The following is a 72,089-nucleotide window of genomic DNA, read 5'->3' as shown; positions in this document are numbered from 1 at the left end:
GATAGTTGTATGTTGATTCCAAAACGTCCTATCAAACATGACTTATTTTTAGATAAAAATTCTTCTACAAGAAAGTGTCATGTTCTTTATTGTAACAAAAATAAAGGAGTAAATGCGTGATGTTCCTTGAGATGAAAATTAAAAGAATAGCCTCAAATAACCTTAAACTGCCTTTCTTTGAACAGAATATGGCTTTTGTCAAAAAAAAATGAATATATTTTATAAATGTAATTGCATCTTGAGTTGCAAAGTTATAGTTACCTCTTTCACAAGCATAGCCTTCAAAACCAAGTTTACACTTCATACATATTCCCGTGTCTGGGTAACATTCTTCACAGTTTGATGGACACGGTTTAGAACACTGAGGAACTTCGACCACAGGATTAGGACAACCTTGGTAAAGAAAAAAAACAATATGACATGTTCAACACTTAAATCACACTTCATTTTTTGACACAAAAAAAAATATTTACCATAAACCTCAACTTCACAGAGGTCACCATAAGCCATGTTTGAATACCCGGAAGGGTAGGTAACTCCGGGCAGACGTTCATTGTAAAAAATGACGTATTGTCCATGGCAAGGACAATCAATAGACACGTGATCAGGAATGGTTTCTCTTGTGTAATTTGTATCGTGGTGACATAGGATTCCGTCATGACGATTGGTGGTGTTCGAAATGTACAAATAAAATCCTAGGAAAACTGCCGTATAGCCATTGTTTATTCCTATAACGAACAAACGTAATATAATATCAGAATTATTTTTTTTTTGAATAGATAAAACCAAATCTATTATAATTAAAAGAAACCGCATAAACAACTACACATTTTCTGGTGACACAAAATAGTTTAATTATAATGACGTTTTCGCCATTATTCATGTGCATTTTTTAAGAACAAAACTGTACATTAAAGAGATAAATTATATATGCATTACCCCACTGTACGTTATCGGTCCTGAAGTAAATTACGACATGGTCTATCGTGTATATTTTCCCCAGATTAACCCACCATGTTATTTGTGTTGATGGTTTTGATATAGCACACTGTCCACTTGAGTAATGGCGTGACGTATATCGTCCATCAACTGCTTTATCGCTTGTTCCCGAAGAGGAATATGTCGCAGACTGCCAAGTTCTTTTCTTGTAACTGAGATTTTCTAGATCTTAAATTAAAAACAAAACCTTTGATTCTTTTTTGCAGAATAGAGAGTGTTAATGATTTGTTTTTAAATGACCACGGTATAACTTCATGAATCCCCTAAACTATAACCCACCTGTTTTTTCTACATACATTGAAAGTACACGAATGTTTCAATTTAATAGGTTAATTAATGAGGAACTTCTCCTTAGTGAATCCAGTTGCTAAACTGGACTGGTGCTCTAAAATATTTTTTTTTCCAGATAAAATGATGTAAATGTACTTTCGGACATTTATTAATTGCCGTTGGGTATTAGTGCTCCAATTTCATCGGATCATTTTTACCTTGCACGAAGATGTTACAACGTTTTGTTGATCATTTAAATATGCAAATAATATGATGAATCAAAATGTCGTCTTAACTGGTCTTGAATAATAGCTGATTGGCTTCAACATCAAATGCTACTTTTGATATGGTCTATTTCATGTACCTCCTCAGACGTGTGGTTAACCATGCCACGTTTTAAATATTGTCATATGGGAATAACTCGATCAATACAAAAAACATACGTGTAGCAAAATAACTGTTCGTCTTTAGTTTGTCCCATGTTTTTCTTCCCTCATTTTTTTATAATTGTTTAATCAAAATGCACATACTTATGAAAAAAAATACAGTTGAAATCAATAAAAGTAAAAATTCAAGATACGTGTATCTTTATTGACAAATAAACTCTCATGAACGAAAACAAATTTCTTACGAAGATTTGTAATTGGATATGTTTCAGTCGTTTCGATATTGAACCCTGAAGCGAACGAAGGGACGTTTCAAGACATAATCTGGACATTTTTTTATCAGTTGATGAACCTAGTCTGAACACAAAAGTAATTATTATTATCGAAATATCAACCGAACAATGGTGGAAGAAAAAACTTAGGACAGTGTATAGTATGTTGATCCTGCTGAATCATTTGTTACAGTCTGTGGAGTATTTTTGATATCCTTTTAAGGCGATCAAGACATTCCAAAACACCAGCTTATTTTATATGTGTTTGCATTGTTTGTATTACTAAGCGTTGGTTATATAAAGTAATGAATTCAATTGAGACTGTTGATAGATCTTTTTTCATCAACCTGTTTGACAGTAGATTGCCTCATGTAAAAACTGTTCATACCAGGAGCATGTCTTTGCGTATCGCAGTAACTTAGATACGAAATCTCCATATACAGGTGATGACGGTATATTGATATATATTTTAAGTCATCACGTTTTTCACAAACTGATGTTGTTATATTGCCATCAATGTCCCTTTCCAGTATAATATTTAAATATTAAACTGATGGCTCGGATTTTATGGCTCATGTTGAATTAATTTGTAGGGTTATACAATCATTTTTTATTTTGTTGGTCAAAGATAAAACAAGAAATAATCTCCTTTCCAAATTTGTAATTTTCAAGGAATCCACACAATTTGGCCAAACGAACTTAAATGATTCCAAAATACTGTAATTGTTTAAAGTTCGTTTTATCTGTTTTTGTGTATTTGAATGATTTGTTTTTATTTATAATGCAAATATCTTTTTCAAGATATATAACACTTAAAAGTATTTTATTTACAACTACAGAAAGAATAATTGTAATAAAGCAAGCGTATATACTCACCCTTCCTACACATTTCGAGACACATGAGTCTGCAGGCCTCGTCTTGAAACCTACTCTGGACTAAAGGACAACCTGAAAATAAACATTACAAATTATCTAGTTTAAATGTAAAGACAGTATTCACCTTTTTTTGTTTTATTGATATCATCAGTAGGTACCGTAAACTTCTACTTCGCAGAGGTCAGCAAAAGCATATTGACTATGTTCTGCATAGTATGTGACTCCTGGTAGTCTCTCATTGTAATATATAACATAGCGTCCAACGACGGAACAGAGAATATCCACCACCGATGGTATTGTATTCTTGTTGTATATTTGGTCGTGAAAACAAATGACGCCATCTTTGTGGTTAGTGGTGTTCGAAACAATGATTGAAAATCCTAGTAATCTTTTTGAAAATTGGTTATCTCCATCTGTCAAAACAATATATTTAAATCATTTAATTTTAAGCAAAATAATAATATATGAATATTCATTTGTTTATGTGTATATTTGATTTATACATTTAATGCAAAGAGAAATATAACAGATTTATTTATCTCACCCCATATTCTGTTATCCGTTCTGGAGTAAACAACAATACGTTCAATGCGACGAAGTTTTTCTAAATCCACCCTCCACATTACAAACGTTTGGCCGTTTTTAGTAGAGGTGCATTGACCGTTGTATATACTCAGATCACTCTTTTTACCATCAACGAGTCTGGAACTTGGTTGTCCGTCAAACAGTGTATGTAGTTGAAAAGTCGGGCGATGTAATGCCAAATTAACTGGATAGGAAAAACATAACAATGTGTTATTGATATGAACCTTAGGACACTATTCATATAAATTAGAATATTTCACTTTTATAATATCTAAAGAATGTAAAAATGTTGTTTATCATGAATAAAAGTCACTGGGTTTCAAACGGCATTATAGAAGTCAACAGTCGTAAAAACATCATTTTTCAATTTTAATTTTTGTATAAGGAATAAAATCAACAGCTTACAAGTTTATTCGAATATAAAATTGATTGGTCTGTTTGCGCTTTTTAAGAATTAAACTATTTCAACTTATCTCATATTTGTAAATTTGGAAGCTATTACGTTAATTCGTTACAATTTAATGATCAGCCATTAATTGTTTATTAAAATGGCCAAGTGATGGCTTAAATGGTATGATTTCACAAATTTCAAACGTCATGTATGGCAGACTAATACGTTTATTTTTACGTTAGTTACTTCACCTAGACAACTTATTTTTCTGCCATTTTTAGTAAGATGGTACATTTCAAACAAAAATTAATTATTTTACAATGCTATTTCAATTTCGGTAACCCAACAACTTTTATACAGGACGACATTCATTTGCGATTTACCAGACATTAATGGTACTCTGCGACTTATTTTTGCGACAAGCATTTCGAATATCTGTTTTGCTAAATCAACCATAAGACAATAAGTGATTCGGGGCGAGAAATTTGATGCATCGACGAAAGTCTCAAGAACATTTTTCTCACGTGAATGAAAGCTGGCTTATAGCAGTTCAAAAAGAATTCATTAAAAAACAACTAAACTAACTCACTTCGTTCATAAGAATTACAAAAGTGTCCGGAAAAACCACGGCGACAGCCTCCGATACATTTTCCAGATTCGTAGTTACAATGGTGACAATTAACTGGGCAAGTTTTTAAGCAATCCCCGCCATAGAATCCCAAAGGACATCCTTGTTGTTATAAAATAAAACAAAGACAGTACAGAGAGATGATGCATACATAAATATAGAATCGTCCAGTATTTACAAAATGTGTCATATTAGCTACACATGAATTGAAATTACATGTATGATTTTTAAAAGAATATGATCATATTATGATTGCTTGATATCTCATGTAATGATGACATTTTTGTAATCTTTTATATATTAATTACTATAAAAAGACACAGTTCTGATTTTTTTAAAATTTTGTTTTGTTTTCACAAAAGATAGAAACAGAAGTAAGATATACCTTTTTAGTCATAAAGATGAAGGATAATATAAGAAAAAAATATAAAGATAATAAATATTACCATATACTTCAACTTCACATAAACTAATCTCCACTTTATCAGAATAGCCAATTTTCAATGACAAGTTCCCTTCTCTTGTGTTGTAGAATATCACATAGCGGCCTTGGGAAATACACTCAATGGCTATCCTAGACGTAATGGTTGATACCGTGTAGTTGGTGTCGTGATAACACAGGACACCATCTTTCTTGTTGGTTGAGTTTGATACATATACGGCGAAACCGAGAAATCTGCTTGCATAGACGCTGTCAGCTTTGTGTGTATAAAACGGGATAATATATCTCATTGATACCCAAAAAGTAAAATCTAATACTTTAAAAAAAAACTTAGGTTACTATTTATTTGTATATACATATTACACCAACTATTCACCTATTATGAAAAAAATAACAGCATACCAATCGCTCTGAATTTTAACAAAACACCATTCAATATATATATCAACTCCTTTTTATGCATTGGTACAATAAACTTCAGTAAAAAAAAAAACAAAAACAAAAAACAAAAAAAAAACCAAAAAAAAAACCAAAACAAACAAACAAACAAACAAAAAACAAAACGAAACAAAAAAAGTCAAGTATTAATGCGAATGTAGGTGTCAATGTACACTATGGAATCATCTCATATTATCTTTTAAAGAACAGCAATTACCATTGATATTGAAGATTTAAAAAAAAATAGATTTTTATGTATTCATCGATGTAAAAATAAATTTTAATGATATAATTCTTAATATTCCCCGTCCAAATGAAAAAGACATTGCGTTAAACATTGTTTCTTACATGTGATGTTCAAAACAATCAAAGTAATAGAGAAAACAATGACGGAAACTGGTTAATCTTTACGAACTTTTGAAATAATTCAGATAGTTGCTTAACCTTAAATTTTTGGAAAAAACGTAGTAGCATAGCTGAGAATATCAAACGTAAAATTTGAAGAAAAAATAACAAACTTTACTTATCCATTGAAGCATTATGCAAACTATTAGAAAGTAGCAAATACAGAAACAGGAATAAAAAAGATGAAATTATCAATTTAATGTGTTTTATATGCTGTTTCTGTGTGTCACGCAATCCCGCAAAAGTTTTCTGAATCATAAAACATGGGAATGAAGTAATTAAGAATTTATCTGGACCACAAAAACGCCCAAATCTGTGATAAATGGATACCTTTCACTGTTTCCAAAATCGATATCATAACAAAACAAAAAAACTTAAAAGAAAATCATTGTAGTAATAATTTTTTAAAGTACAGATTTAATGTCTATTTATGAATTATCCAGTTGGTTGCGTGTGCTTTCTTAAATATTTGTTAAAAGAAGACTCGTAAGTAAAAAGAAAGAAACAATTTATAAAAGTGAAATGAGCTTACCAAATGTAGATCCCTCTGTCAGGTGGTACAATACAATCTTACTGATACTGTTTATTGTCTCTAAATCAACTAACCACGTGACTTCAGACGAGGCAAAAGATACGGCGCACTGGTTTCCAATTGCTGATAGATTAGTATACAGTCCCTCCACTGCCTTGTCCGACGAATACTTGTCAAGTGTCTGCCAAGTCGGTTTTTTATACGCTAGGTTATCTTTGGGTTCAAAAGTAAAAAAAAATCACATTAACAATTTTCATACAACAGTAATATCTTAAATGTGCTAAGATTTGGTTTAATTAGAGCATAATGTAGCTTAGACATATATTGTTAATTATGTTGTTAAATGATAACGAACAGATCATGATATAAAAATGGTACCAGTCGAATTTAACACTCACAAAATATATCATTTTACCATTTTTTTTAATTTTACGAGGAAAAAATACAACAACTACACTTAAGGATTTGTCAATCTATGTTCTAAAAAGATATTGTCATTCATAAGTGTTATGAGGTAATTTAAGACATACTTTTTAATATGCTTAACTTAGATGGAAAACGAGTGTATTTTATAACAGTTTTTTAAAGAAAAAAAACACCTTAATTTAAAAAAAAAAAGAGAAAAAATCACTTGTTTGCAAATGTAGAGAAAAAATGAACATTCTTGCGATCAAAAGTAAAACATAACAAACCAAGTTAGTAATTCGTGTACTTACATCCCGTCATCAGACTTGGCATAAATACAACCAGAGTAAGCAAGACACAAGTTAAAGGCATCATAGTTTTGATAAGAATGCCGGCTCTCACAATTTTGCACTCTCTGAAAAATCACTATTACTTATTTCACTGCCGTCAGACTTCATTTTTTAAAAGTTTTTTTTTTCTTTTTGTTTCTATCAGCAGACTTGTAATGATGATATAATGTGTTTTTGAAGTATATGAAACATAAACAAGATGCTAATAATCACATGTTATTGCAAATCAATATCAAAACATATTATTGTGAAAGTTTTGAATAATTTAGACACAACGTAATGTTTACCGAATTTTAAAATTTTCAGTTGATCATTAAAAAAATAATCACCTGGGATAGGTACAAACAATACTCTTAAAGCAGACGAAAGGAGTCTCACATATTCACAGTGATATATGTATCTCTCCGTCAACAAAATGTCTAAATACATTAAAAAGATTAGCGTTTAGTGATGCCTGAAGATGAACAATTTTTACTGTTGCGTTACACACACAGAGAGAGAGAGAGAGAGAGAGAGAGAGAGAGAGAGAGAGAGAGAGAGAGAGAGAGAGAGAGAGAGAGAGAGAGAGTGAGAGAGAGAGAGATGAGATGAGATGTGTCTAATATCAACATAATGACATCTGTACCTCCCCTTCAACTAAACGACAATGTATAGCAATATGATAAGTGTTTATTGCTGATACCTTTGGATAAACACTATTCACTGTGACGTTACTATGCAACAACAACAATGTTTGCAACCAATAAAAGAGCCTATAAAGAACATTACAAGGATAAATCGAGTTAACACATCAATCACATATTTTTTTCTGCAACCCCATTGAGCAGTAAAGGTTTCTCAATGGAGGTGAAATGAGGTAGCAACAGACCTCATGTTCTCCTATAACTAATAAATTTTACCATATTAAATGACACGGTATGTGAAGATACATGCATGCAATTCTATTTCTGTGTGTTAGCAACAGAAAGCTTTTAAATTTCAAAGGGTCAATATTATCAGAAAAATAACGGAATCAAATGTAGCGTACAATGTAAAAATGTCTGCAAGAAGTGTATGGGTCTGGAGTGTTTCTTTTTTTTTCTTTTGTATGTTTATTATAACTTTGATTCATATTGTTTCAGGTAATGCTAATGTGAATTTAATCGAAAACACAAAGAAATGTAAAATTTGATATTTCAACAGGTCTGTCTTCTCTCTTTTTAATGACAGTCTTGCTCTTTTGCAGGTTTTGACTTTATATCCTGCTCTGGTGATGGGGTATAACTGTATTTGTTTTTAACATATCTAGAAAAAAATCTAAGAAATACCGATTTGTGATAGTGCTGTTTATAAAAATGTATCTAAATGTAACGTCTATAAAAAATGCTGACTACTGCTTTTGGAATGTTGACACTTAGAACAAAAATGGACCAAAACATTTTTTATTTACTCTCATTACAAAAATTAAAAGTTTCATCATTTCACCGTATATTACTACCACGATGTGCCTTGTTCTCTTATATTCACTATATAAATACAGCACAGTCTCAATTTTTTGCTAATATTTTTTTAGTAAGAGATTTAATTGAATCTGTTTAAATGTTTTTTTTTTTTGCTTGGTAATATTAAATGGATTTAATGAGCAATTTAGGATGATTACAGTAAATATCTGTTTAATGCGTGCTTGTATCGGTTTATTACCGTCTTTTAAATGCAATATAAACCAATTGTTCTCTTTGAAAACTATAATTCAATATATGTACTTTTTATTGATTCCTTTGTAAATAGCCTGTAAGAAGATGGAACCAAATCGCCAAATATCTTCGTTACATAATTCTAAACTGCTTAATAAATAACCAGAGCCACTGGACAAAACTGTTAAATGGATTTTCAGAGATAAACAACTCGCATCATCTCAATGCAAGTGCGGAGCATCGGGGGGGGGGGGGGGGGGTAGTAGGGCCTGTACCCCCCCCCCCCTGCTCTTTCTCGCAGCAAACATTGTGTTTTATTTATGATGTAAAAAAGTGATTAAAATGGAAACGGCCTCCCACTTCTACTTTTTTTTTTGGGGGGGGGGGGGGGGGGAGGATGTATAAAATTGAATTGAAAAGAAGGAAACTAACAGCAAGATATTTGTTATATGAAGTTAAAGAGATGCTCTGCACCCTCACCCCCAAATCTCCCTACCCCACCCTAACCCCGCGGATGATTTTCATGATCTTAAAACTTACTCCTTTTTTGTTTGGTTTTTTATTTGCTTGTCAATTTTTTTTAGAATGAATTTGCCCCTCACCAACATTAAAAAACGATGCTATGTACCTCAATCTAATTAAAATTAGACTTGAAATTCCGCTCCTCTACGATACGCTATACAAGATCTAACAACATCTCGTACGGGGTCATCTCAGAGTGACCTTTTGTGAAAATACAACGACCAATGAGAATTAACCAATGACGTCACTGATCCACCAATGAGAAAGAGTTTGTTATACGCATTTGGCTTATGTGTTTAAAAATGGCTGCGCCCATTGAAACGGTTACGAGTTCGCTCGGTATAAAATTAAAGCCACAACAACTGGAAATATTGCAGAGCCTTCTTGATGGAAAAGATTGCATGACCGTTTTACCGACTGGTTTCGGAAAATCTTTACCATATCAAGTGTTTCCGTTGATACAGAGGGAGAGAGGTCGCAACGGAATTGTTCTTGTTTGCTGTCCCCTTATTTCCTTAATGAAAGATCAGGTCGAGAGGGCAAATGCAATTAACGGTGTAACGGCAGCATATAAAGGTAAATAAGAATACCATTGTATACTATGTATCTTGCAATTAAATGATAGAACTGTCTTGGTGTGCACACGGCAATTTTTCTGTGTCTCGTCTAACCTGTTGCATTTCCTAGACTCAATCATTCTTTACGTTTGTAGGTCAAGGTCTAGACCGAGAGATTCTGAGCGGCAAGATAGACATTGTGTTTGCAAGTCCCGAGTCACTGTTAGGTGACTGGCGAACTGAACTGCAGCATCTAGATGTCACAGCTATTGTTATAGATGAATTTCATTTAATTTCTACATGGTAAGATTTTATAAGCATGTACAAGTTATTCAAATAGAATACCCGGTAAACAAAATAATATGTTTACTAATAATAAATCTGGTTCTCTCAAAACTTATTTCGTAAACCAAAAATCTATTTAATGAAGGTTTAAAGATTTGTAAAATAAGCTAAAATGGTGTCTTCAATTGCACATGAATTGCACCAACTGCTATTCTTTACACATTAAACAAATATTTCAGGGGACAAGCTGATGAACATATTCACAAGAAAGCATTTAGAAAATGGTTTGGTGACATTGGAGAACTGCGATCCATCTTTCCAAATGCATCTCTACTTGCTTTGAGTGCCACATGCACACTGAAAGTACAGAAACGTGTTTTGAAAGTGGTCTCTTTTAAGCCAGGCTTTACATTTGTGTACTTATCTCCTGACAAGAGGAACATTAAATATGTTGTGAAGAAAGTGGCGAATGACATTGAAATGGCAATGACATGGTTAGTTGATGGACTTGTGGACTTGGGAAATAAATTTCCACGAACTCTTGTATATTGCAAGTTAATAAGTGATGTTGCAAAGATTTATTATTATGTTATGGATGAATCACCCGAGGAAATAAACTCATATGTTGCTATGTACCATTCAGAGACAGATGAATCAATCAAAGGAACTGCATTATCTTCGATTCGAGAAGAGGAGAGCCCTACAAGAGTTATTATTTCTACAAATGCCTTGGGTATGGGTGTAGATTTCAAAGGCCTTTCTAGTATTATTCTTTTTGGTCCTCCTCATTCAATTCTTGACGTTCTACAAGAAATTGGCCGCGCAGGTAGAGATGGTGAAAAGACTGTTGTCTTTTTGCTTTACAATTCTCATCATCTCATCCATTGTGAACAAGATGTGAAGAACCTGTTTCAGTGTAATTACTGCAGAAGAATTCAAATGATTAAATCATTTCTCAAGGAAAGCGAACTTGAAGAAGTGAAATCTTATTCAGGAGATTGTTCATGTTGTGATATTTGACAAAACGCATGTACCTGTGGAAATTGTACTCTACTTCCTTTGGAAAAATTGTTTTCAGGCACCTCTAAAAATGTATTTGGTGTCCATGTATCAGAAGATTCTGATTCCGACTCAAACATAGAGCCAGAATAATTTTACCTGTTTTGATGTATATAGTATTTACCGTAAGGTACATTCTGCAGTAAATGAAAAAAAACATTGTGACCATTTATAAATCCATCCAACCCTTTTAAAACACTTTGCCAGGGTACATTCTAAGTAAATTAAATCATTGAATCTGCATCAGTTAAATGCTGTAATAAAATGAAAGAAAAAAAGTCATTTTTTGTTTATTCTTAAATATCTGAGCTGTTTATAACAATTATGGAAGCCAATGCTTTATCATGTAAATCATAATGTACTGGTGTATGCCACACGCCAGTTTTTAGAGATAATACCTACTGAAACTAATAGAATTGAATATATCGGTAATTAAAATATTAGTAATGTATTTCTGTAAAACCCTAGACAATTATAATTGATGCAGCCTTTATATATATTCTTGTGTGCTCCTGTGCTGAATTGATTACAATTAAACATTCCAGTTCATGACGGTCCCTTGCAAAATTATGACAAATGCATGATAATTTAACAGTCAAACAAAACCAGTTCAAAATTTACAGTCTCTTAATCGTCCATATGGTGACCATGGTCTATGGCGGTGCAGCATAGTTGACAGGCCTACAGAACAATTGGAAAATGGATTTCTGTCTAAGCCAGTCAATATAACATTTAGCTTCCTGTTTTTCACTTTCTGTAGTACGTGTTGCTCTAATAAATCCTTTACCACCTTCTCGACATCAGTTGCATAAGATGGAAGATGATGAAATCCTTTTGACCCAATTCACCAGCCTCTTCAAATTGTTTTGTAAATACTCTTTGGCATGTTTTAATATGCTGTCTTTTGTCTTGTGTCCTGTACATGATGCCTTGGTGTCCCTGTTTAACATTTCAATGTACTCATCAAGTGCAATATTATTATTCTTGCCACCTTGGATGTTCACAAATCGGTTTGCAATAAAGCGCTCCTCCTGGTCAGGGTTAAGAAGTCCTGAAGATAATGCAGTCGTATGAATGGAGCAGATAGTGTACTTGATTTTGTTTGTCTTATGATAAATTGGAAGCTCATACTTAGCAGATCTTATGCATCGTCCTCCATCCCCCATATCTACACCACTGTCAAAGTTCCGAAGGAGCATAGTGAGTTTGAAAAGCATTAAAATATAATCTTGCAATTCATCACTGCTGGGTTCTTTCTTTTTCTTCGGGTTACTCAAAGAGACTCCATGCATTCCAGATTCGTGCGCTTTTAAAGAACTTACTCTTTTATAATCCTTTTCACAATGATGACACTTAAAATGGCCATTCTCTATTGACGAGGTCCAGTAATTTTCCTCATGCTGAGGATTTTCAAGAACGTTTCTAATTTCTTCAACAATGTCTTCAGCATTTTCAAAGAAATATTTCCTCACCAGCTCCTGGCAAATGCTATTGAGCCATTGAATGCTATCATTGGGTGTCATTTGTGAAAAATCTGGAAGTGTTACATCACTTATGTCTGCTGACCCCAACTTGTCCATAAAGAGTATTACGCAGATGGCATCAAGTATTGTGTAATAAAGCATCTTGTACGCTCTATATGCATTTTTTACTGGTCCTTTAGCACTTCTATGGCCCAATAGGTTCCTGTAATAGTGGACAGTACAAGGATCTCCTGCCATACCGGTGTTGTATGTCAGCTTATAAATGGCCTGTAAATTAGGCATTCAATTTTTAATTCAAAGAAAAGAATAGAGATTTATGCTCCCTATTTTTTTCAACCTTAGAAAGATTTTTCAGGAATTGAAAATACTGAAATATTTGAATTAATCAAAACTCATAATTAAATTCCATTTAATTTCACCTACTTCAAGGAAATTCATCAATCTATGAAAGTCTTCAGACTTTGAAATGAATCCTTCTAGCCTTCCTCTTGATGTCAAAGAGTCTTTAACGGCAACCTGTGCACACTGTACTCGTTCATCAGTTAGGCTATCTCCTTTGAAACCAGATAACAAGTACCTTTCAAAATTAATATACATGTACATGCACACACACACACACACACACACACACACACACACACACACATATATATATATATATATATATATATATATATATATATATATATATATATATATATATATATATATATATATATATATATATATATATATATATATATATATATATATATATATATATATTATGCTCTCAGACAATTAGTGTTAAGCTTTTTATAAATGATATAACACATTGCTTATAGCAGAAAGAATTCTGCCATACATTTAGTAGGGTTATAACTTACATATGCCATAGCATTAGAGGTGTACATTTGTGCTAAACAGCATCACGACATGCAATGTATTCGAAGACATTGACGAAAGTAATTGATTGCATACTTGCATCAAGCTAAATCATTTTATATATAAACATTGCAACTTGTACACCAATTTAGTTGCTTAGCATAGCCTGAGGCTCTGTTTTATATGTAAACATTGCAAAACTGCCTATTATAACATACATGTATCATTGTTCCTGCCGCCATAGTATTGGAGCTGTATCTTATATTCATTCAAATAAGCTGATATAGCTTTAAAATAACCAGAAATATTGATATTCTGGTATTTGTTTGGTAAATTGTCATAGACCAAAAACAAAGCTGTTACCTCTGTCCAAACAAATTACAACAAGTGATGCAAAATCTTGTCTGCAGATTGATCTGGATGCTTTGAACTGAAATAAACATATCAGGTTAAATAGATAATATTACAAACATAAGGTTAATCTAATAAAATTGTTAAAGGTTTAAGGAACACTTGATAAAATGTTAATTACTTAAAGCGTAACCGCATAGTTTACATCAGACTTATTAAACAAAAATATGGGAAATAAAATTGCACGATGGGTGGTTACAAAGCAATATTTACAGCTAGAAGCCCCTGTCGTCATTGCAGTTTACAGAAGGACTAGGCTTGGGTTCCTGTCTTAGCTGAATTAATAGGACACCTCTAATCTGTCTAAACAGTTTATGGAACCCCAAGTCATTAAGATGAACCCGTTGCATAAGATTGGTTTCTGACTTTCCACGAATCCTCTCAGCTTCCAAAATGTTACTGTGTGACAAGCACAAAATTGCTTAAGAAGCCTATTGGCTTTTTTGACTCGTTGATTACAAATAAGTATATATTTCTAGTAACTTCTCTAGGGAGAAAACTAAGCACGGTAACAGACTTTAAATGGAAACACCTTTTCAGTTGAGTCACATAGGCAGTCAGTTTAGAAACAATACATTCCAAACTAAAATCTAGTTCACTCGAGTCCAAATCATTGCCTCCAATGAAAACAATTAGGTGCTGAGGTCTACACCGTCGTACTGCAGATGTAATAAGGGATAGATGGTGACCATTGTTCACAAGTCCTCCACTTTTACCGAAATAGTTCACCTCTTTGTGTTCATATATATTAAACACAAAATTAGCGAAGCGACGTGAACCTAAAAATGTTTTGAGTCTTTTCACATGCGAATCGCCCACTATCAATGTTGACATTATGAAATAAACAATAGAAAAAGTTGACACAGATATTTTCACACATTACACGCAAATATACACAAGTTCAAACTGCTGTATAATAAATCACATCCACGTCTCTGGTACATCGCACACAATAACTTTGACATCGATGGGCAACAATGTTATGACTGGAGTGTCACTGGCGCCATTTTGATTCATGTAAACATCTTCTTTCACAAACCGTGGACAATCATGGATGTTTACAAAATGAACAATGACTACGCATGCGCAGACTAGCTAATATGCACTAACTTGCCAGTGCACATGCCTAAACTAAAAATACACAGTAGTGGAAAACAATACCACGTGGTAATCAAAACATACAAATAAAGTGGTCAACAGGCATAAACTATTTATGGACATAAATGTGTTTTTTAAACACATCTGGTTGAGTTACATTGAAACTGCTCAATGCTGTTCTTGTAAAGTTTTGCATGGTATTTTTCCAACCAATCACGTAATGTTTTAAAGAGGATGTAACACTCTTCGATACACATTTCATAAATACATAAAAGTCGTATATTTGTCTAACACAGCGTGCACTTCTTATCAAGTGATTACCAATCAATGTGATTACTAATCAATGAATTATTCTAATAAAGTAAATCATTCAATAAACAATAATGCAATAACCACATTCATCAATAGAAGATAGTTATGTTATTTATTAATTGACAGGTAAAAGTCTAAATTATGAATTGTTGAATTAAATCTCAACAAAATACCAAAAAAAAAAACCCCACAAATATTTATATTTATTCATGAAAAAAAGTAGCAATAAATGCTTTCCATTTACAACTCCATACATCAACTGAATTATATCTTTGAATTTTTCATTCTACGTTAATCAATATCCAAAACCTACGTAATGTTTAATTATGACGTCACGCTTGGTTTGAAAACACAGTGTAATATCAAAAATTTATTACATATGTGATACCACTGTATATTGAGCTAAACATAAATGTGATAAATATATATAACATTTTAAGTCGGACTTGTGAATCATTTGAAAGTATTGGCAACGCCTCAAGAATTGCAAAATGTTTTCTTAAAAATTCGTAAACTATTTTAATCACGTCTATATCAGAACAACCTGTTAAGCTACTGAATTCATGTCTTCAAAATGTATTCTTCGATTAAGTTTCAAAGTAGGGCCATTTGATCTTTTCAATGACATTTTTTTCTCTGAAATTCAGTTATAATTTGAAATTGAATACCGTTGTTTTAATGTTTCATTAGTCTTATATATATGTTCATACTGATGAAATGATTTTTACCCATATTTTCGTTATACTTTGTTAAAGTATGTATTAACATTCTGATTTCATTTTGCATTTGATTTGCCTCAACAAGCTTTCCTTCATTGCTTATATATTTTTAATGTACCCTTCCCTGCGTTATTGTGTTGTTTCCAAAGACAGTAAAAACTATATTAGTATCATTAACCAGAAAAAGAGGACTGCTGTCAAGTCTTAAAGAGGTAGATGGTAGAGAAACCGTTTGATGTGTGTCTGCCATATAAAATATATATTTGTAGGAAATATGTTTCTGTGTATTTACGGATATGTAAAATGTTTTTCAGATGTGGGTGTACATTTATATAGATATGAGTATCCACTCTTATTTTATTAGTCAAATCCTTTGATACGTCAAATCACTACGTAAATTATCAATGCTAGAGGATAATTTTTTTTCTTTCTTCTAACAAACACATATACATGTACAGTGTCCATCGAATATTTTTCTTTCCTGTAATCTTGACATATAGCAAATCTGTTTTCTACACTTGCAACACTGTGTGGTAGCACGGGTATGTTAATATAAAAAAAAACACGTGTTATTATGTAAGTGCAGTATACAAACAATAATTAATACACAAAACACACATCTATTTCACAGAGCTCCTGTATATAACAAGAATACTCTTCATGGAAGATAACTCCTGGTAGTTTATCGTTGTATTAGATAACACACTGTCAATGTACAGGACAGGAGGTGGTACCGACAGTAGGTATAGTGTTTCTTGTAATATTATTGTTCCTGAGACATGGAGTCCTCTTTGATATAAATGTTGGATACGTACACATAGATTTCCAGTTAGTAAGATGTGTGGTAAATAAGGACAGTTGTGTGACTAAGCATTTGTCTTACAAGTCATTTCATGCATAACTTTAACAATTTTTTGCTATGCTATAATATGCAATTTTATTGAGATGCTATGAGATTTCAATGCATTGCTATTAGATTTGAACAAAACGCATCCATACACAGAAGAGTTACACATATTTTGTAATAGAATAATAAGAAGCCAAAATTTACCACCAATCTGCAATGTGAATGAGATTGTATGCTATGGTACATGTACGGGATTCCGATGATGGCTATACGATTTCAATGCTGTGTTTTACGACTGCGTATTTTGTAAAAGGTATGCTTGACCTTACTGTAGAGCAATCTTTACGGCGATAAATATCAACAAAATTCGCAGTGGGACATTGTTATTTCGAACATAAATTTAACTGTTGCACACTGGGACACTGTTGCATTAGCTCATATATCATGGCAAACACAGAGTAGCTTCAGTCAGGTGTTGAGCTTCCCAAAAAGAAATGTTTATGAAAACGAAGAGTCCGAGGTATTATATATAAGTTAATAAATAACAATAATTTCAATGTAGAGTGTATAACAATATATAGAAACATTAAAATTTCTCAATGAAAATAGTCATTGAGAATTACATTGCTCCACTTTTCATTTTATTCTAGGGAGAAAACGACACAAACTCATTCATAAACGTTATATTCCACTAAAACAATACCGGAAAGATACTTTCCTCTAAAGTGAACGGCACTTAAATGTTCACACGCTACACTGGAAGTGAGTCTTGAATGAATAGTTTCAAGTGAATGCAATGCCCCCCCCCCCCCAAAAAAAAACAAAACAAAACAAAACAAAACAAAAAAAACAAAAACACCAAAGAAACAAACAACAACAACAAACAAACAACACAAAAATATTGATTTATATTTTTCTCAAGTCATCTGATCAACATTGTCCTTGACGGACTTTTTACAGACTGAATTATCATTTGCAAAAATGATTATAAAACTTTTTTTGTATGCACTTTTAAATAAATCACTACCATCGGAAGCTGCTATGATTTGCGACTTGGCGAGACTGTCTTTGAGGCCATTCCGTCGGCATAAATAGCATATAATATATTTTCTTTGTAGAGTTCATTGGTCCTGGACGATTGAGGAAAAATAGAAAATTGAACAGTAATTGATACTTTCAATAAAGCTATATTGTTTTTGAATGCTGCAGAAGGAAATAAAACAAAATGCAAATAATATTGTATATTACGCAACAATAGACAAGGTGATATTTATCTCTTATTCAAAAACAACAATGCTGATTTTAATAACTTAAATAATTACGCTTGATAGAAAAGTTTTAAAAGGCATAACTAATTGATGAACATAACTAGTCTAAATAAACTACAGTTCTGACGTATTTAAAAAATGTACATTGATGTTAAAAATAAAATAAAGAGAATCTAAATTTTTGTAACAGTATATATTTTTCCTTTAATAGATAAATTTGGGGAGAGTTAAGAAAAACGTGTTGAGTGAGATATCAACCCACAATGTAATTGAACAAAAAATCATTCAAAAGCTGTATGGCTTGTAAAGCTTATTTATGCCTGCCTGCTCACATATATACTATTAGGTAGCAAAACTCAACTCTTTTGTAAAGAATAAAACAGGTCATTTATTGAAGAATACATAGTTGTATGAAACATAATGCCATAGTCAAAGTCACAATATAACATAATACGAAATGAAGAATAAGTGATGTGATGTGACAAGTAGAAAATAGGCATTTCCTCCAATAAATGACATAAAACTCGAAGAACAATATTCATACATAAAACCTTGAAAATATCACATAGTATCCTGACAATAAATGACATAAAACTCGAAGAACAATATTCATACATAAAACCTTGAAAATATAACAAAGTATCCTGAGATTGAGACTAGTAAAAGTTTTAGACCTTTGGCAGGAATAGATAATAAAGTACTTGGTATATGAGTAAAGATATTGGGTGTTTATCTGCCTTACAAATGATGTACAATAAAAAGGTGGAGGGGAGGGTGGTGGCAAACCGTGGACAATCATGGATGTTTACAAAATGAACAATGAATACGAATGCGCAGACTAGCTAATATGCATAACTTGCCAGTGCGCATTCCTAAACTAAAAATACACAGTAGTGGAAAACAATACCACGTGGTTAACAAAACATACAAATAAAGTGGTCAACATGCATAAACTATTTATGGACATAAATGTGTTTTATGCCTGCCTGATCACATCTATACTATTACGTAGCAAAACTCAACTCTTTCGTAAAGAATAAAACAGGTCATTTATTGAAGAATACATAGCATGAAAGTTGCTTGAAACATAATGCCATAGTCAAAGTCACAATATAATATAAGTCATAAAACTCGAAGAACAATATTCATACATAAAACCTTGATAATATCACAAAGTATCCTGAGATTGAGACTATTAAAAGTTTTAGACCTTTGGCAGGAATAGATAATAAAGTACCTGGTATATGAGTAAAGATATGGGGTGTCCATCTGCCACCTTAACAAGATAGGCTTTATTACTCATCGATAGGTTTATATACCCGTATATATATAAATATAGACAATCTTGTTAACGCCCCATATCCAAAAACAACATTGCAATTGAACAGAAATGTCAGTGCATGATTAAGAAAAATTGTACCAAGTTATAACAAAATAATTAATTTGTGAAAAAAGGAACACCCTTCAACATAACGACTATCGTTAGAAAAAGCATACATGTACAAGCACATTTGAGTGTTTTAGTCCCCGACTAAAAGTAAGATAAGTCAAAAACACAACCAGTAGCCCCTGTCTAATGGTTGATATTAACTATAAACTAAAAAAAAGGTTACAACATAAAGACTATTATTACAAAAGACAAAACATGTACAAGCAAATTGACTGTTTGAGCCCCTATCTCAAAGTAAGATAATGGCACAGATATTCAAAACACAACCAGTAGCCCCTGTCTAATGGTTGCTAGAAAAAAGAATTGTAAAGCCCCTGTCTTCACTGTCCAACTCAAAAATGTGAAAACTAAAACGAATGTCAATCAAAACTTAAGTGTTGGGATTCTAATGTACTTTTTAAAAGCACCAGAGTTCCATCTACCCATGCTCTGAATTTGTAATTCCGAAAACCCCTGGGAGGCGGCTGTAGTAGCAGCCCCAATACGGAAGCTATGAGCTTTGTAAAGATGCATGTCCAAATTACAAAAAGCTAAAGCCGAACGCAGTTGCTGTGTGAAGTATTGACGCGAGATTGGCGAACCATCCATTAAGGAAAATAACGGCTCTGATGGTGAGGAATGTTTCCTAAGATTTAGGTAGTGTAGAAGTGCTTGGCATGGGCAAACTAAAGGATCCGTCGTATTTTGCTGCAGGCGTAGAGTAGTTGTTTTTGCTTTAGAATCCTTTAAGTGAGGTATATTTATATCTATATACCTATTGCATGGACTATCGGATCCTTACGTGATATTTCCAAAAAGAAGGAAATGCTGGGTTTGAGCATTTGTTTTGGTAAGCTCTCCTACTTGTAAAAAAAGCACAAAATGCTAAGGTAAACTGGCCCGGAAGAGGGATTTAGTAAAAGCTGATGTGGTACTAAACTCCAAAGCATGAATTATTTTCTTCAAAATTGTTGGGGTTATAGGTAGCCGTGAGTCAGATGATGGTTTGGATTTCCGGAATCCCTGAAGCCTTTTACGAATGGTGAAATGTTGTGTAATATCGGTGTAGTTACCAAGTTGGAAAATAAAACTAAGTGACGAAATCAGGTAGCAATGCACAATACTGTGGTTTCATCAATATTCGCTGAATACCAATTTTCGTCGATTTCGTTGTTAAGTTGATCCACGAAATTAAATGTTCATTGAAGTTCAATTTCAACTAACAATTTGTATTGATAGGATCATTGGCCACGAAATTACGTATCCTTGAAACTGTGGTTTTCAGAAAATCCACGAAAATTGATACCCACGAAAATTAATGAAACCACAGTAAATGCAGACAGGTGATGAACACAGGGTGGTAGCGGGGATGCTTTATGTTGAAAGGATTGTTCAATAAAACACTTGTAGGTTAAATAAGCTGATTTGTAAGCTGATAATGTTGATTCAGACAGAAAGTTGCGGACTAAAATATTGGCTGTTTCAGTCAAATCCGCACTAATGCTTGAGGAACTGGAGTTGGCTCGTTGTCCATATGTGGAAAGCGGGCTTTGAATTCTTTCACCTGCAAGCGATATAGTAATTCAGCGCCTATATTAGAAATTCCTGGAATATGTTTGGCATGGAAATGAATGTTGTGTTGCAATGAAAGAATCATTAAACGCCTCATCAATTGCATTAGGTTAGGGTCCTTTGATGTAGTTGTGTTTATCACATGCACAACTGCTATATTGTCAGAATGTAATACGACGATACAGTTTTTCAGAAGAGGTACCCATAATTCTAATGCAATGACAATAAGTAAACATTTTCTAAACAAAATGTGGTACTGTAAACCATTCAGGAGTAAACTCGAAGTAAAACCATTTTGTGCGAAAGGTGCATCCAAATCCGGCATTACTAGCATCAGCAAAAAATGCAATGAAGATGAAGAATGGGTTATGCCAGAAGGAAAGAAACCTTTGCCATTGAATTGGTTCAAAAACGTGGCGTGCAGATCAGCTTGTGCTTGTAGATTCAGTCGACGGTGGTGATATGGTTTTTTGAGGCTAATTGTTAGAGCTATAAGACGTCTCAAAAAAGTACGACCAGGAGGACCTACACTACAGGCAAAATTGAGCATACCAATTAAAGTTCCTTCAAAGCTGCAAAACGCTTTGCTTTGAAGTTTTGAATTTCCAATTTCAATTGAGTTAATTTATCTTGAGGTAATCGAATTTCGAAGTTCATGGTATCTAATTCCATGTCAAAAAATGTGAGAGTTGTGGTGGGGTAAACAGTTTTTTCTGATTTTACGGGTAAGCCAATGTCTTTGGATAGTTGATAAAAGGCAAGCAGAGCACTGTAACAGTTGGACGAGTGGGGTTCACTAAGGAAAAGAAAATCGTCTAGGATGTGCACGCAATGTATAACAGAGAATTTTGTTTCAAGGATCCATTGAAGAGCCGAGCGGAATTTTTCAAAAAGATTACATGAATAGCTGAGTCCAAAAGGCAATGTTTTGTCGTAGTAATACATATTGTCTACCATGAATCCAAGTAGTTCGAAATCATCTGGATGAATAGGGATCTGTTTATAAGCATTCTCAAGATGTGTCTTTGCTAACAACGCACCCCTTCCCAATTCTCTAATTATATTAATAGCCGTTTCCACTGATTGATATTGTCCTGTACACAAATCTTAGTTAAAAAAAGGTATGTTGTGATTTATAGACATACCCTCAGGATAAGATAAATGATATATCAAACGAAATTCACCGACAGCTTTTTTGGGTACCAATCCAAGAGTTGAAACTTGTATATTAGGAAATGGTGGATTTTGGTAAGACCCGGCTATACGGTGTGCTCGTAACTCGTTGCTGAGTTTACTTTGAAGGATTCCATCATTATTGTCTAAAGAAGAGAGATTTCTAGAAACTCTAAAAGCACGTTGCCCCTGATATGGGATTATAAAACCAAAGGTAAACCCATTACTTAAAAATTGGGCCAAAGATGGATCATAGCAGTCCAAGATAACTGGCCAATTTGTCGACTTGAATTGGTGTGATGATACGTATATCCCTATCACTTAGTGGAGCCTTGTTGGTTAGAGGTGCTGGCAGGTTTTCTAGCATATTGTTTCGCAAAGGTTTGTTTTGGTCTATTGGGACACTGTCGATGCGGATGCTTTCCCGCACAGTACTGGCAAACATGTTGATTGGGGCAGTTGGTTTTTGTGCACGAGCCAACATTGTTGAAGGAATAGCAGTAGTTATGTGACTTGGATTGGGCACGAAAGGGCTGTTTCTTGTACTTGAGTTTAAAATCTAGTCCAGAAACTAAAGCTTCTTGGTATAACTCAATATTTTTCTTCTCCCAAGCACATAATGAAGGTTCTTTTTCGCGCCATCGCCTAAACTTTTCATCATGCATTAAAACAGCAGAGTCCCCACACGAGTCAGCAATTTTTTGCACAGTGTGTGCGTACGTCATTAAGTTTCCAATTTTGTGGGGAAACTTTTCATCATGGATTGCGACAATTATGTGGAACGCCTCTACTCATTTAGTTATAGATTTGATAGGGCCCTTGTCGTTTGCCTTTACAATAATGAGCTCACCATTTTTATCAACTGATTTATACTTGTCTGTCTCATCATGATCAAAATTATTTGGCAACAGGACAGCAAATTTGATAAACTCATTGGCGTGGATTTTTGCCCTAATTTTGAAATCTACACTTAATGTTAAATCAGTTGCCGAGCGTGAATCCCCTTCAGTTTTCTGATTAAGCAACTGCATACCTTGAGAAGTTATCACTTGCAGTAGGGAATGGTCAGGTGTTACTGCTTGCGAAGAGGTTTGTTGAGTGTCGGCTGATTGTTGTTGTGAAGTTGCAGTCTGGATGGGGATTGACAATGAAGGATTGCTCTCACCATGGGGATATTCATCCATATTGCGTCGAAAAGTATCTTCAATGGTTGGGATGATAGAGGCCATGCACGTCCTTATCATCGTTTCCATGTCCTCAGGAGACATAAGACCGCTTTGAGGATGGGTTTATGTGGGAGGATGCAAGGCTGTCTTGTTCCGCCTCCTGCGTTTTGGTGTGGATGTCATCTAAATCTAATAGAGTAAAATAAAAAGGAAATAAAGATGTTAATATTTAAACTAAAATGATCAGATACAAGAATTTGCATAGCCAAAAAGCTTTCATGCTATCTTTAAACTGTTCTAATGTAAGGTAAAACTGTGGTATAGCAGCTTGTTATATACCCCAGGTATATATATATATATATATATATATATATATATATATATATATATATATATATATATATATATATATATATATATATATATATATATATATATATATTATGCTCTCAGACAATTAGTGTTAAGCTTTTTATTAATGATATAACACATTGCTTATAGCAGAAAGAATTCTGCCATACATTTAGTAGTTTTATAACTTACATATGCCATAGCATTAGAGGTGTACATTTGTGCTAAACAGCATCACGACATGCAATGTATTCGAAGACATTGACAAAAGTAATTGATTGCATACTTGCATCAAGCTAAATCATTTTATATATAAACATTGCAACTTGTACACCAATTTAGTTGCTTAGCATAGCCTGAGGCTCTGTTTTATATGTAAACATTGCAAACCTGCTTATTATAAAATACATGTATCATTGCTCCTGCCGCCATAGCATTGGAGCTGTATCTTATATTCATTCAAATAAGCTGATATAGCTTTTAAATATTCAGAAATATTCATATTCTGGTATTTGTTTGGTAAATTGTCATAGACCAAAAATCAAAGCTGTTACCTGTGTCCAAACAAATTATAACAAGTGATGCAAAGTCTTGTCTGCAGATTGATCTGGATGCTTTGAACTGAAATAAACATATCAGGTTAAATAGATAATATTACAAACATAAGGTTAATCTAATAAAATTGTTAAAGGTTTAAGGAACACTTGATAAAATTTTAATTACTTGAAGCGTGACCGCATTGTTCACATCAGACTTATTAAACAAAAATATGGGAAATAAAATTGCACGATGGGTGGTTACAAAGCAATATTTACAGCTAGAAGCCCTTGTCGTCATTGCTGTTTACAGAAGGACTAGGCTTGGGTTCCTGTCTTAGCTGAATTAATATGACACCTCTAATCTGTCTAAACAGTTTATGGAACCCCAAGTCATTAAGATGAACCCCGTTGCATAAGATTGGTTTTTGACTTTCCGCGAATCCTCTTTTTTGACTCGTTGATTATAAATAAGATATATATAAAATGTATATATATATATATATATAAATAATTTCTAGTAACTTCTCTAGGGAGAAAACTCAGCACGGTAGCAGACTTTAAATGGAAACACCTTTTAAGTTGAGTCCCATAGGCAGTCAATTTAGAAACAATACATTCCAAACTAAAATCTAGTTCACTCGAGTCCAAATCATTGCCTCCAATGAAAACAATTAGGTGCTGAGGTCTACACCGTCGTACTGCAGATGTAATAAGAGATAGATGGTGACCATTGTTCACAAGTCCTCCACTTATACCGAAATAGTTCACCTCTTTGAGTTCATATATATTAAACACAAAATTAGCGAAGCGACGTGAACCTAAAAATGTTTTGAGTCTTTTCACATGCGAATCGCCCACTATCAATGTTGATATTATGAAATAAACAATAGAAAAAGTTGACACAGATATTTTCACACATTACACGCAAATATACACAAGTTCAAACTGCTGTATAATAAATCACATCCACGTCTCTGGTACATCGCACACAATAACTTTGACATCGATGGGCAACAATGTTATGACTGGAGTGTCACTGGCGCCATTTTGATTCGCGCGAAAATCACTTCTGCAGTACCATGAAGCCTTGTTAAATCGTTAAAAAACGGGATATAGATAACGTTACCTATGAGACCACAAACCAGGTCCCGTTAGTGAATTGTTGAAGTCGCAGAATATCGAAAAATTAGACGGACGGGGTCGTAATTCATGTAAACATCTTCTTTCACAAACCGTGGACAATCATGGATGTTTACAAAATGAACAATGAATACGCATGCGCAGACTAGCTAATATGCATAACTTGCCAGTGAACATGCCTAAACTAAAAATACACAGTAGTGGAAAACAATACCACGTGGTAAACAAAACATACAAATAAAGTGGTCAACATGCATCAACTATTTATGGACATAAAATCTGGTTGGGTTACATTGAAACTGCTCAATGCTGTTCTTGTAAAGTTTTGCATGGTATTTTCCAACCAATCACGTAATGTTTTAAAAAGGATGTAACACTCTTCGATACACATTTCATAAATTCATAAAAGTCGTATATTTGTCTAACACAGCGTGCACTTCTTATCAAGTGATTACTAATCAATGTGATTACTAATCAATGAATTATTCTAATAAAGTAAATCATTCAATAAACAATAATGCAATAACCACATTCATCAATAGAAGAGAGTTATGTTATTTATTAATTGACAGGTAAAAGTCTAAATTATGAATTGTTGAATTAAATCGCAACAAAATACCAAAAAAAACCAAAACATATTTATATTTATTCATGAACAAAAGTAGCAATAAATGTTTTGCATTTACAACTCCATACATCAACTGAATTATATCTTTGAATTTTTCATTCTACGTTAATCAATATCCAAAACCTACGTAATGTTTAATTATGACGTCACGCTTGGTTCGAATACACAGTGTAATATCAAAAATTCATTACATATGTGATACCACTGTATATTGAACTAAACATAAATGTGATAAATATATATAATATTTTAAGTGGGACTTGCAAATCATTTGAAAGTATTGGCAACGCCTCAAGAATATTTTTCTTAAAAATTCGTAAACTATTTTAATCATTTTAAGCTTTAAAGTAGGGCCATTTGATCTTTTCAATGACATTATTTTTTTTCTCTGAAATTCAGTTATAATTTGAAACTGAAAACCGTTGTTTTAATGTTTCATTAGTCTTATCTGTATAAACTTAAATGTTTTTACTGATGTTTTCGTAATACTTTGTTGGAAACATGTATTAGCATTCTGATGTCATGCTGCATGTAATTTGCCTCCAAGTGCTTTCCTTCATTGCTTATATATTTTGAATGTACACTTTCCTGTGTTATTATGTTAATTTCAAAGAGAGTAAAAACTCTATAAGTGTTATTAACCAGAATAAGACGACTTCGATAAAGTCTTTAAAAAAGTAGATGGCAGTGAAACCTGTTGATGCATGTGGGCCAGATAAGAATACATTTGTTTGAACTATTTTTCTGTAAAATTACGGATATCTAAAATGTGTGTAATATGTAGCTAATTTTTTATATAAAAATTGAGTATCAAATCTGATTTTTATGAGTCAAATTCGTTAGATACGCTAACCACTTTGTAAATTTTCAATACAAGAAGATATATTTCTCCCTCCTTTTTCTGACAAACACAAATACATGTACAGTGTACATTGAATATATTTCTTTTCTGTAATCATTATATATTGTTAATCTTTTTTTCTACATATGCAACTCTGTGTGGTAGCACTGATATGTTAATATCGAAAACGACATGTTATTAAATGAGTGCAAAATACAAACAATAAATACTAAACACAACACAAATATACTGCACAGAGCTCTCTGTTTATAACAAGAATACTCTCCATGGAAAATAACTCCTGGTAGTGTATTGTTGTATTAGATAACCCACTGTCAATGTACAGGACAGGTGTTGGTACAGACAGCAGGTATAGTGTTTCTTGTAAAGTTATTGTTCCTGAGACATACAGTCCTCTCTGATATAAATATTGGATAGGTACAAATATCATTCCAGTTAGTAGGATGTGTTAAATATCGACAGTTGTGTAACTAAGCAGTTGTCCTACAATCATTTCGTGCATATCTTTTATAATCGTATGCTATGCTATGATACGCGGTTTATTAATATGCTATGAGATTTCAATGCAATGCTATGATATTTGAACAAAACGCGTTCATACACAGAAGAATTCCAAACATTTTGAAATGGATTAATAAGAAGCCATTATAATTTACCACCAATCTGCAATGTGAATATTTATTCTTTGAAATAAAATTATTCAAAACCGAGTTAAGTTCATGATGTATGCCATGCTATAATATACCATGGTATGATATGACAAATAAGAATCTATGAGATTGTATATTATGATATGAAATTCCAGTGCTATAGTATGGGATTTCAACGCATGCTATACTAGTTCAGTGCTATGTTTTACTATTTCGTATATTGTAAAAGATATGCTTGATCTTACTGTAGAACTATAGTTACGGCGATAAATATCAACATAAATCGCTCTAGGACATTGGTTTTTTTAGAACATATATTAAACTGATCCATACTGGGACACTGTTGCATTAGCTCATATAACAAAGCAAACACAATGTAGCTTCAGTAAGGTGTTCATCTTACCTTGAAGAAATGTTTATGAAAACGAAGAGTCCGAAGTACAATATAAGTAAATACTTAACAATCATTTCAATGTAGTGTGTAAAAAAATATGTCGAAACATTATAATTTCTCAATGAAACTGGTCATTGAAAATGCCAATGCTCCACCTTTTATTATTGTAGTGATAAAACTACAGCATTGTAACTCATTCACAATCGTTATAGTCCACTATTCAAACAATACCGGAAAGACACTCTTGAGTGCACGCCACCTAAATGTTCACACGTTACACTGGAAGTGATCTTTGAATGAATGGTGTCAAATGAATGCAACCCCCATCCGCCAACAAAAAAACCCCATAAAACAAAAAAATGGTTACGCCTCGGTGTTGCAAAATATATTTCTTTAAAATTCCTATATTATTTCAACTAATTTGATATGAGAATAGAGTGTAGAGCCACTGCATGAATTCATGTCTTGAAACTATATTTTACACTTAAGCTTAAAAGTAGGGTCACTTGATGTTATAGAAATTCAGTTATAATTTGAAATGTAATACTATCGTTTAAAATTTTTACATTAGCCTTCTCTTTTCATACTTAAATTATTTTTACCCATGTTTTCTTAATACTTTGTTGGAAACATGTATTAGCATACTGATGTCATATTGTATGTGATTTGCCTCCAATTGCTTTCCTTCATTGCTTATATATTTTCAATGTACCATTCCCTGTGTTATTGTGTTAGTTTCAAAGACTTTTAAAACTCTATAAGTGCTATTAACCAGAAAAAGACGACTTCTATAAAGTCTAAAAAAGTAGTGAAACCCTTCAGTGTGTAGGCCAGATAAGAATACATTTGTATGAACTTTGCTTCTGTAAATTTACGGATATGTAAAATGTGTGTAATATGTAGCTAATTATTTATATAAATAATGAGTATCCACTCTGATTTGTATGAGTCAAAAATCGTTAGATACGCTTACCACTTTGTAAATTATCAATACAAGAAGATATATTTTTCTTCTTTCTTCCGAAAAAAACATATACATGTACAGTGTACATTAAATATACTCCTTTTCTGTAATCATTATATATTGTTAATCTTTTTTTCTACATATGTAACTTTGTGTGGTAGCACAGATATCTTAATATCGACATGTTATTATATGAGTGCAATATACAAACAATAAACAATACACACAACACACATCTACTGCACAGAGTTCTCTGTATATAGCTAGAACACTTGTCATGGAAGATAACTCCTGGTAGTTTATCGTTGTATTAGATAACACACTGTCAATGTACTGGGCAGGAGGTGGTACCGACAGTAGGTATAGTGTTTCTTGTAATATTATTGTTCCTGAGACATGGAGTCCTCTTTGATATAAATGTTGGAGACGTACAAATAGATTTCCAGTTAGTAGGATGTGTGGTAAATAAGGACAGTTGTGTGACTAAGCATTTGTCTAACAGTCATTTCATGCATAACTTTTACATTTTTTTGCTATGCTATAATATGCAATTTTATTGAGATACTATGAGATTTCAATGCAACGCTATGAGATTTGAACAAAACGCATCCATACACAGAGAGTTACACATATTTTGTAATAGAATAATAAGAAGCCAAAATTTACGACCAATCTGCAATGTGAATGAGATTGTATGCTATGGTATGGGACTCCGATGATAGCTATACGATTTCAATGCTGTGTTTTACGACTGCGTATGTTGTAAAAGATATGCTTGACCTTACTGTAGAACAATATTTACGGCGATAAATATCAACACAATTCGCTCTGGGACATTGTTATTTAGAACATAAATTTAACTGTTGCACACTGGGACACTGTTGCATTAGCTCATATAACATGGCAAACACAGAGTAGCTTCAGTCAGGTGTTGAGCTTCCCCAAAAAGAAATGTTAATGAAAACGAAGAGTCCGAGGTATTATATATAAGTAAATAAATAACAACAATGTCAATGTAGAGTGTATAACATATATATAGAAACATTATAATTTCTCAATGAAAATAGTCATTGAGAATTACATTGCTCCACTTTTCTTTTTATTTTAGGGAGAAAATGACACTATTACAGTTAAACTCATTCATAAACGTTATATTTCACTACTAAACCAATACCGGAAGTATACTTTACTCTAAAGTGCACGCCACTTAAATGTTCACACGTTACACTAGAAGTGATCCTTGAATGAATACTGTCAAGTGAATTCAATGCCTGCCCCACCCCCCTCCAAAAAAAACCACTAAAAAACAAAAAAAAAAAAACAAAAAAAAAAAACACCAAACTAACAAACAACAACAACAAACAAACAACACAAAAAAATATTGATTGCCAAGTCATCTGATCAAAATTGTCTTTGACAGACTTTTTCCAGACCGAATTATCATTTGCAAAAATGATTATAAAACTTTTTTTGGGGATGCACTTTTAATAAATCATTACCATCGGAATTTGGTATGATTTGTGACTTGGCAGGACTATCTTTGAGGCCACTCCGTTGGCATGAAAGCAATGTCTCATAGCATATTATATATTTGCATTGTAAAGTTCATAGGTCCTGGACGATTGAGGAAAAATAGAAAATTGAACAGTAATTGATACTTTCAATAAAACTATATTGTTTTTAAATGCTGCAGATGGAAATAAAACAGAATGCAAATAATATTGTATGTAACACAACAATAGACAAGGTGATATTTATCTCTTATTCAAAAACAACAATGCTGATTTTAATTACTTAAATAATTATGCTTGATAGAAAAGTTTTAAAAGGCATAACTAATTGATGAACATAACTAGTCTAAATAAACTACAGTTCTGACGTATTAAAAAATGTACATTGACGTTAAAAATAAAATAAAGAGAATCTAAATTTGTGCACAGTATATATTTTTCCTTTAATAGATAAATTTAGGGAGAGTTAAGAAAAACGTATTGAGTGAGATATAAACCTACAATGTAATTGAACAAAAAACCATTCAAAAGCTTTATGGATTGTAACGCTTATTCATGCCTGCCTTCTCACATCTATACTATTACGTAGCAAAACTCAACTCTTTCGTAAAGAATAAAACATTTATTGAAGAATACATAACATAAAAGTTGCATGAAACATAATGCCATAGTCAAAGTCACAATATAATATAATACGAAATGAAGAATAAGTGATGTGATGTGACAAGTAGAAAATAGGCATTTCCTCAAATAAATGACATAAAACTCGAAGAACAATATTCATACATAAAACCTTGAAAATATCACAAAGTATCCTGACAATAAATGACATAAAACTCGAAGAACAATATTTACACATAAAACCTTGAAAATATCACATAGTATCCTGAGATTGAGACTTGTATAAGTTTTAGACCTTTGGCAGGAATAGATAATAAATTACCTGGTATATAAGTAAAGATATGGGGTGCTCATCTGCCTTACAAATGATGTACAATAAAAAGGTGGAGGGGAGGGTGGTGGCAAACCGTGGACAATCATGGATGTTTACAAAATGAACAATGACTACGCATGCGCAGACTAGCTTATATGCATAACTTGCCAGTGCGCATGCCTAAACTAAAAATACACAGTAGTGGAAAACAATACCACGTGGTAAACAAAACATACAAATAAAGTGGTCAACATGCATGAACTATTTATGGACATAAATGTGTTTTATGCCTGCCTTATCACATCTATACTATTACGTAGCAAAACTCAACTCTTTCGTAAAGAATAAAACAGGTCATTTATTGAAGAATACATAGCATAAAAGTTGCATGAAACATAATGCCATAGTCAAAGTCACAATATAATATAAGTCATAAAACTCGAAAAACAATATTCATACACAAAACCTTGATAATATCACAAAGTATCCTGAGATTGAGACTAGTAAAAGTTTTAGACCTTTGGCAGGAATAGATAATAAAGTACCTGGTATATCAGTAAAGATATGGGGTGTTCATCTGCCACCTTAACAAGATAGGCTTTATTACTCATCGATAGGTTTATACACCCGTATATATATAAATATAGACAATCTTGTTAACGCCCCATATCCAAAAACAACATTGCAATTGAACAGAAATGTCAGTGCATGATTAAGAAAAATTGTACCAAGTTATTACAAAATAATTAATTTGTGAAAAAAGGAACACCCTTCAACATAACGACTATCTTTAGAAATAGCATACATGTACAAGCACATTTGAGTGTTTTAGTCCCCGACTAAAAGTAAGATAAGTCAAAAACACAACCAGTAGCCCCTGTCTAATGGTTGATATTAACTATAAAATAAAAAAAAGGTTACAACATAAAGACTATTATTACAAAAGACAAAACATGTACAAGCAAATTGACTGTTTGAGCCCCCATCTCAAAGTAAGATAATGGCACAGATATTCAAAACACCACCAGTAGCCCCTGTCTAATGGTTGCTAGAAAAAAGGATTGTGAAGCCCCTGTCTTCACTGTGCAACTCAAAAATGTGAAAACTCAAACGAATGTCAATCAAAACTTAAGTGTTGGGATTCTAATGTACTTTTTAAAAGCACCAGAGTTCCATCTACCCATGCTCTGAATTTGTAATTCCGAAAACCCCTGGGAGGCGGCTGTAGTAGCAGCCCCAATACGGAAGCTATGAGCTTTGTAAAGATGCAAGTCCAAATTACAAAAAGCTAAAGCCGAACGCAGTTGCTGTGTGAAGTATTGACGCGAGATTGGCGAACCATCCATTAAGGAAAATAACGGCTCTGATGGTGAGGAATGTTTCCTAAGATTTAGGTAGTGTAGAAGTGCTTGGCATGGGCAAAATAAAGGATCCGTCGTATTTTGCTGCAGGCGTAGAGTAGTTGTTTTTGCTTTAGAATCCTTTAAGTGAGGTATATTTATATCTATATACCTATTGCATGGACTATCGGATCCTTACGTGATATTTCCAAAAAGAAGGAAATGCTGGGTTTGAGCATTTGTTTTGGTAAGCTCTCCTACTTGTAAAAAAGCACAAAATGCTAAGGTAAACATGGCCCGAAAGAGGGATTTAGTAAAAGCTGATGTGGTACTAAACTCCAAAGCATGAATTATTTTCTTCAAAATTGTTGGGGTTATAGGTAGCCGTGAGTCAGATGATGGTTTGGATTTCCGGAATCCCTGAAGCATTTTACGAATGGTGAAATGTTGTGTAATATCGGTGTAGTTACCAAGTTGGAAAATAAAACTAAGTGACGAAATCAGGTAGCAATGCACAATACTGTGGTTTCATCAATATTAGCTGAATACCAATTTTCGTCGATTTCGTTGTTAAGTTGATCCACGAAATTAGATGTTCATTGAAGTTCAATTTCAACTAACAATTTGTATTGATAGGATCATTGGCCATGAAATTACGTATCCTTGAAACTGTGATTTTCAGAAATACCACGAAAATTGATACCCACGAAAATTAATGAAACCACAGTAAATGCAGACAGGTGATGAACACAGGGTGGTAGCGGGGATGCTTTATGTTGAAAGGATTGTTCAATAAAACACTTGTAGGTTAAATAAGCTGAATTGTAAGCTGATAATGTTGATTCAGACAGAAAGTTGCGGACTAAAATATTGGCTGTTTCAGTCAAATCCGCACTAATGCTTGAGGAACTGGAGTTGGCTCGTTGTCCATATGTGGAAAGCGGGCTTTGAATTCTTTCACCTGCAAGCGATAAAGTAATTCAGCGGCTGTATTAGAAATTCCTGGAATATGTTTGGCATGGAAATGAATGTTGTGTTGCAATGAAAGAATCATTAAACGCCTCATCAATTGCATTAGGTTAGGGTCCTTTGATGTAGTTGTGTTTATCACATGCACAACTGCTATATTGTCAGAATGTAATACGACGATACAGTTTTTCAGAAGAGGTACCCATAATTCTAATGCAATGACAATAAGTAAACATTTTCTAAACGAAATGTGGTACTTTAACCGTTCAGGAGTAAACTCGAAGTAAAACCATTTTGTGCGAAAGGTGCATCCAAATCAGGCATTACTAGCATCAGCAAAAAATGCAATGAAGATGAAGAATGGGTTATGCCAGAAGGAAAGAAACCTTTGCCATTGAATTGGTTCAAAAACACCCCTCAGGCGTGCAGATCAGCTTGTGCTTGTAGATTCAGTCGACGGTGGTGATATGGTTTTTTGAGGCTAATTGTTAGATCTATAAGACGTCTCAAAAAAGTACGACCAGGAGGACATACACTACAGGCAAAATTGAGCATACCAATTAAAGTTCCTTCAAAGCTGCAAAACGCTTTGCTTTGAAGTTTTGAATACCAATTTCAATTGAGTTAATTTATCTTGAGGTAATCGAATTTCGAAGTTCATGGTATCTAATTCCATGTCAAAAATTGTGAGAGTTGTGGTGGGGTAAACAGTTTTTTCTGATTTTACGGGTAAGCTAATGTCTTTGGATAGTTGATAAAAGGCAAGCAGAGCACTGTAACAGTTGGACGAGTGGGGTTCACTAAGGAAAAGAAAATCGTCTAGGATGTGCACGCAATGTATAACAGAGAATTTTGTTTCAAGGATCCATTGAAGAGCTGAGCGGAATTTTTCAAAAAGATTACATGAATAGCTGAGTCCAAAAGGCAATGTTTTATCGTAGTAATACATATTGTCTACCATGAATTCAAGTAGTTCGAAATCATCTGGATGAATAGGGATCTGTTTATAAGCATTCTCAAGATCTGTCTTTGCTAACAACGCACCCCTTCCCTATTGTCTAATTATATTAATAGCCGTTTCCACTGATTGATATTGTACTGTACATAAATCTTAGTTAAAAAAAAGTATGTTGTGATTTATAGACATACCCTCAGGATAAGATAAATGATATATCAAACGAAATTCACCGACAGCTTTTTTGGGTACCAATCCAAGAGGTGAAACTTGTATATTAGGAAATGGTGGATTTGGGTAAGACCCGGCTATACGGTGTGCTCGTAACTCGTTGCTGAGTTTACTTTGAAGGATTCCATCATTATTGTTCAAAGAAGAGAGATTTCTAGAAACTCTAAAAGCACGTTGCCCCTGATATGGGATTATAAAACCAAAGGTAAACCCATTACTAAAAATTGGGCCAAAGATAGATCATAGCAGTCCAAGATAACTGGCCAATTTGTCGACTTGAATTGGTGTGATGATACGTATATCCCTATCACTTAGTGGAGCCTTGTTGGTTAGAGGTGCTGGCAGGTTTTCTAGCATTTTGTTTCGCAAAGGTTTGTTTTGGTCTATTGGGACACTGTCGATGCGGATGCTTTCCCGCACAGTACTGGCAAACATGTTGATGGGGGCAGTTGGTTTTTGTGCACGAGCCAACATTGCTGAAGGAATAGCAGTAGTTATGTGACTTGGATTGGGCACAAAAGGGCTGTTTCTTGTACTTGAGTTTAAAATCTAGTCCAGAAACTAAAGCTTCTTGGTATAACTCAATATTTTTCTTCTCCCAAGCACATAATGAAGGTTCTTTTTCGCGCCATCGCCCAAACTTTTCATCATGCATTAAAACAGCAGAGTCCCCACACGAGTCAGCAATTTTTTGCACAGTGTGTGCGTACGTCATTAAGTTTCCAATTTTGTGGGGAAACTTTTCATCATGGATTGCGACAATTATGTGGAACGCCTCTACTCATTTAGTTATAGATTTGATAGGGCCCTTGTCGTTTGCCTTTACAATAATGAGCTCACCATTTTTATCAACTGATTTATACTTGTCTGTCTCATCATGATCAAAATTATTTGGCAACAGGACAGGAAATTTGATAAACTCATTGGCGTGGATTTTTGCCCTAATTTTGAAATCTACACCCAATGTTAAACCAGTTACCGAGCGTGAATCCCCTTCAGTTTTCTGATTAAGCAACTGCATACCTTGAGAAGTTATCACTTGCAGTAGGGAATGGTCAGGTGTTACTGCTTGCGAAGAGGCTTGTTGAGTGTCGGCTGATTGTTGTTGTGAAGTTGCAGTCTGGATGGGGATTGACAATGAAGGATTGCTCTCATCATGGGGATATTCATCCATATTGCGTCGAAAAGTATCTTCAATGGTTGGGATGATAGAGGCTATGCACGTCCTTATCATCGTTTCCATGTCCTCAGAGACATAAGACCGCTTTGAGGATGGGTTTATGTGGGAGGATGCGAGGATGCCTTATTCCGCCTCCTGCGTTTTGGTATGGATGTCATCTAAATCTAATAGACTAAAATAAAAAGGAAATAAAGATGTTAATATTTAAACTAAAATGATCATATACAAGAATTTGCATAGCCAAAAAGCTTTCATGCTATCTTTAAACTGTTCTAATGTAAGGTAAAACTGTGGTATAGCAGCTTGTTATATACCCCAGGTATATATATATATATATTGTTATATACCCCAGGTATATATATATCTATATATATATATATATATATATATATATATATATATATATATATATATATATATATATATATATATATATATATATATATATATATATATATAAATTATGCTCTCAGACAATTAGTGTTAAGCTTTTTATAAATGATATAACACATTGCTTATAGCAGAAAGAATTCTGCCATACATTTAGTAGTTTTATAACTTACATATGCCATAGCATTAGAGGTGTACATTTGTGCTTAACAGCATCACGACATGCAATGTATTCGAAGACATTGACGAAAGTAATTGATTGCATACTTGCATCAAGCTAAATCATTTTATATATAAACATTGCAACTTGTACACCAATGTACTTGCTTAGCATAGCCTGAGGCTCTGTTTTATATATAAACATTGCAAACCTGCTTATTATAACATACATGTATCATTGCTCCTGCCGCCATAGCATTGGAGCTGTATCTTATATTCATTCAAATAAGCTGATATAGCTTTTAAATATTCAGAAATATTCATATTCTGGTATTTGTTTGGTAAATTGTCATAGACCAAAAATCAAAGCTGTTACCTGTGTCCAAACAAATTATAACAAGTGATGCAAAGTCTTGTCTGCAGATTGATCTGGATGCTTTGAACTGAAATAAACATATCAGGTTAAATAGATAATATTACAAACATAAGGTTAATCTTATAAAATTGTTAAAGGTTTAAGGAACACTTGATAAAATTTTAATTACTTGAAGCGTGACCGCATTGTTCACATCAGACTTATTAAACAAAAATATGGGAAATAAAATTGCACGATGGGTGGTTACAAAGCAATATTTACAGCTAGAAGCCCTTGTCGTCATTGCTGTTTACAGAAGGACTAGGCTTGGGTTCCTGTCTTAGCTGAATTAATATGACACCTCTAATCTGTCTAAACAGTTTATGGAACCCCAAGTCATTAAGATGAACCCCGTTGCATAAGATTGGTTTTTGACTTTCCGCGAATCCTCTTTTTTGACTCGTTGATTATAAATAAGATATATATAAAATGTATATATATATATATATAAATAATTTCTAGTAACTTCTCTAGGGAGAAAACTCAGCACGGTAGCAGACTTTAAATGGAAACACCTTTTAAGTTGAGTCCCATAGGCAGTCAATTTAGAAACAATACATTCCAAACTAAAATCTAGTTCACTTGAGTCCAAATCATTGCCTCCAATGAAAACAATTAGGTGCTGAGGTCTACACCGTCGTACTGCAGATGTAATAAGGGATAGATGGTGACCATTGCTCACAAGTCCTCCACTTATACCGAAATAGTTCACCTCTTTGAGTTCATATATATTAAACACAAAATTAGCGAAGCGACGTGAACCTAAAAATGTTTTGAGTCTTTTCACATGCGAATCGCCCACTATCAATGTTGATATTATGAAATAAACAATAGAAAAAGTTGACACAGATATTTTCACACATTACACGCAAATATACACAAGTTCAAACTGCTGTATAATAAATCACATCCACGTCTCTGGTACATCGCACACAATAACTTTGACATCGATGGGCAACAATGTTATGACTGGAGTGTCACTGGCGCCATTTTGATTCGCGCGAAAATCACTTCTGCAGTACCATGAAGCCTTGTTAAATCGTTAAAAAACGGGATATAGATAACGTTACCTATGAGACCACAAACCAGGTCCCGTTAGTGAATTGTTGAAGTCGCAGAATATCGAAAAATTAGACGGACGGGGTCGTAATTCATGTAAACATCTTCTTTCACAAACCGTGGACAATCATGGATGTTTACAAAATGAACAATGAATACGCATGCGCAGACTAGCTAATATGCATAACTTGCCAGTGCACATGCCTAAACTAAAAATACACAGTAGTGGAAAACAATACCACGTGGTAAACAAAACATACAAATAAAGTGGTCAACATGCATCAACTATTTATGGACATAAAATCTGGTTGGGTTACATTGAAACTGCTCAATGCTGTTCTTGTAAAGTTTTGCATGGTATTTTCCAACCAATCACGTAATGTTTTAAAAAGGATGTAACACTCTTCGATACACATTTCATAAATTCATAAAAGTCGTATATTTGTCTAACACAGCGTGCACTTCTTATCAAGTGATTACTAATCAATGTGATTACTAATCAATGAATTATTCTAATAAAGTAAATCATTCAATAAACAATAATGCAATAACCACATTCATCAATAGAAGAGAGTTATGTTATTTATTAATTGACAGGTAAAAGTCTAAATTATGAATTGTTGAATTAAATCGCAACAAAATACCAAAAAAAACCAAAACATATTTATATTTATTCATGAACAAAAGTAGCAATAAATGCTTTGCATTTACAACTCCATACATTAACTGAATTATATCTTTGAATTTTTCATTCTACGTTAATCAATATCCAAAACCTACGTAATGTTTAATTATGACGTCACGCTTGGTTCGAATACACAGTGTAATATCAAAAATTCATTACATATGTGATACCACTGTATATTGAACTAAACATAAATGTGATAAATATATATAATATTTTAAGTGGGACTTGCAAATCATTTGAAAGTATTGGAAACGCCTCAAGAATATTTTTCTTAAAAATTCGTAAACTATTTTAATCACATCTATATGAGAATAACCTGTTAAGCTACTGAATTCATGTCTTCAAAATGTATTCTTCGATTAAGCTTCAAAGTAGGGCCATTTGATCTTTTCAATGACATTATTTTTTTTCTCTGAAATTCAGTTATAATTTGAAACTGAAAACCGTTGTTTTAATGTTTCATTAGTCTTATCTGTATAAACTTAAATGTTTTTACTGATGTTTTCGTAATACTTTGTTGGAAACATGTATTAGCATTCTGATGTCATGCTGCATGTAATTTGCCTCCAAGTGCTTTCCTTCATTGCTTATATATTTTGAATGTACACTTTCCTGTGTTATTATGTTAATTTCAAAGAGAGTAAAAACTCTATAAGTGTTATTAACCAGAATAAGACGACTTCGATAAAGTCTTTAAAAAAGTAGATGGCAGTGAAACCTGTTGATGCATGTGGGCCAGATAAGAAAACATTTGTTTGAACTATTTTTCTGTAAAATTACGGATATCTAAAATGTGTGTAATATGTAGCTAATTTTTTATATAAAAATTGAGTATCAAATCTGATTTTTATGAGTCAAATTCGTTAGATACGCTAACCACTTTGTAAATTTTCGATACAAGAAGATATATTTCTCCCTCTTTTTTCTGACAAACACAAATACATGTACAGTGTACATTGAATATATTTCTTTTCTGTAATCATTATATATTGTTAATCTTTTTTTCTACATATGCAACTCTGTGTGGTAGCACTGATATGTTAATATCGAAAACGACATGTTATTATATGAGTGCAATATACAAACAATAAATACTAAACACAACACAAATATACTGCACAGAACTCTCTGTTTATAACAAGAATACTCTCCATGGAAAATAACTCCTGGTAGTGTATTGTTGTATTAAATAACCCACTGTCAATGTACAGGACAGGTGTTGGTACAGACAGCAGGTATAGTGTTTCTTGTAAAGTTATTGTTCCTGAGACATAGAGTCCTCTCTGATATAAATATTGGATAGGTACAAATATCATTCCAGTTAGTAGGATGTGTTAAATATCGACAGTTGTGTACTAAGCATTTGTCCTACAATCATTTCGTGCACATCTTTTACAATGTTATGCTATGCTATGATACGCGATTTATTAATATGCTATGAGATTTCAATGCAATGCTATGATATTTGAACAAAACACGATCATACACAGAAGAATTCCAAACATTTTGAAATGGATTAATAAGAAGCCATTATAATTTACCACCAATCTGCAATGTGAATATTTATTCTTTGAAATAAAATTATTCAAAACCGAGTTAAGTTCATGATGTATGCCATGCTATAATATACCATGGTATGATATGACAAATAAGAATCTATGAGATTGTATATTATGATATGAAATTCCAGTGCTATAGTATGGGATTTCAACGCATGCTATACTAGTTCAGTGCTATGTTTTACTATTTCGTATATTGTAAAAGATATGCTTGATCTTACTGTAGAACTATAGTTACGGCGATAAATATCAACATAATTCGCTCTAGGACATTGTTTTTTTAGAACATATATTAAACTGATCCATACTGGGACACTGTTGCATTAGCTCATATAACAAAGCAAACACAATGTAGCTTCAGTAAGGTGTTCATCTTACCTTAAAGAAATGTTTATGAAAACGAAGAGTCCGAAGTACAATATAAGTAAATACTTAACAATCATTTCAATGTAGTGTGTAAAAAAATATGTCGAAACATTATAATTTCTCAATGAAACTGGTCATTGAAAATGCCAATGCTCCACTTTTTATTATTGTAGTGATAAAACGACAGCATTGTAACTCATTCACAATCGTTATAGTCCACTATTCAAACAATACCGGAAAGACACTCTTGAGTGCACGCCACCTAAATGTTCACACGTTACACTGGAAGTGATCTTTGAATGAATGGTGTCAAATGAATGCAACCCCCATCCGCCCACAAAAAAACCCCCATAAAACAAAAAAATGGTTACGCCTCGGTGTTGCAAAATATATTTCTTTAAAATTCCTATATTATTTCAACTAATTTGATATGAGAATAGAGTGTAGAGCCACTGCATGAATTCATGTCTTGAAACTATATTTTACACTTAAGCTTAAAAGTAGGGTCACTTGATGTTATAGAAATTCAGTTATAATTTGAAATGTAATACTATCGTTTAAAATTTTTACATTAGCCTTATCTTTTCATACTTAAATTATTTTTACCCATGTTTTCTTAATACTTTGTTGGAAACATGTATTAGCATACTGATGTCATATTGTTAGTTTCAAAGACTTTTAAAACTCTATAAGTGCTATTAACCAGAAAAAGACGACTTCTATAAAGTCTAAAAAAGTAGTGAAACCCTTCAGTGTGTAGGCCAGATAAGAATACATTTGTATGAACTTTGCTTCTGTTAATTTACGGATATATAAAATGTGTGTAATATGTAGCTAATTATTTATATAAATAATGAGTATCCACTCTGATTTGTATGAGTCAAAAATCGTTAGATACGCTAACCACTTTGTAATTTATCAATACAAGAAGATATATTTTTCTTCTTTCTTCCGAAAAAAACATATACATGTACAGTGTTCATTAAATATATTCCTTTTCTGTAATCATTATATATTGTTAATCTTTTTTTCTACATATGTAACTTTGTGTGGTAGCACAGATATCTTAATATCGACATGTTATTATATGAGTGCAATATACAAACAATAAACAATACACACAACACACATCTACTGCACAGAGTTCTCTGTATATAACTAGAACACTTGTCATGGAAGATAACTCCTGGTAGTTTATCGTTGTATTAGATAACACACTGTCAATGTACTGGGCAGGAGGTGGTACCGACAGTAGGTATAGTGTTTCTTGTAATATTATTGTTCCTGAGACATGGAGTCCTCTTTGATATAAATGTTTGAGACGTACAAATAGATTTCCAGTTAGTAGGATGTGTGGTAAATAAGGACAGTTGTGTGACTAAGCATTTGTCTTACAGTCATTTCATGCATAACTTTTACATTTTTTTGCTATGCTATAATATGCAATTTTATTGCCCTAATTTTGCCCTAATTTTGGAATCTATACCCAATGTTAAACCAGTTGCCGAGTGTGATTCCCCTTCAGTATTCCGATTAAGCAACTGCATACCTTGAGTAGTTATTTCTTGCAGTAGGGAATGGTCAGGTGTTACTGCTTGCGAAGAGGCTTGTTGAGTGTCGGCTGATTGCTGTTGTGAAGTTGCAGTCTGCGTGGGGATTGACAATGAAGGATTGCTCTCACCATGGGGATATTCATCCATATAGCGTCGACAAGTATTTTCAATGGTTGGGATGATAGAGGCCATGCACGTCCTTATCATTGTGTCTCTGTCCTCAAAAGACATAAGACCGCTTTGAGGTTGGATTTCTGTGGGAGGATGCGAGGGTGACTTGTTCCGCCTCCTACGTTTTGGTGTGGATGCCATCAAAATCTAATAGAGTAAAATATAAAGGAAATGAAGATGTTAATATTTAAACTAAAATGATCATATACAAGAATTTGCATAGCCAAAAAGCTTTCATGCTATCTTTAAACTGATCTAATGTAAGGTAAAACTGTGGTATAGCAGCTTGTTATATACCCCAGGTATATATATATATATATATATATATATATATATATATATATATATATATATATATATATATATATATATATATATAGATATATATATATATATATATATATATATTATGCTCTCAGACAATTAGTGTTAAGCTTGTTATAAATGTTATAACACATTGCTTATAGCAGAAAGAATTCTGCCATACATTTAGTAGTTTTATCACTTACATATGCCATAGCACTAGAGGTGTACATTTTAGTTGCTTAGCATAGCCTGAGGCTCTGTTTTATATGTAAACATTGCAAAACTGCTTATTATATCATACGTGTATCATTGCTCCTGCCGCCATAGCATTGGAACTGTATCTTATATTCATTCAAATAAGCTGATATAGCTTTAAAATAACCAGAAATATTCATATTCGGGTATTTGTTTGGTAAATTGTCATAGACCAAAAAACAAAGCTGTTACCTGTATCCAAACAAATTATAACAAGTGATGGAAAGTCTTATCTGCAGATTGATCAGGATGCTTTGAACTGAAATAAACATATCAGGTTAAATAGATAATATTACAAACATAAGGTTAATCGAATAACATTGTGAAAGGTTTAAGGAACACTTAGTAAAATGTTAATTACTTAAGCGTAACCGCATTGTTCACATCAGACTTATTTAACAAAAATATGAGAAATAAAATTGCACGATGGGTGGTTACAAAGCAATATTTACAGCTAGAAGCCCCTGTCGTCATTGCTGTTTACAGAAGGACTACGCTTGGGTTCCTGTCTTAGCTGAATTAATAGGACACCTCTAATCTGTCTAAACAGTTTATGGAACCCCAAGTCATTAAGATGAACCCCGTCGCATAAGATAAGCTTTCCGCGAATCCTCTCAGCTTCCAAAATGTTACTGTGTGACAAGCACAAAATTGCTTAAGAAGTCTATTGGCTTTTTTGACTCGTTGATTATAAATAAGTCACTTCTCTAGGGAGAAAACTAAGCACGGTAACAGACTTTAAATGGAAACACCTTTTAAGTTGAGTCACATTGGCAGTCAATTTAGAAACAATACATTCCAAACTAAAATCTAGTCCACTCGAGTCCAAATCATTGCCTCCAATGAAAACAATTAGGTGCTGAGGTCCGTCGTACTGCAGATGTAATAAGGGATAGATGGTGACCATTGTTCACAAGTCCTCCACTTATACCGAAATAGTTCACCTCTTTGAGTTCATATATATTAAACACAGAATTAGCGGAACGACGTGAACCTAAGAATGTTTTGAGTCTTTTCACATGCGAATCTCCCACTATCAATGTTGACATTATGAAATAAACAATAGAAAAAGTTGACACAGATAGTTTCACACATTACACGCAAATATACACAAGTTCAAACTGCTGTATAATAAATTACACCCACGTCTCTGGTACATCGCACACAATAACTTTGGCATCGATGGGCAACAATGTTATGACTGGAGTGTCACTGGCGCCATTTTGAACCGCGCGAAAATCACTTCTGCAGTACCATGAAGCCTTGATAAATTTCTAAAAAACGGGATATAGATAACGTTACCTATGAGAACACACACCAGGTCCCGTTAGTGAATTGTTGAAGTCGCAGAATATCATAAAATTGGACGGACGGGGTCGTAATTCATGTACACATCTTCTTTCACAAACCGTAGACAATCATGGATGTTTACAAAATGAACAATGAATACGCATGCGCAGACTAGCTTATATGCATAACTTGCCAGTGCGCATGCCTAAACTAAAAATACACAGTAGTGGAAAACAATACCACGTGGTAAACAAAGCATACAAATAAAGTGGTCAACATGCATAAACTATTTATGGACATAAATGTTTTTTTAAACACATCTAGTTGAGTTACATTGAAACTGCTCAATGCTGTTCTTGTAAAGTTTTGCATGGTATTTTTCCAACCAATCACATAATGTTTTAAAAAGGATGTAACACTCTCCGATACACATTTCATAAATACATAAAAGTCGTATATTTGTCTAACACAGCGTGCAATTCTTATCAAGTGATTACTAATCAATGAATTATTCTAATAAAGAAAATCATTCAATAAAAAATAATGCAATAACCACATTCATCAATAGAAGAGAGTTATGTTATTTATTAATTGACAGGTAAGAAATTAAATTATGAATTGTTGAATTAAATCTCAACAAAATACAAAAGAAAAACCCAAAACATATTTATATTTATTCATGAAATTCATGTATATTGAGCGAAACATATATGTGATAAATATATATAACATTTTTAGTGGGACTTGCAAATCATTTGAAAGTATTGGCAACGCCTCAAGAATTGCAAAATATTTTTCTTAAAAATTCGTAAACTTTTTTAATCACATCTATATGAGAATAACATGTTAAACTACTGAATTCATGTCTTGAAAATGTATTCTTCGATTAAGCTTCAAAGTAGGGCCATTTGATCTTTTCAATGACATTATTTTTTTTCTCTGAAATTCAGTTATAATTTGAAACTGAATACCGTTGTTTTAATATTTCATTAGTCTTATCTGTATAAACTTAATTGTTTTTACTAATGTTTTCTTAATACTTTGTTGGAAACATGTATTAGCATTCTGATGTCATGCTGCATGTAATTTGCCTCCAATTGCTTTCCTTCATTGCTTATATATTTTAAAGGTACACTTTCCTGTGTTATTATGTTAATTTCAAAGACAGTAAAAACTCTATAATGTATGTGGGCCACATAAGAATACATTTGTTTGAACTATTTTTCTGTAAATTTACGGAAAATGTGTGTAATATGTAACTAATTGTTTATATAAAAATTGAGTATCCACTCTGATTTTTATGAGTCAAATTCGTTAGATACGCTAACCACTTTGTAAATTATCAATACAAGAAGATATATTTCTCCCTCTTTCTTCTGACAAACACATATACTAGTACATGTACAGGGTTTGGCAGGAATAGATAATAATTTACCTGGTATATAAGTAAAGATATGGGGTGTTCATCTGCCTTACAAATGATGTACAATAAAAAGGTGGAGGGGAGGGTGGTGGCAAACCGTGGACAATCATGGATGTTTACAAAATGAACAATGACTACGCATGCGCAGACTAGCTTATATGCATAACTTGCCAGTGCGCATGCCTAAACTAAAAATACACAGTAGTGGAAAACAATACCACGTGGTAAACAAAACATATAAATAAATTGGTCAAAATGCATGAACTATTTATGGACATAAATGTGTTTTATGCCTGCCTTATCACATCTATACTATTACGTAGCAAAACTCAACTCTTTCGTTAATAATAAAACATTTATTGAAGAATACATAGCATAAAAGTTGCATGAAACATAATGCCATAGTCAAAGTCACAGTATAATATAATACGAAATGAAGAATAAGTGATGTGATGTGACAAGTAGAAAAAAGGCATTTCCTCAAATAAATGACATAAAACTCGAAGAACAATATTCATACATAAAACCTTGAAAATATCACAAAGTATCCTGAGATTGATACTAGTTAAAGTTTTAGACCTTTGGCAGAAATAGATAATAAAGTATCTGGTATATAAGTAAAGATATGGGGTGTTCATCTGCCACCTTAACAAGATAGGTTATATCACTCATCGATAGGTTTATATACCTGTATATATATAAATATAGACAATCTTGTTAACGCCCCATATCCAAAATCCACATTGCAATTGAACAGAAATGTCAGTGCATGATTAAGAAAAATTGTACCAAGTTATTACAAAATAACTAATTTGTGGAAAATGGAACACCCTTCAACATAACGACTATTTTTAGAAAAAGCATACATGTACAAGCAAATTTGAGTGTTTTATTCCCGGACTAAAAGTAAGATAAGTCAAAAAAACAACCAGTAGCTCCTGTCTAATGGTTGATATTAACTATAAACTAAAAATGGTTACAACATAAAGACTATTATTACAAAAGACAAAACATGTACAAGCAAATTGACTGTTTGAGCCCCTGACCCAAAGTAAGATAATGGCACAGATATTCAAAACACAACCAGTAGCCCCTGTCTAATGGTTGCTAGAAAAAAAAGGATTGTGAAGCCCCTGTCTTCACTGTCCATTAAAAAATGTCAAAACTCAAACGAATGTCAATCAAAACTTAAGTGTTGGGATTCTTATGTACTTTTCAAAAGCACCAGAGTTCAATCTATCCATGCTCTGAATTTGTAATTCCGAAAACCCCTGAGAGGCAGCTGTAGTAGCAGCCTAAATTCGGAAGCTATGAGCCTTGTAAAGGTGCGAGTTCAAATTACAAAAAGCTAAAGCCGAACGCAGTTGCTGTGTGAAGTATTGACGCAAGATGGGCGAACCATCCATGAAGGAAAATAATGGCTCTGATGGTGAGGAATGTTTCCTAAGATTTAGGTAATGTACAGTCATTTCATGCATATCTTTTACAATTTAATGTTATGCTATGGTATGCGATTTTAATGATATGCTATGAGATTTGTATGCTATGCATGGGATTTTTATGCTATGCTATGAGAAATTGAAATGAAGGGCTTAATGATATGGTATGCTATGCTATGGTGTGCTATGAGATTTGAACAAAAACGCCTCCATACACAGAAGAGTTCCACACATTTCGAAATAAAATAATAAGAAGCCGAAGTTTACCACAAATCTATCATGTAAACATTTATTTTTTCAACTAAAAACATTTAAAACCGAGTTAAAATAACGTTGTATGCTATGCTATGGTATGCTATGGTATGATATGACGAATGCGATTCTATGAGATGGTATGCTATAGTATGAGATTCCAATGCTATGCTATGAGATTCAAATGCTATGCTATGAGATTTCAATGCTATGCTATGGTATGGTTTATGTTGTAAAAGATATGCTAGAACTGACTCTAGAAGTGCTTGGCATGGGCAAACTAAAGGATCCGTCGTATTTTGCTGCGGGCGTAGAGTAGTTGTGTTTGCTTTAGAATGCTTTAAGTGAGGTATATTTATATATACTAGTATATGCCTATTGCATGGACTATTGGATCCTAACGTGATATATCCAAAAAGAAGGAAATGCTGGGTTGGAGCATTTGTTTTGGTAAGCTCTCCTACTTGTAAAAAAAACACAAAATGCTAAGGTAAACATGGCCCGGAGGAGGGATTTAGTAAAAGCTGATGTGGTACTAAACTCCAAAGCATGAATTATTTTCTTCAAAATTCTTGGGGTTATAGGTAGCCGTGAGTCAGGTGATGGTTTCGATTTCCGGAATCCCTGAAGCATTTTACGAATGGTGAAATGTTGTGTAATATCTGTGTAGTTACCAAGTTGGAGAATAAAACTAAGTGACAGGGTGGTAGAGGAGATGCGTTATGTTGAAAGGATTGTTCAATAAAACAGTTGTAGGTTAAATAAGCTGATTTGTAAGCTGATAATGTTGGATTCAGACAGAGAGTTGCGGACTAAAAAATTGGCTGTTTCAGTCAAATCCGCACAAATGCTGGAGGAACTGGAGTTGGCTCGTTGTCCATATGTGGAAAGCGGGCTTTGAATTTTTTCACCTGCAAGCGAGATAGTAAATCAGCGGCTGTGTTAGAAATTCCTGGAATATGTTTGGCATGGAAATGAATGTTGTGTTGCAATGAAAGAATCATTAAACGCCTTATCAATTGCATTAGGTTTGGGTCCTTTGATGTAGTTTTGTTTATCACATGCACAACTGCTATATTGTCAGAATGTAATACAACGATACAGTTTTTCAGAAGAGGTACCCATAATTCTAATGCAATGACAATAGGTACACATTTTCTAACTGAAATGTGGTACTTGAACCATTCAGGAGCAAACTCGGAGTATAACCATTTTGTGCGAAAGGTGCATCCAAATCCGGCATTACTAGCATCAGTAAAAAAAATGCAATGAAGATGAAGAATTGGTTATGCCAGAAGGAAAGAAACCTTTGCCATTAAATTGGTTAAAAAACACCCCCAGGCATGCAGGTCAGCTTGTGCCTGTAGATTCGGTCGATGGTGGTGATATGGTTTTTGAGGCCATTTGTTAGATCTATAAGACGTCTTAAAATAGTACGACTAGGAGGAACTACACTACAGGCAAAATTGAGCATACCAATTAAAGATTGCTGTTCCATCAAAGTTGCAGAACGCTTTGCTTTGAATTTTTGAATTTCCAATTTCAATTGAGTTAATTTATCTTGAGGTAATCGAATTTCGAAGTTCAAGGTATCTAATTCCATGTCAAAAAATGTGAGAGTTGTGGTGGGGTAAACAGTTTTTTCTGATTTTACGGGTAAGCCAATGTCATTAGATAAATGATAAAAGGCAAGCAGAGCACTGTAACAGTTGGACGAGTGGGGTTCACTTAGGAAAAGAAAATCGTCTAGGATGTGCACGCAATGTATAACAGAGAATTTTGTTTCAAGGATCCATTGAAGAGCCGAGCTGAATTTTTCAAAAAGATTACATGAATAGCTGAGTCCAAAAGGCAATGTTTTATCGTAGTAATACATATTGTCTACCATGAATTCAAGTAGTTCGAAATCATCTGGATGAATAGGGATCTGTTTATAAGCATTCTCAAGATCTGTCTTTGCTAACAACGCACCCCTTCCCAATTGTCTAATTATATCAATAGCCGTTTCCACTGCTTGATATTGTACTGTACACAGATTTGTTGTGATTTATAGACATACCCTCAGGATAAGATAAATGATGTATCAAACGAAATTCACCGACAGCTTTTTGGGGTACCAATCCAAGAGGTGAAACTTGTATATTAGGAAATGGTGGATTTGGGTAAGACCCGGCTATACGGTGTGCTCGTAACTCGTTGCTGATTTTACTTTGAAGGATTCCATCATTATTGTTCAAAGAAGAGAGATTTCTAGAAATTCTAAAAGCACGTTGCCCCTGATATGGGATTATAAAACCAAAGGTAAACCCACTAATTAAAAATTGGGCCAAAGATGGATCATAGCCGTCAAAATAGCTGGCCAATTTGTCGACTTGAATTAGTGTAATGATACTTATATCCCTATCACTTAGTGGAGCCTTGTTGGTTAGAGGTGCTGGCAGGTTTTCTAGCATTTTGTTTCGCAAAGGTTTGTTTCGGTCTATTGGGACACTGTCTTCGCGGATGCTTTCCCGCACAGTACTGGCAAACATGTTGATGGGGGCAGTTGGTTTTTGTGCACGAGCCAACATTGTTGAGGGACTAGCAGTAGTTATGTGACTTGGATTGGGCACGAAAGGGCTGTTTCTTGTACTTGATTTTAAAATCTAGTCCAGAAACTTAAGCTTATTGGTATAGCTCAATAGTTTTCTTCTCTCAAGCACATAATGGTTCTTTTTCGCGCCATCGCCTAAACTTTTCATCATACATTAAAGCAGCAGAGTCCCCACACTAGTCAGTAATTCTTTGTACAGTGTGTGCGTACGTCATATTAAGTTTCCAATTTCGTGGGAAAACTTTTCTGCATAGATTGCGACAAATATGTGGAACCCCTCTACCCATTTAATTATAGATTTGATAGGGCTCTTGTCGTTTGCCTTAACAAAAATGAGCTCACCATTTTTATCAACTGATTTATACTTGTCTGTCTCATCATGATCAAAATCATTTGGCAACAGGACAGCAAATTTGATGAACTCATTGGCGTGGATTCTTGCCCTAATTTTGGAATCTACACCCAATGTTAAACCAGTTGCCGAGCGTGAATCCCCTTCAGTATTCTTATTAAGCAACTGCATACCTTGAGAAGTTATTTCTTGCGGTAGGGAATGGTCAGGTGTTACTGCTTGCGAAGAGGCTTGTTGAGTGTCGGCTGATTGCTGTTGTGAAGTTGCAGTCTGCATGGGAATTGACAATGAAGGATTGCTCTCACCATGGTGATATTCATCCATATAGCGTCGACAAGTATTTTCAATGGTTGGGATGATAAGAGGCCATGCACGTCGTTATCATTGTGTCCCTGTCCTCATGAGACATAAGACCGCGTTGAGGTTGGGTTTCTGTGGGAGGATGCAAGGCTGTCTTGTTCCGCCTCCTGCGTTTTGGTGTGGATGCCATCAAAATCTAATAGAGTAAAATATAAAGGAAATGAAGATGTTAATATTTAAACTAAAATGATCATATACAAGAATTTGCATAGCCAAAAAGCTTTCATGCTATCTTTAAACTGACCTAATGTAAGGTAAAACTGTGGCATAGCAGCTTGTTATATACCCTAGGTGTATATATATATATATATATATATATATATATATATATATATATAATATTTTCTTTCAATATATGAACATACTATTAGTTGCATGGTTTTTGGACTTATATGACATACACTGTCATTATCATTGTCAAATTCAAAGTACAGTAAAACACACTTATAACAAAGTCCCAGGGACGACCAATTTTAATTCGTTATAAGCGTAATTCGTTATATCCGTCAAGTTTACAACATGTAATTAAGTCACAGGGTATGAAAATCACTTCGCTGTAAACGTCAATTCATTATAAACGTGTTCGCTATAACCGTGTTTTACTGTATTATATACCAAGATATAATTATATTTTTTTTCTTTTGACTGACAATGTACCTCCAAAAAAAACCCAGAATCAACAACCTCTTCATTTTCCAATGGGACATACAGATCAGTCAAAGTTCTAAGAAGTCTAATCACTTCATCAGTTTTATATTCATTAGTATCAAAGAGTCCCAAAGGATACTGAAAAAAAAACTATTACATTAATTATCAGCTGCTAAGTGATATGAACAATTTATTTAATTTTGTTGCTAAATTATTTGTTAGTAACAATGTCAAGAAGTATGCCAAAACTGAATGTATGTGTATGTTAAAATCAATAAGCTGAAAGGATGTAGGTCTTACTTGTGTTGTCTTTATTCCAGCAATTTGGGAATGCTTATGATCCAAGTGTTTTGGGAAGACTTTTTTCAAAGTGCTTTGTTACTTGAGGAACGTGCCTGATAATTGCTGAAGCAAAAATATATGTCAGCTCTTTCAATAACTGCTCTTGCTCAAGAAGGGAAGGGATGAATGTTAAATTATCTTCAAATCCACTTGACCCTTTTGGACTACTAGTGGAGTATCTGTCAACAATGGCATATATCTGAAACAAATGGATACTTTCTGTTTTTCTGTCTGTGGTACGATAGGACGGGAGAATGTCCTTATCCCAGTTGTCGCCCACTAATTGATATTTCCTTGTGGCCTCTTCCCTATTCGTCCATTTCACCTGTAAGTACACATAATGAATATACTGTACTTATCAAAACATGTATAATAAAACTAAAACTATTGATTTTTAACTGTTCAGTGTCTTTGTCCTCTTTAAAAATCAAGTTTTCAAATGAAAAAAAAATACCTTTAAATCTCTTAGTGCTTCATCCAACTTATCCTGCCAACTTGCAAGTTTATTGTGGAGAGTCTGGGGATGAACACTCAGTCCAACCTTACAAAGCGATTTTATGGTCTTAAATGAAAATACACACATTAGTTTTCCTTTCGCTTCAACTTTAGGAAGGTAACAACAATTTAATATTTCATTTTTATTACTCATCAGATGAGACTATTTACTTACTCTTTGAGTACAACCACCACGAGCAAGGATAAATGCTGTCATGTAGTGTAAAGCAGACATTTCTTGATTTCTGCCATGCAAACATGTAGCACTGGAAAGCATCACATGAAAGAAGGGTTTGCTCACAACTTCTGGTGGTGGACTTTGTACCATGGATGAAATAATAGACAGGGTATGTGGACATCTGTCCTGAAGATCTTTATACAGATTCTCCCACTGAAACTTCATTAAATCTTCATAGTCCTTTTTTTTGGAGAAATGACCCAGAACCTCGACGACAGACCTTGTTACACTCATCCTCTATCAATTTTGCCACTGCATTCACCACAACGTTCGGATTTGACTGGCACAAACAGTTTACAATTGTCTTATCTACATTGTTGTTGTCGACTATGGCTTTACAAAGAACTTTGTGAGGAGGAAATACAACAAGAACAAACTTTTTTCCACTAGGGTAATTAATTGACACCTACAAATACCAATGATAAAGCATTTAAAATTTGTGATATTTCTTAAAGACCGGGTTTGACCTAGTTGAATATCCACACGGACGGCAATTAAGCATATAAGGAGGCAGGCCACACCTCCGCACTGATAACACTGCAGAGAGAAGTTATTTATAGAGAGCTGCATACCACAAGCACGTGGTGGCATTTAGACAAGAACACACTGTTATCTTACACACATTTAATATATCATAGGATACGTGCACACAGATTTAATTTCTTTTACGTTTAGAGAAAACATGTTTCATAAAACGATTCCAAATGTTGTTTCTAAATTGAAATTTTTGTTTTGAATAATTCTTTTTTCCAATTTGTCTACGTGGGGATTTTGGATCACGTCTATATGAAACTGATGTGAATTTTCTCCCCACATTTTCATTCCAGTGGCAAGTTCCAAGAAAAGCCCTAACTTTATATTGTTCACTGCCAAATGCAATTCGTTTATCTTGATAAATATTCAAAGTATTATTGAAACTTTCAACAAAGTAAGTATCCCGTCCGAGCTTGAAATCATCAGGGTATTTGTAAATGATGGAGTTAACAATGACACCTCTCAGTAATTTTTCTGCTACAGGATTTTCGATCACAACACGTGAAGGCTCGTAATTTGGATCAACTCTACATCTAGAGGACGGATCACATCGTTTGTGATTATTCTTGTAGTGCTCCACAATGTTGTCAAGCAGGGCTCTCAGCGTATTTCCATCCCCTTCACAGTGCTTGATAGCCCAATAGAAATGTGTGGCCACAGGTTCTGGTTTATCGTAAAGTTCCTCAGACCAGGTTTTCCCCTCTTTGTAACGTGGACCGCTGGAAATTTGAGTCAATGCTTTTTTGACACTCTTAATTCCATGCCAAATATCATTTTGGTTGCATACAAAACCGTGTTCACGCTCTTTCACAAATTTATTTATTGCCATATTTCTGTCGTGGGTGTGAACATTTACGGAAACTTGTTTGTTATCAAGATCGTTGTAAATTTTTTCCGTTCCAAGTTTTTCGTGTCTTTGGGTGACAGGGTCCTCCGCTGTAGTGACATGCACACAATTCAAAACCTTGTGGCTTCGGTCCCCTATAGCCACCACACTTGTATCTTTAGCATTTTTCCTCCACCCATGACGTGCATCCGTTATTATGTCTATTCCGTCCAATTCATCATACATCCCAACTTCTTCCAAAAGTGCAGTGCTAATGAATTCGTCGTATTCCTCCTGAACAAACGATTTGTACTTATGGAAGAAGGAATTGCGGTTGGATACAGAGAGTACCCCAAATCCTGCTGCCTTGCAAAACCGAGAGTAATGGGAAGGTAACATCCCACTGCAGACAAATGCATGGTTGATACGTTCATTAATCAGATATTTTCCATTGGGAAGGTATGGTGATGACGCCCACAGATATACGTGTTTTGCCCGATCGGTCCTTGTACATCTAAGCTTCAAGGAAACGACATGTCCCCTTTTGGTCACCTTCTTGACTTCAAGTTTTCTGCAACAGTGTTTCCCATGAATTGCAGCAACCTCCATAAGTCTACTAACAGATGACACTGATGTAAGAAAAAAATCCTGGTTCACCTCACTTTTCTTCACATTGATGTAGGTTCCTGGGGTCTTTGGATATTCCAATTCATTCTCAACGTTTGATTTTCCCCAGGCATTAACTAGTGCATCCATGATGTCAGTATTGTTGACGGGTCTGCCTAGTTGTTTCACTAAAACTTCTCTGACTTTTTGAAGATTTTGCAACAATTCATTTTTTTTCTCCTCGTTAGCTGGTATTTTAACTTGAATGATGGTGGACGTTTCCGCTTTGTTTCTGCCATGATAAACTCCGCTAAATAATATTGATATGTGGGATGGTCACTGTAAACTTTTTTTTAGTACTTAGGTATCTTATAATGATTATATCTACTAATGCTGGACTGTACCATTATGATAATGGGGTGTGAAACGTGCCTCTTTATTTATCATTTTAATTTATTTTTCTAGCTACTTATATTTTTAAATATTAAATTAAGTGCATGTTATAATTATTGATACTTTATTTAACAGATATATATATTATATATATCGCTATCAGTTATTTAAAAAAGTAATGAAATTCTTTTAAAGTACAAAAAAACCCTGTGTACCCTGTCCAGTGTTTGTAATGGAATCGACAATTAGCTCACACTTGCACAGCTTTCTTCACACTGTGGGGAAAACCTCCCGCCAATTGTCAATAAATCAGTCAGTTACAGAGATGAAGATAGCTAGGGGTCCAGCAGGGAACATCTGACTAACACACAAATGTAAATTAACAATAAATGTTCTGGTATGTTAAAAACTAGACATGTAAAATAGCTCTTATAAGCGAATATTTCCTCAATAAATTTAAAACAAGAGGCCCATGGGCCACATCGCTCACCTGAGGAACAATAGGTATGATAAAATCAGCTTAATGGAGTCATAATACAAACAATCTGGACAATGTACAATAATACATGTAGATCCTGTATAAATAAAATCCATTTTCCCCCCTGGATATTCTTATGCTTATATTCATTAGTCCCTTTTCTAACAGAATGATTTTATAGTCATATCACATGTTGAGTATTGCAGTCCTCAAAAAGATCCCTTACAATTGTTTATATATGAGATATTAAGCTACATCAAACTCTGAACCTTCTTGTGAGGCCAAAGAATTGTCCTGGAGCCAAAGTCTTAACAATTATAAAGAATCTTCTGGCTGATTAGTTTCTGAGAAGAAGATTTTAAAAGATTTACTCTATATATCCCTATGTAAAACTTTAACACCCCCCCCCATCCCCAATGTGGGCTCACCCTACCCCCAGGGATCATGTTTTCACAACTTTGAATCTACACTACCTGAGGATACTTCCACACAAGTTTCAGATTTCCTGGCTGATTAGTTTCTGAAAAGAAGATTTTTAAATATTTACGCTATATATTCCTATGTAAAACTTCAACCCCCCCATTGTGCCCCACCCTACCCCCAGGGATCATGATTTTCACAACTTTGAATTTACACTGCCTGAGGATGCTTCCACACGAGTTTCAGCTTTCCTGGCTGATTAGTTTCTGAGAAGAAGATTTTCAAAGATTTACTCTATATATTCCTATGTAAAACTTCAACCCCCCCCCTTGGTGCCCCACCCTACCCCTGGGGGTCATGATTTTCACAACTTTGAATCTACACTACATGAAGATGCTTCCACACAAGTTTCAGCTTTCCTACCTGATCAGTTTCTGAGAAGAAGAATTTTAAAGATTTACTCTATATATTCCTATATAAAACTTTGACCCCCCATTGTGCCCCACCCTACCCCCAGGGATCATGATTTTCACAACTTTGAATCTGCATTACCTGAGGATGCTTCCACATAAGTTTCAGCTTTCCTGGCTCATTAGGTTCTGAGAAAAAGATTTTAAAGATTTACTCTATATATATAAATTCCTTTGTAAAACTTCGACCCCCCATTGTGGCCCCACCCTACCCCCGGGGGTCATGATTTTCACAACTTTGAATCTACACTACCTGAGGATACATGTACTTCCACACAAGTTTCAGCTTTCCTGGCTGATTAGTTTCTGAGAAGAAGATTTTTAAAGATTTACTCTATATATTCCTATGTAAAACTTCGACCACCCCATTGTGGCCCCACCCTACCCCCGGGGGTCATGATTTTCACAACTTTGAATCTGCATTACCTAAGGATGCTTCCACATAAGTTTCAGCTTTCCTGGCTCATTAGTTTCTGAGAAGAAGATTTTAAAGATTTATTCTATATATATAATTTCCTTCGTAAAACTTCGACCCCCAATTGTGGCCCCACCCTACCCCTGGGGGTCATGATTTTCACAACTTTGAATCTACACTACCTGAGGATGCTTCCACTCAAGTTTCAGCTTTCCTGGCTCATTAGTTTCTGAGAAGAAGATTTTTAAATATTTACTCTATATATTCCTATGTAAAACTTCGACCACCCCATTGTGGCCCCACCCTACCCCCGGGGGTCATGATTTTCACAACTTTGAATCTACACTACCTGAGGATGCTTCCACACGAGTTTCAGCTTTCCTGGCTCATTAGTTTCTGAGAAGAAGATTTTTAAAGATTAACTCTATATATTCCTATGTAAAACTTCGACCACCCCATTGTGGCCCCACCCTACCCCCGGGGGTCATGATTTTCACAACTTTGAATCTACTCTACCTGAGGATACTGCCACACAAGTTTCAGCTTTCCTGGCTCATTAGTTTCTGAGAAGAAGATTTTTAAAGATTTACTCTATATATTCCTATGTAAAACTTCGACCCCCCATTGTGGCCCTACCCTACCCCTGGGGGTCATAATTTTCACAACTTTGAATCTACACTACCTGAGGATGCTTCCACACAAGTTTTAGCTTTCCTGGCTGATTAGTTTCTGAGAAGAAGATTTTTAAAGATTTACTCTATATATTCCTATGTAAAACTTCGACCCCCCATTGTGGCCCTACCCTACCCCTGGGGGTCATAATTTTCACAACTTTGAATCTACACTACCTGAGGATGCTTCCACACAAGTTTCAGCTTTCCTGGCTGATTAGTTTCTGAGAAGAAGATTTTTAAATATTTACTCTATATATTCCTATGTAAAACTTCGACCACACATTGTGGCCCCACCCTACCCCCAGGGATCATGAATTTCACAACTTTGAATCCACACTACCTGAGGATGCTTCCACACAAGTTTCAGCTTTCCTGGATCATTAGTTTCCGAGAATAAGAATTTTAAAGATTTACGCTATATATTCCTATGTAAAACTTCGACCCCCCATTGTGGCCCCACCCTACCCCCGGGGGTCATGAATTTCACAACTTTGAATCTACACTACCTGAGGATGCTTCCACACAAGTTTCAGCTTTCCTGGCTTTCTGGTTCTTGAGAAGAAGATTTTTGAAAATTTCTCGAAATTTTTCATTAATTTCTAATTATCTCCCCTTGAAAACGAGTGTGGCCCTTAATTTTCACAACTTTGAATCCCCCTTGCCCAAGGATGATTTGTGCCAAGTTTGGTTGAAATTGGCCCAGTAGTTCTTGAGAAGATGTTGAAAATGTGAAAAGTTTACGGACAGACGGACAGACGGACAGACAGACAGACGGACAGACGGACAGACGGACGACAGACAAAATGTGATCAGAATAGCTCACTTGAGCTTTCAGCTCAGGTGAGCTAAAAATAAGAAATATGATTATGATCAATTATGAAGCATCCCTTAGTACACCCAATTCCAAAACATTTCCCTCCAAAACAAAGCGCGGTCAGGCCATCTCATAATGAAAATGGAGGAAAATGAGGAAACAAGTGTTATATCATTGCGAGTCAATTCTGAGCAAAAAGAAGCTATTATTCAATTTTTTAATTTCAATGACTGGGATTTAAATGAAGTGAATCAAGAAGATGCGGACAGTAACATTGAAGAAACTGAGTTTGAAAGAACATTCCGTATTTCACAGAATGAAAACTGCGAAGAATGTCAGCATTGTTTATGTAGACCATGTATCACAGATGAAAATAATAGACAGATGTGGTGGTTATCAGAGCCAGTTAGGGCAAACGAACGAAATAGGGTCCTGAGAAAAGAAAAATACAAGCTTTTCTGGACAATGCTATTTCACAGGGGAGTGTTTATGGACACAAGATACAAATCTCGGAAAACAGAGTCATTGCAGGCAGATCCCAGACTAAGAGATGTTGTATGCCATCGCAGAGATATTTTGCCACAGTGTGTTTTAAAACTTGTGCGATTCTGGTATCCCAATCCGAAAAATATTCCATACATGGGACATCGCTGGAAGTGAAATCATTAATTGCTGAATTATTAATTTTTATTCGTTACTATTATTTATTTATATATTTACAAAAGAAAAGAATTAGCATACAGAAGTTATGTCATCGTGCTGTGACCGCTATCATGTGTGGACTGGTATCATCTTTGCGTGGCCATACCACTCGCTGATTCCGATAAGGCTAATGATAAACACTAAAACGGACTGCTGCTGAGACGGTTGTTTACGCCGTATGTGTTCTTTATCTTGGAATCTGTTTATAGTATGAAAGAGTTATAGTGTAAATAAATAATTACAGGAATACTGAGCTTTTTATTTTACGGTAAGACTGTCAGCCATTTGCATGCGTCCATGGTGATGTGTATTTCCGGTAAAAATGTAAACACAGAGTGAATGTCTGAGCTGTCAATCAAAACCGGTAGAAGTTTAAATTTCAAGTCGCTTCAGATTTTCAAATTAAAAATACAAATTTATCAGATGGTATTTTAATGTTCTGTGAATTCTTGAACATTTGCTTCAGTTAACTTTAGTTACTGGACAACTTTCAAAAGATGAAAACAAATGAATAATATAAAAAATCAAAAATTATCCCTTCGAAGTGAAAGCTGGCAAGAAAATTGAAATATCCTCCATTTTTCTCATTGGCTGCTATTTATACCCCAGACCCGGTCTTTAAAGCTTGTATATACAGTGCAGGTGTAAATCCTACCAACTTCTGCGATGAATTTTGATTAAAAGTAACATCAGTATTTGGGAAGTTTTATCATCAAAATAATTATAATATTTTCTTTCCAAGTCATTTTCAATTATTGTTTTAGCAGAATTATTGTTTTAATCACTTATATATATCTTAGTATTTAAAAGTAATCTTACCATATCTAGCTAATCCTGTGAAATTGTAATTTGGCAGGAACAAACAGGAAATTCTTGAAGAAATCAAATTGAAACAACTGGAACAAAGAAGCAAACTAACAACATTCTACCAATTGCAAACATTGGAACACAAAAATAAAATATAAAAACACATGAATGATTGTAAATGCTATTATACATGTACATATAAGAAATTACTGAGAAATAAAATTCTAAATAAACAGTTATTTTTAATTTTCTTTACTGGGTTTGCTGTAATATCATTTACAATACATGAATGGTTTTTTTTTAGAATGAACATTGAACTGGATAAACAAATTCAATTAAAAAATACATGCATTTGATAAATAACAAATCTAACTTAATGAAGTCTCACCTCTATTTCCCCTTGGACTCGCAAAGTCTGGCTAGACAGTTCACATTTTTTTGAGATATCTGAAATAAATATTAAATGAACTTTATTTATGATCTAGCATTTATTGTTTTAACTAAATATTTTTTTCACACACCATTAATAGAACATGTAGATAAGATTTGCACATAAAATATTTTGAGATAAATCAATTCCATCATCAATGATCAATATACCTTCTCTTGAGTGATCTGTTGGGTCAACAAAAAATAGAGACTTCTTTGCTGTTTTTTTGTTTTCTATGTTGTCAGGGCCTGTAATTAATAAGTATGACAATTAGTACTTGTTTCCTCATTGAGGAAAATTCATACTTCTAAAAATTGTCCTTCTATATACATTACGATCATTTTCAATCAACAAGTCAACAAAACATTACACAATGAATGAAAGTTACAATATAAATTCATATGCAGGGCTGCCTTTTCTTGTGAATGTACATCAGAAACATGTAGAAACTTGTGTCAATAAAAAGGTATGCTATGGGGAATAGGACATTAGTGAAATTCTTTTTATGACCCCACCTGCCTCATCCCTTTATAATGTTTATAAATTCATTGCACATATATCCTCCCTGAAGCTGGTGCTTGAATTGCCCTCTCGTTATCATTTAACAACATGATTTAATTGAAAATACACAACTAATGAAAAAACCTTTAACATGTTTAAAAAAAATAGTTGGCAGATGCTGATGCATACCTTTTGGATCTGGCAAAATATCTCTGTACGTGGTTTTGGCCAAAACAGACTTCTTTGCTTCAAGAAGAGTTACCTGTGTAATGTAACAAAAAAATAAATGTATAATAATAACATAGTGTGATTTTTCCAACTCTAAATCTTAACCGTTTATGTTTTATTTACAATTTAATTCACATATACACATACATGTAAAAATAATAACTTGTCACCTGCAACTACATTAAGATATTGTGTCATGTGCATAAGTTAAAAAATTGTTTAACATAGCCATATACGTACGTCTGCCAGTCTTGGATGTTGGATTTCTGCACTGATTGAAGAAATTGAGAAATTCTGTTTAAATCCTGAAATCAAAATGATTTTTTGAATATATTATTGTTGAAAATAGATACATAATGGATGAAACTAAGCACTCCTGACAGAGAGAAAGCTTTATTGAGCATTTATGATTATTAAATAATAACCTTCTGTGGGATGTTTAACTGCATGAACATCTTCAGCAACAAACTTAAGTGACTTCTTTGCTTGTTTGAATTCTGTATCCTTGTGACCTTGAAGACAAATTTAATTATAAAATACAGAAATACTGTACAAGTACAGATGCATACATTGTTGTTCAATCAAATTTATACATGTACTAGCGGCGTAGCCATTGTAAACACAAGTTGAATCGCTTCATTCAGTTCATTTTTATGAAAACAGAAAACATGAAATATCCATTGTATATGTATGTATTTAAAATTAGCAACATACCCATGTGAAGTGGTTGAGTGGTACCATGTTTAGTAACATCTGACCTGCAGGTGTTCTTTAGTTCTGGGGCAGACACCTGCATAAGACATACTTTCATGAATGTTTTTATACATAATTATTTACCAAAATAATACACAAATAAATATCGTACAGTTAAACCGCATTTTGTAGTTAATTCCTCAATACAAATGCAGTCCTTTCAACAGTTCAAAATCTACGGGTACCTGGTATGTTTACCAAGCTTAAATTTGGTTGTACTGACTAATTGATATCAAATTTGATTATTACAAATATTAATTACAGCATACTATCATTTAAACAGCACCAATGAGCTATCTCCTTTTTTTAATGAGTATATAAAACAAAAACTAACCTCTGGTGATCGCAGAGCTCGTTTTTTCCTGGTTGATGATTCCGGTGTTGCCTTCAGTTTAAATTTCCTCATACTTTCTTCAAATTGCGACACCATGACTGCAATTTCTCTTCTGTATTTAAATATTTTTTCGACTTTGCTAAAGCATTTCACGCATACACCTTCTGCACTAGAATGTATGGACATCACTTCTTGAATAATATTTCGCTTTTCCTCTGTCACCTTTTTTTCAATCAGAATAATTTCTTCACCTGAACATTGCCCTCTCTATCTATCTCCTTTACAACAAACGAAAACCCACAAAGACAGCATATATCAGTCAAGCTATACACTCGTTTAGGTGTCCTCGGCGAAGAAACGATGGCAGCCGCCATCTTTTAGTTTACGCGGAATTAACAAGACGCTTTCTAAAATCCACAGAGTTCCGAAAGAACAAGACCGAACCGAGAATTTACTAGGCGACGTGCTGATTGGTCAACATCTGAGGTCACTCTGAGATGACCCCGTACGGGATGTTGTTAGATATTGTATAGCGTATCGTAGAGGAGCGGAATTACCAAATAACTCACATGTGTTTCTTCTAAAGTTTTTTTTTCTTTTTACAAGCGGCTGTTTTAAACGCTGCGATTGGATCAAACACGAGTGACAAATGTCATAGAGTAAACCTTCAATTCTAGTGAGTCAACTAAATCAAAAGTGAGGTGTAAGAGTTAATAAAATGAATAAAACATCTTAAATGAAGAGAATGTCTTCAACAAGAGTTTGACATAAGTCCACTCAATGGTAATGGTAAACTCACATTGTTACGAGCTGGCCGACAGGCTTCAAAACACCTCCAGAATTTATAAAATAAAACACCAAAAGTAACGTTTTCACAATTTATATTACACGAAATTTGAAACAGATTTATGGGCTGATAGTCGTCGTCAGGACACTGGTACACCGAACTTCACAGGTCACTCCATTCCTGTACACAAACACTACTCAGTATTCGACATTCGGGACCTGCGTACACAGAACATACACATTAAGTTACACATACACATAAAGTTCCATACAAGTATTGACTCACATGACCCACCGTACATAACAGTGAGACAACGTGGTACACGTGGCAGCGCTGCATTACATTTACTTGCATTTCACGATACATACTAATAAACCAAATTACTTTACACGTAACTTAAAATACTGTAACGACATTTACTTGCCAATTACACTGTTAGAGTCACTAAACACGACATACACATTACTACTCAAATTACGGCAGCCCTATGAATATACTCTACTCACGACAATAGATAACTAAAGAAATACTAGTAATGAACTATATAACGAACATAACAAACGAATAACTTACGAAAGGGACATTCAAACAATACAAATTACAAATAAAACACATTGAAACAACAAAGTTATCCCAGGACCATTTAATAAACAAATAGAAAGAGAATTGAATAAGTAAAATGGTTTACTCACCTCAGAAGCCGTGTCTGTATTACAAAATTAGAGAATTGAACTAACGAAACTGATAATATCAGGAAGAACGTGCAGGTGATTTTACCCGGTCCAAAGAGAGCCAAAAACCTAAACTCAGGTGGATATATACAGGTATCGAGGGGTACCAGAAAGGGTTATAGAATAAGAGGTCCAGTACAGGATAACTAAAAATAGAAAACAAATTAAAACAGCATCGTAAATGTAACAATACCTCCCCCTTTACAAGAAGTATACTTATACTTCCGAACATACATTTACGAACACTTAAAACCAACAGTTCATATGTACACAAAATAACACACATTCATTGTCTACTGAGATAATCTGCACCCTGATTATCCTTGCCTCTAATTGCAATGACTCGGTATCTATATGATTGAAGACCAAGTGCCCATCTCATGATTCTGGCGTAGATCACCTTAGCCCTATTCAAATACATCAACGACTGATGATCGGTTTCAATTAGAAATTCACGACCATAGAGATACAGTTGAAATTTGTTGACCGCCCAAACAATTGCTAAGCATTCCTTCTCGATCGTGGAATACCTGCATTCACTATCCTTCAGTTTCCTGCTGGCATATGCTACCGGAAGTTTCAATCCGCTTTCATCGTCAAACTGCATCAGGACTGCACCAATTCCTCTCTCAGAAGCATCCGTCAGAAGAAAAAATTGCTTTAATAAACATGTAAAGAGTAACACAATTGATAACAAAATTGGAATGAACTTCTTGTAAAAGGTATAATGGCCATGAACAGTTCTTAATTTACGTTTTGTGCAAGGTACATGTACCACCGCTTCATCGATTGTCTTTTCTTTGTCTGATTGTGCTTTCAATTGGTCTTTACCTACGATCTTCTGCCTATCTTTAGGGCCCAGCTCTTGGTTGATGTCCATACTCGATAACTCCTCCTTGTCCCCGACACTTGGTAATCCATATTCTTCGACCTCTTCATCTTCAGGGCGGTCAATCACAGCAGAGCTGACTGTAGCTTCATCATCTTGGTTTACATTCGGTGGATCAGCATTTCTGTCACTATACTTGGTCACCATATTTACATGAAACGTTTTTGTTTTACCTTTCACATCAATCTTATAGTCCTCTTCTTTGCCTGAATTTGACACATGACGTACTTTCTGTAAGGGGTCACATGTTTGCTGTTCTACTTTATTATCCTGTGGAGTGATGTTCTCATTTAAAATTTCCGGAACTCTGAGTTGATGATACGGTTTGAGCTTTGCTTTGGCTTGTCTTCGGGTTTCAACAGCATGAGCCTCTGACCATTGCGGATCTGGATTTCCAGGTGGTCTCACTTTCTCCACATTACCAATGATGAGGTCGTAAACTGGCTTCTCCATACACCATGCTTCAAATGTACCTGTAATATAGGGCGTGTCAATGAAAATAGAAGCAACAGGTACTCTAATAGATGAACCGTCTGCCAAAATGCATGTTTGAAACTTGTTTTTAATCACATTTTGCTCGTCAATCTTACTTGTCCGTACAACTATGCCACTGCATCCTGTGTCTCGCAGTACTGTAACGGGCTTACCCTCAACATATCCTGCTGACAATGGCATATTGTGCTGCTGCTGAAGATAGCATGATGGAGACACTGTTGTCGGAGAATCGAGTACAAATGTATTAGTACCAGTGTCTGTAGGTATTGTATTTACAAAAGATACCTGCGCTGGAAATTCAGCCTCTACTGGTGAAGTTTCCTGTGTGTCCGGTGATTCCTGGGTAGTAACCATGCCAACCTTTGGTTTTGGTCTGCACTCCGAAGCAATATGACCCACTCGGTTGCATTTGTAACAACGTCTGTCTGATTTTGGAACAAAAGGTTTGTTTGTGTTTTGATGTCTATTCTCACCTGGATTGTCTTTAGAGTTTCCAGGAACGCTTAATGTTGAAGATTGAAATCCCTGGCCTTGAATCTTGATTAAGTTTGCCGCATTGGTCATTCTTGCTTCCCGATACTGATCTGCCAACTGTGCCATGTCTTGAATACTCTTTGGCGTTCTCTCTTTCAAAAACAGAATTAGATCTCTATTACAAACATTAAGAAACTGATCACGTAAAACTAAATCAAACAATGCTTCATAAGTTTCTGCTATGTGTGCCATTTTCAACCATCTCTGCAAATAACTACTCATTCTGACAGAATACTGAACAAAAGTTTCGCCAACGTCAGGCTTAGCTGATCTAAACTTTCGTTTAAAGCCATCTTCTGTAAGTTCATAACGCTGTAGGAGAGCTAACTTCAACTTATCATAATCTAAAGCATCCTCTTTGGTTAACAATGCATAAACATCTAATGCCCTACCTTTCAAAAGTGCACTTAGACTCATAGCCCACGACGTTTTTGGCCACTGCTGTAATTCTGCATATCTCTCAAATCTACGTAAGTAACTATCCATTTCATCTTTGCCATCTTCAAAAGCCGGGATCTTTGGTCCCTTAAACTTGACACTCACCTCATCAACACCTGCAGCTTTTAACTTTTCTTTCTCGTGCATCATCTCCATTTGCTGCTGATGAGTGATTTGCTGTATCTGTAGTTCTTTGTCATGTTTTTCCATCAATCTCTTAAAATCTAGCTCCTCCTTTACTCGTTCTCTTTCCGCCTTCCGCTCTTCACGTTCTATTTCTTGTTGGAGCTTAACAAAGTCTCTAAGAGTTTCCTCCTTGTAACCCAATGACGCTCCATAATCAATGATCGATTTTAAAGACTGTGACATGATGAAAACTCAATCGACAATAACTCATACAGACAACACACTATGTGACAACTGAAAAAATGGAAACTTCCAACATACCTGTCGATACACACCTGAGTTTGATAGGACACCAATACACGATAGATATTATATTTCAAACGTGATGTGAAAACGATAACAACTTACAGACACACAACTTACTGAGGTGATGTATCTACGACGTAATTTCAGTGTCAACAGCTGACCTCTAGGTCCCGAATAACTCTGTCAAACACTTTCCTACAAAAAATTTCAAAATTAAATATAAGTACATACAAACAGTTTTAAAAAAAAACAACAAAGAATTTTGTCCAAAATAAAAAAAAATTCTAAATTACACAATAAACAAATAAATATAATTTTGAACAGTTTTATCAGTAGATAAAGAAATTCAAATTTCAAATGTTATAATGTTATGCTCAAAACGAAAACAAGAAACTGTCCTTCCGCCTGGTCAATGCATGGACTTCAAACTCGACTGGATGATCCGTCTAGATGCATTTCCCTCATAACATCGAATTTCATCATCGCTGGTAGAATGATACACTTTGAGATAATGTTCTGGTCACAGGGTGCTGACTTTCCTGAATCCCATGAAGTCGATGAGGGTCTTTAACAAATCTGTTGGTACAACGGAACACTCGATGATCCAATGAAGATTGATCCGTGCATTGAGGTGGTCTGCGCCAAAACTGTCGTCATCATGTTGAATGTTGAAGTGGAGGTTTGTCTCTGTCGACTGGATTTGAATCCCACTTCTGACACCATTTGTTACGAGCTGGCCGACAGGCTTCAAAACACCTCCAGAATTTATAAAATAAAACACCAAAAGTAACGTTTTCACAATTTATATTACACGAAATTTGAAACAGATTTATGGGCTGATAGTCGTCGTCAGGACACTGGTACACCGAACTTCACAGGTCACTCCATTCCTGTACACAAACACTACTCAGTATTCGACATTCGGGACCTGCGTACACCGAACATACACATTAAGTTACACATACACATAAAGTTCCATACAAGTATTGACTCACATGACCCACCGTACATAACAGTGAGACAACGTGGTACACGTGGCAGCGCTGCATTACATTTACTTGCATTTCACGATACATACTAATAAACCAAATTACTTTACACGTAACTTAAAATACTGTAACGACATTTACTTGCCAATTACACTGTTAGAGTCACTAAACACGACATACACATTACTACTCAAATTACGGCAGCCCTATGAATATACTCTACTCACGACAATAGATAACTAAAGAAATACTAGTAATGAACTATATAACGAACATAACAAACGAATAACTTACGAAAGGGACATTCAAACAATACAAATTACAAATAAAACACATTGAAACAACAAAGTTATCCCAGGACCATTTAATAAACAAATAGAAAGAGAATTGAATAAGTAAAATGGTTTACTCACCTCAGAAGCCGTGTCTGTATTACAAAATTAGAGAATTGAACTAACGAAACTGATAATATCAGGAAGAACGTGCAGGTGATTTTACCCGGTCCAAAGAGAGCCAAAAACCTAAACTCAGGTGGATATATACAGGTATCGAGGGGTACCAGAAAGGGTTATAGAATAAGAGGTCCAGTACAGGATAACTAAAAATAGAAAACAAATTAAAACAGCATCGTAAATGTAACACACATACAACGTCTTTATATTTATGACAAGTAGGAATACACAAGTCGGTATATGCAGGGATCACCCTGGGTTTGAATGTTGATGGGCCTATGGCCCATCAACATTCAAATCCAGGGGCCATCCGCCGGGGGTATGGGGGCCACGTTAGGCCCCCATTGGGGTCCAGAGGCAACGCCCCGGTAGGGGGACCAGGGGGGCGAAGCCCTCCCGGAAAAAAATGATTTTTATGCTATTTTGTGATATATTTCAAGTAAATTTGATGGGTCTTTGAGGGTTTTTTAAATGCAATTTCTGAAACAACCAATTTCAGTTTTTTTTTAAATAAAATAAATAATACAAAAGAATATATTTTTTTCTATTTTCATTATTAATGATTATCAGTACTAAAATATGTCATTAGAGAATTTTTAGAGACTTCATACAACAGAATATAATTGATAAACAGAATACTAATTCCTCTACCTTTTGATTTTATCGATTTAATTCTTGAAAGTTGTTGAAGAGCTAAACTAAAGGATGCAAACTTATATGCACATTACTCTACTGGGGCAATTGCAGATTAAATTTGGTTCAAATTGTAGGGACTAGTTTTGTATTCAAAGAACTCTGAGCAAAATATGAAAAAAATGAATTTCAAATGAGAGAAATTTTATTTTGTAAAGTAATAGTGATCTAATAAATTAGCTCATCAATGACATTACATATACATATCACATGTATATTATTTAAAATAATTCTTGTTTTTCTGTCTCTCCAATCTTTTAAAGCCCTATTAAAATCAAACTCTGGATCAGTGTGCCTTCAATCATAACTCTCATTAACTCGTCCACATGCTCTCCTGAGAGACGGCATCTCAATTTCATGGTTATAAGATTTTGAGAGCTAAATGACCTCTCGCAATCAGCAGTATGGATAGGATGACAAAGTGCTAATCCAGCCAGCTTTTGCATGTTTGGAAACTCTTCAGAGTGATACTGACATATAAGATTCCATAGTGAGGCCATTGAGGATCGAGGGTATTGTTGTGCTTTGACCACTCGTTTCAGAGTCATCCATTCCGTCTAATAAAAAAACACAAAACAAAAACTTTGAAGTCAAGTTTGTATTAAAATGTAACAAAATTAATTTAATTTGGCTCAAAACAAATTTTTTTTAAAATTTTTAAATACTGTACCATGGTTGCGTCAGTATTGACTATAGCCTCAGAAGTTACAGTAACCATTTCATTGGTATCTGGGTCCTTGTACAAATGGCACTGGTCTGAACCGTAGAAGATAGCGAGTTTTTGTACCTCTTCATTTCCACACAGAGCTAATTCCGTATCATCCAGAAAGCTGATTGGTCTGCGAGCTAACACAGACATGTACCGGAGAAAATCAGTTTCTGGGACCCTGTTGAAAAGATATTTTTTTAATGTTTTAATACAATGATTTAAAATCCTGGAACCAAAATAACAAATATTAAAAAATGACCACTTTACCTCTGATTAATATTTTCGATTACAGCATCAATAAATTTCTTTTTCAAACTTTCAAATTCTGTTCTACAGGACATCTTTGAAACTTTATGGGTTTCTTTATAAAAACCGTCTTTTAAATCATCAGACAGCTTTTGTACAAATAATGGTTTGCCAAGAGGATTGATGTCATTTTTCAGGTCACATAAGCTCTGAACACATTCATCTATGGAAACCTGCCAAATTTAGATTCAGAATTATTGTTAAACATAAATGACAATTTTAATGAAAACTTTTTTAAAAGTTTGTAAAAACTGAATCTAAAGAGCAAGGGCCGTCACCAGACATGCATTTTAACAAATGTTACAGGTAGGTTAGCATGCTTGCAGAGATTAACATGTAAGCACTAGAGCACAGGTTATTTTTCATTCGTCACTACAGGTCATTTATGAACAACAGACCAGGGTGTAGAGGTTATGATGAAGATGGATATAAACAAATATTTCATCGTTTATTAACAGACATAATGCACATTAATATGACATAGACTGTCACTGCAAGCAAATTGTTACCTGCAATTTCCCTCTGCATGAAACTGAAAGTAATTCAAAAATGGGACTCTTTTAACACAATATAACTAATACAAAATATATTTGTCTTAAGATACAATATAAGATACAATATTATACCTGTACAGTTCCAAGGTCAAGATCTTTCTTCTGCAAGGTAAGGCTAAGTTTCATGACAGGTTGCAAAATGTCCATCATAGCATACGTCATGCTGACAAATATTTCAGTTCCAACCTTTTTGTGGAGACCAACAGTTTTGGGATCTTTTGCATTAGAAACACAATAGGACAGCAAAGAGTCCAGCGGTCTATAAATCGAGTCCAAGGCTTGATAAAAACTCAACCATCTGACCTACAAAAGTATAATCTTTCATCAAATATGTAATATGCTTTAAAGATCTTTAAATATAAAATACAAAGTAAATTAAACCAGTAAGTTTACCTGATGAACTTCCCTGTATTTTACAGAAGGTTCATTCAGTACTTTTTGTATAGCCTCTAGTTTGTCTGCTTTGGTGGGTGAATTCTTAAAATGATAAAAAAATAGTTACAAGCGTCTCTTGAAACTTCAGCATCCCAGGTACTTTCTTAGCTGCTTGTTCCGTACACAGTGCTAGGCGATGAGCTGCACAATGCGTGTTTTGAAGATGGGGGTTATGCCGTAAAAAATGACCTGTGAGTCCCTCTTTCCGGCCAGTCATTGTCGAAGCACTGTCTGTTCCCAATTCCATAACCAATTTTACCTCTATTCCTCGTGAGTCAAGATGTTCCTTGATAGCTTCGAAAATCCCTTTACCAGTACCATTTGTTATACGAAGATCCGTAAGAAAGAGGGTAGATGGCTAAAATTAAATAACATAATGACAAATTTGACAATTATCAACTTTGCAAACATTTGACATTTTTAAAAAAATGTTTATTAATGTAGAACTTCTCATATCAATTATGTCTGGTCAAGTATTTTACATGAATATATTAGATTACAATTTTAATTAGTTACTGATATCATACTTATTTTAAATTCAAAATACCTGGAGACTGGATGGATTAATAATGCGAGCTGATATGGAGAGTTTGTGATGGTTTGCAATATCAGTGCTTTCGTCAGTTAAGATGGTAAGGTGAGGTGATCTCCTTAGCCTTTCTGTCGTGTCATTATTGATGACATTGGATATTGATTTGAGGAGATCTTTGGCAGTATTGTATGACGAATAGTCTACATGTTTGTTGACATTCAAAGAATCAATGTCTGAAACCCCTATGTCTTTCAAAAATCTTATCATACTGGAGTATTTTGATAAGGCAATACCTTCTTTTGATAACCAGTAAACCGCTTTCATAGCAATTACTATGGCTTTTTCCTCTTTGTTTTGAACATTCTCGACTGTTTTTTTCAAGTTTTCCTGCTCTCGTGGGGCCATTATTGCTCGTTGATGGTCATTAGATGCTATATGCCTTGTAAGTGTGCTTGTTCGGAAATTAGTATTTCCTGTAGTAAAAATGTTTTGCATCCCAAACTGCTTACAGTGTTTGCAAAACATTTTAGTTCCATCAAATTCCAACCACGGGTGCACAGTTAGCCACTTGGACTGGAAATGACGAACATCGTTGTCGTTGGTCTTGGTCTGTTCTTCGGAGACCTCTGCCGAGTCAGGCGATGAAAGACTTTCAGTCGATTTATTTGTAAAGAACGAAAGCTTTTGTTGTTTTGGGTCAGTTGGCCCACGTATCTTCGCCTTTGGAGGCATTTCGGGCAAGCGTCTGGATACAAAATTAGTAACTTGTACTTGTTTTGTTTCGAAATAAATAATCAAAGTTTTTATGGAAAAAAAACAATATTACGTATTAGAACATATTACATACTGAAGTATATCTTTCATATGTTTATTATTTAAATCATTACATATAATCTTAATAAATATAATTTACTCAGTATTTGGAAACAACACTAGCGTAATCTAAACGAAGGAACTATTCTGTGTACAATTCTGATTTTAGTCTTATTCAACCAGACGCTCTACTGATGTAAAGAACATACGTGACTTCAAAGAGTCTGATTGAACGAAGTAACAGCCCGCTCAGTTATGTCACACGATCGGTCAAACTTCCGCCAGAGTTCGTTGAAAATAGATCTACAGAACGGTCCAAAAATGCACCAAGATAAGAGTTTCGACCAACAGTTTTGCATCTTATAGCGCCATATCTGTAAGACATGCGCCAGACTGACCCCTTTCTAAATTTTTAGTGCGGCATTTACAAATATTGTGCGCCAATGGCGCAAAGGCGTAGCCCAAAGTGATCCCTGTATATGCAATATTAATAATC

The 72,089-nt window shown here is 34.3% G+C and overlaps 4 protein-coding genes, 3 long non-coding RNA genes and 1 pseudogene across 14 annotated transcripts in view; 1 reads left to right on the top strand and 7 right to left on the bottom strand.

Annotated features, from left to right (window-relative positions):
- The window catches only part of LOC128169346 (uncharacterized), an 8,329-nt gene extending 1,349 nt beyond the window's left edge, over positions 1-6,980 (bottom strand). The window contains exons 1-10 of the mRNA XM_052835502.1: positions 6,941-6,980; positions 6,225-6,437; positions 4,854-5,105; positions 4,369-4,509; positions 3,348-3,572; positions 2,962-3,216; positions 2,804-2,875; positions 940-1,167; positions 474-728; positions 262-393 (exon numbers count right to left, since the gene is read on the bottom strand). Coding sequence (XP_052691462.1) covers positions 262-393; positions 474-728; positions 940-1,167; positions 2,804-2,875; positions 2,962-3,216; positions 3,348-3,572; positions 4,369-4,509; positions 4,854-5,105; positions 6,225-6,437; positions 6,941-6,962 — 1,795 coding nt within the window. The 5' untranslated portion in view covers positions 6,963-6,980. The remainder of the gene's footprint in view (positions 1-261; positions 394-473; positions 729-939; positions 1,168-2,803; positions 2,876-2,961; positions 3,217-3,347; positions 3,573-4,368; positions 4,510-4,853; positions 5,106-6,224; positions 6,438-6,940) is intronic.
- Positions 6,981-9,425: 2,445 nt separating this feature from the next.
- Positions 9,426-11,104, top strand: LOC128169345 (ATP-dependent DNA helicase RecQ-like). The gene is made up of 4 exons (XM_052835501.1): positions 9,426-9,750; positions 9,887-10,034; positions 10,256-10,510; positions 11,095-11,104. Exons 1-4 carry the CDS (start codon positions 9,465-9,467, stop codon positions 11,102-11,104), a joined length of 699 nt encoding a protein of 232 aa, XP_052691461.1. The 5' UTR covers positions 9,426-9,464.
- Positions 11,105-23,376: 12,272 nt separating this feature from the next.
- On the bottom strand, positions 23,377-24,756 carry LOC128169335 (uncharacterized). The gene is made up of 3 exons (XR_008241524.1): positions 24,585-24,756; positions 24,324-24,390; positions 23,377-23,607 (listed from the first exon to the last, which is right to left on the bottom strand). It is a non-coding gene; the product is annotated as an uncharacterized LOC128169335 (long non-coding RNA).
- Positions 24,757-36,095: 11,339 nt separating this feature from the next.
- On the bottom strand, positions 36,096-37,408 carry LOC128169334 (uncharacterized). The gene is made up of 3 exons (XR_008241523.1): positions 37,253-37,408; positions 36,992-37,058; positions 36,096-36,230 (listed from the first exon to the last, which is right to left on the bottom strand). It is a non-coding gene; the product is annotated as an uncharacterized LOC128169334 (long non-coding RNA).
- Positions 37,409-42,547: 5,139 nt separating this feature from the next.
- On the bottom strand, positions 42,548-44,412 carry LOC128169337 (uncharacterized). Its single transcript, XR_008241526.1, has 3 exons — positions 43,440-44,412; positions 43,180-43,246; positions 42,548-42,573 (listed from the first exon to the last, which is right to left on the bottom strand). It is a non-coding gene; the product is annotated as an uncharacterized LOC128169337 (long non-coding RNA).
- Positions 44,413-58,891: 14,479 nt separating this feature from the next.
- Positions 58,892-62,268, bottom strand: LOC128169344 (uncharacterized). Its single transcript, XM_052835500.1, is given in 8 exon segments — positions 58,892-58,950; positions 60,159-60,236; positions 60,679-60,751; positions 60,958-61,022; positions 61,143-61,229; positions 61,432-61,507; positions 61,805-62,031; positions 62,034-62,268. Coding segments are annotated over 8 exon segments (810 nt in total). The 5' UTR covers positions 62,179-62,268.
- A 354-nt stretch (positions 62,269-62,622) lies between these two features.
- On the bottom strand, positions 62,623-66,770 carry LOC128169316 (uncharacterized). 8 transcript variants are annotated; one of them, XM_052835475.1, is made up of 3 exons: positions 63,853-66,770; positions 63,284-63,297; positions 62,623-62,809 (listed from the first exon to the last, which is right to left on the bottom strand). In XM_052835475.1, the coding sequence occupies exons 1-2, from the start codon at positions 66,045-66,047 to the stop codon at positions 63,285-63,287; spliced, it is 2,208 nt and encodes a 735-aa protein (XP_052691435.1). In that variant the 5' UTR covers positions 66,048-66,770; the 3' UTR covers positions 62,623-62,809; position 63,284. The 8 variants fall into 8 exon arrangements, 7 of the variants coding, with proteins under 7 accessions (XP_052691435.1, XP_052691433.1, XP_052691434.1 ...); XM_052835473.1 differs by lacking the exon at positions 62,623-62,809 and having other exon boundaries at positions 62,821-64,684; positions 64,802-64,898; positions 64,992-66,770; XR_008241522.1 differs by having other exon boundaries at positions 63,284-66,770.
- A 1,642-nt stretch (positions 66,771-68,412) lies between these two features.
- Positions 68,413-71,512, bottom strand: LOC128169343 (uncharacterized protein C17orf113-like; annotated as a pseudogene).
- Between the last annotated feature and the right edge of the window lie 577 nt (positions 71,513-72,089).

Source organism: Crassostrea angulata, unplaced genomic scaffold, assembly GCF_025612915.1.
Source record: "Crassostrea angulata isolate pt1a10 unplaced genomic scaffold, ASM2561291v2 HiC_scaffold_118, whole genome shotgun sequence".
In the NCBI taxonomy this organism is placed as follows: domain Eukaryota; kingdom Metazoa; phylum Mollusca; class Bivalvia; order Ostreida; family Ostreidae; genus Magallana; species Magallana angulata.
The sequence above is the reverse complement of the archived record's forward strand: the minus strand, read 5'-3'. Positions and strand labels throughout refer to the sequence as shown.

Excerpts from the sequence above, each read along its gene's own strand:
- LOC128169345 (XM_052835501.1), top strand. The coding sequence starts at position 9,465 with ATGTGTTTAAAAATGGCTGCGCCCATTGAAACGGTTACGAGTTCGCTC. Across the intron at positions 9,751-9,886 it reads TGTAACGGCAGCATATAAAG|GTCAAGGTCTAGACCGAGAG; the intron begins GTAAATAAGAAT and ends TTACGTTTGTAG. Across the intron at positions 10,035-10,255 it reads TTTCATTTAATTTCTACATG|GGGACAAGCTGATGAACATA; the intron begins GTAAGATTTTAT and ends CAAATATTTCAG.
- LOC128169316 (XM_052835470.1), bottom strand. The coding sequence starts at position 66,047 with ATGTCACAGTCTTTAAAATCGATCATTGATTATGGAGCGTCATTGGGT. Across the intron at positions 64,899-64,991 it reads AGGCTGAATTTCCAGCGCAG|CAGCAGCACAATATGCCATT; the intron begins GTATCTTTTGTA and ends TGCTATCTTCAG.